We start from the raw sequence: 56533 nt of genomic DNA, 5'->3' as shown, positions 1-56533 counted from the left end.
GTGCGAAATCTTTGCCGCGCTCTGGGAGACCCTCAAAGCTCAATGACACCCATAAAAGATATATCTTTCGATGCATCGCGAAAGACCCTTTCATCTCGAATGCTCAGCTTCTTCGTGAGGCTTCTCTAGAGTGTTCTACACGTACTTTAACACGGTACCTTCGACACCATGGCATACAACATGTACGCGCTCTTCGACGTCCAAAATTAACAGAAGAACATGCTGCAAAGAGGCTACAATTTGCACTACAATACCATCAAAAGCCAGCTTCCTTTTGGCATACATGGATTTTCTCTGATGAGACGTCAATCGCTCGTGGGGACGGCGAGAGACAGAAGTGGGTTTTGCAATTCAGTACGTCTTAATACCCTTACTTCAAAAATCCTCCTAATTGCAAAGGGGATAGATTAAATCCGAAAACGTACAAGCAAGAGGAAAACCTACTCGACATTCCCAGATGTTTTGGGGCGGCTTCTCCTTTAATCGGCGGACTTCTCTTACACCAATGCTAGGAGACCCCGACTCAGCCCGTGGTGGCGTTACTGCACGCCGTGTGCTCGAGACCTTACAAGAAAGCCTACCTACAATTGCAGAGCCAGGCTATACATTCGCCCAAGATAACGCCTCAACACATACGGCGGCCATTGTGCAGGCGTGGCTTGGCTGCTGGGTCGAAGAAAACAGGGTAGATTTGGTCGACTGGCCGCCATATTCACCTGACCTAAACCCCATAGAAAACGTATGGAAGCTGCTTAAAGAGAGCATTATGGAGACTCACCCTGAGCTCTCAGACCTTCCAAAGAACTATAGCTCCAAGCAGAAGCTCTGTTTTGCAGCGGTTGGAGCGTGGGAGACCTTGAAGAGGATACCCTCAATCACCTAATAGAATCAATGCCTCGGCGCCTTCAAGCTGTTGTGGCTGCACGTGGCTGGTATACCAAATACTAGCCGAAACAACAATAATCTCCACTCAATTCTCTATATATTTATATCTTCGGCTTCATAATTGACCTTCATTTGGCAAAGTAATGTGCTGTTGAAAAGAGGGCTCTGATGCGGCGTTGTGGTGGGTGGGCCGGATTGACCGGAACTTTTGTCACCCGACTGTAGCTGCGATTGACTCGACCAGGCGGCTCACCCACTAAGGTGGGGGCGGGCACGAGTAGTACCATCATCGACGGAGTTCCCGTTGGGGTCCAACGGCTCCACCAGCTAGTCAGTAAAACTCCCACGACTCATGTCTCTACCCACAATGAACTTGGATTGACGACTCGACATCGATAGCTTTAACTACGAGAAAGATGAAATTCACGAATCAGCTCCAAAGTGAGGCAAGGCTTCTCTTGCTCTATATGGGCTCGCATACTGTACGGTACTGTATGCATTACCGGTATGTTCATGCTCTCTTCGCCAGCCCAAGCGAATCCCAATAAAGTGGGGTGCTGGACACCCAAATGAACAGATCACCCGAATGAACAGAATATCGATCTTTATCTTCAAGCCCGCCGTAGCAGCCGGCCACAGCCCTCCTGATCAATTACATAAATCGGTTGTAACCGTTCTTCCAAGCCTCCATCTTCTGGATATCTTGGCGGCCTCCATAATAGATTTTCTTCACCCGTTACGGTACTGTCTTTCAGCCCTGTCATCTACCCGCCGAGTCTTCGCCACGTCATTATCCTGCATTTCTTGAACCATGTTACGTGCCTGGGCTACTGTAAGGACCCCTCCTGATTGTAGCTGTTTATTCTTCATACTCCGGCGACGTTTAGCGGTTTGTTCGGCCAGTCTCGTTCGTCCCAGGTCTCTTAAAGTGTGGACAAGTTCACTCCCTTGTGCCAGGGCCCCCCATTAACAAACCTGTTGGAGTCACAGGCCCCGAGGCTGGCTGACCCGTCATCCGGTCATCGGACTACAGCGCGGCCCCATATAAAAGCATGTCATCTCCGAAGGGCCACCCGACCATCTCAGTCCGATACCACAGTAGCCCATTCGCCGCCCCCAGCGAGCGCAATGCTGAGCGATCTCGCGGAGCGAGCCAGTCTTTGTGTGGCTCCCCTCGAGATACCCCCGTCCCAGCTGGAAGACGCTGCCAATGGATCGTGCAACTCGTCGCAACAGCACGTCAATCTCTATCTGCAATCCCACATGACCTCCCCCGCCACTCCCAAAGGCTCCCAGGAGGACCTGTCGCCCGAGGCGGCCGTCGACCCGCCCCTCTTCCACAACTTCCTACGGGCCTTCTTCCCCCTTCAGCCCCAGTTGCGCCATGACCGAGTCGAGCGTCACCCTGCCGCTCGACGAGGGAGACGTCGTCTTGGTGCACTCGGTCCACACCAACGGATGGGCAGACGGAACCCTGCTGGCCACGGGCGCCAGGGGCTGGCTGCCCACAAACCATTGTAATGCCTACGAGCCCGACGACATGCGCAGCCTCCTCAACGCTCTTCTAAACTTCTGGGACCTTTTGCAGAGCACGTCCATGGACGACAATGAAATCTTCAGGAACCAAGAGTTCATGAAGGGCATCATCGCCGGCGTCCGCTCTCTCCTGGTATGTCTCGACTGCCGCCCGGCACCGAGCACAGCCGTCTAACCTGCCGCCCTGTTGAATGTAGGAACGCACAAACTGCCTGAACAGAGAGTCTCCCGTAGTTTTGCGCAGCGACTCGCTTCGAAGGTCTCGAAAGTCGCTGCTCTCCGAACTTTCGCTGCTGGTCAAAACGGTAAAACGGTTGCAGAAGTGTCAGAAGGGCGCTCTCGAACCCCCGGAGGACGTCAACGACCTCGATGAGATGATTCTCAAGGCATTCAAGATCGTCATCAAGGCCGTCCGGTTCCTCGATATCCTGGACGAAGACACCAAGTCCCGGGCTTCGGCCGCTGTCACCGTCGTAGCCACCGTCGCCGAGGAATCGTATGTACCGCCGACGCCCGCCGAGCAAGCAACCTTGGACGCCAACAGCGGATCCGGCGCGCCAGCGTCGGAACTGGGCGGGACTTCGGCTGCAAACGCTCCTGCCTCGCCCTGGGGCAAGCGCCTGAGGTCCCTCACCGCTCCCGTGCACCCCGCTCAGAACAGGCTGTCGCGAGGAAGCCTGCAGCAGGCCAATAGCCTCTCTAGCGCAATGGCGCATCGTGTCTCGTTGGCCGGTCCCTCGCCCTTGTCCAGGCCGGACCATCTGGCCTCAGAACGCCTCAATCGAAGCCACGATAAGTTCCTCTCGCATCTAGGCTCTTTCATCGGCAGGCTGAACCTGCAGTCGCATTCGCGGCCCGAGCTCGCACTCGCCATCAAATTATCAGCCACGTCAGGTGGGGAGCTCTTGGCCGTCATTGACAGTGTCTGCGCATACAACAGCTCGAGCCTCAACGCCCTCGGTCATGTCCGGGTGGCCATGTTTGAGCGGATCAAGACCATGGTGCTGTCCGCCCGCGACATTTTGGGTCACTCGACCACGGAGGATGGCTCGGACCTCATCATGCCCAACGACAACGCTACGCTGCTCATGGCGGCCACAGGCTGCGTGCGGGCCGCCGGTGAATGCGTTGCCCAGGCCAAGGCGGCCGTCGAGAGGTGGGGAACTTCGAGTTTGAGCTGGGCGAGAACACCCTGGGAATCGATTTGAGCGTCCTCGATGCCGTCATGCAGGAGCGAACCAGGACCCCGTCGGTCACGGGCCGGTCCGATGCCACCAGCCCTGCCGAGTCTTGCAACGCTGCTGAGCCGCCGCAGCCGAGGCGGCGGACACTCGGCGCGGTCGACAAGCCGCTGCCTCGGGTTCCCAAGCGCAGCCTCCCCACGGAGCAGCATCATCCGCCGAGCCGCGCTCCCGGTTCTTCCCGGGCGGCGTCGGTTCACGATAACAACGTTTCGAGCGCAGCGTCGTCCATCTCGTCGGCCCGACCCGCCCCCGGTCCTCGGACTGCGGGCTCCACCGCTCCCTATCCCGCCGATCGCATGTCGGGCGCTGATGCCTTGAGGAGCGAGCAAGAAATGCACTCCTCGCGATTCGATGTCCTCGCGGCCTCGAGTGCTGGGAGCACCGCGACGTACCTGAGCCGAGACTCGAAAGCCAGTCTTGTCTTGCAGACGTCGACGAGGGCCACCACGCCGGATCATGGCCTGGGGCCGCGCAGCCAGCCGTCCATGTCGGAACTGAGCATGACGGGCAGCTTCTCGCAAGCCGAAGAGGCCGATGATGTCGAAACAAGGCTCGTCGAGAGAACCTATGCGCACGAACTGATGTTCAACAAGGAGGGCCAGGTCACCGGCGGCTCCTTGCCAGCGCTGGTTGAGCGGCTCACTACCCACGAGTCCACGCCCGATGCTGCCTTTGTCTCCACCTTTTACCTCACCTTTCGGCTCTTCTGCACGCCGGTCAAGCTGACACAGACCCTCATCGAACGCTTCGAATACGTGGGCGAATCCCCTCACATGTCGGCACCCGTCCGCCTCCGAGTGTACAACGCCTTCAAGGGCTGGCTCGAGTCTCACTGGAGGGAGCAGACCGACCGGGCGGCGCTGAAACTCATCATTTCTTTTGCCGAGGAGAGACTTGGCGCCGTGCTCCCTACGGCCGGGCCCCGGCTCCTCGAGCTGGCCAAGCGAGTTTCCGAACATGGCTTGCTGGTACCCCGGCTGGTGTCGTCGATGGGCAAGACAAACACGGCCATTGCCCAGTATGTGCCCGCGGACACGCCGCTACCCCAGCCGGTCATCTCCAAAAGCCAGCTGCACACGCTGAACTCCTTCAAGGCGGGGGGCAGCACGCCGACTCTACTGGACTTTGAGCCCCTGGAGCTGGCCCGCCAGCTGATTATCAGGCAGATGGCCATATTCTGCTCCATTCTGCCGGAAGAGCTGCTTGCCTCACAGTGGATGAAGAACGGCGGAGCCGAAGCGCGGAACGTCAAAGCCATGTCGTCTCTGTCGACGGACCTGTCCAACCTGGTGGCCGAGACGATTCTCCAGCACCACGAGATCAAGAAGCGCGCGGCCGTCATTAAGCAGTGGATCAAGATTGCCCACCACTGCCTGGAGCTCCACAACTACGACGGCCTGATAGCCATAGTCTGCAGCCTCAACAGCAGCACCATCAGCCGCCTGCGCAAGACTTGGGATTCCATCTCGTTCAAGCATAAGGAGATGCTGCGTGCCATGCAGGAAATCGTTGAGCCGTCGCAGAACCACAAGGTGCTGCGGACGCGGCTGCACGACCACGTCCCGCCATGCCTCTCCCCTTTCTCGGCATGTACTTGACCGACCTGACTTTTGTCGACATCGGCAACCCTGCCACCAAGCAGATGTTGCTGGGCACCGAGCCCGATGACGCGGGCGCTGGCGGCTTAACCGTTGTCAACTTTGACAAGCACTGCCGAACCGCCAAGATTATCGGGGAGCTTCAGGGATTCCAAATCTCCTACCGGCTGATGGAGGTGCCCGATATGCAGGACTGGCTTGGTGCGCAGATCCGGCGGGTTCGCGACGGCGACCAAGGAAACGGGCAAGTCACGTACTATCGCAAGAGCTTGCTTTTGGAGCCGCGCGAGTCGGCTCACCGCCGAGAAAATGAGCCACCGATGCCCATTTCGACGGGATCAGGGGCTTCGTGTGCGGGTCTGTTTGCGTGGATGTCCTGCGATCGAGGTGGCCAGACCCCTACTCCGGCTTGAGGACAAACCGAAGTCCCCCGTCTCGCGAAGGAGCGAGCAAAGTGGGCATAAACGTGGATAAAGGGACTTTTTGAAGGTCGAGTATCATACGATCAGATATTATGTTAATCGCTCTCTCCCCGGTTGCCTCCTTTCTCGTCCAAACAGCCCCTTTTATATCCCTCCAAGCTTCTCCCAAGTTGATATCCCGTTTTCAGGTATAGTATACATTCTATCAGGAAGAGGGCACTTCTTGCCACTTACTGAAGGCCACGTAAGTCATCTACGTCAGCAAACATCAGCTCCATCTCCCCGATCAAATAGCTCTTCTAGCTATGAGATCGATAGTTCAGTCTCTCGAGGTCCCCGAGCCAGTAATAGCTATGCCGGACTCCTCAAAGGGTCCCCGTTCGAATAGGAGATCCCCGGACCTCAGTGGTCCAGGAAAAGAAAGAACAGTCTGCAGACTTCCTTCTTACCTGGTTCCAAGCTGTATTACCTAGAGAGATCTAGAGACGTCAACTCGTTCGGACCTTCTTCTCGACAGATTTTATAGAATCTTAGTCTACGAAATAAGATGGTGCGCGCTCCTGCTGAAAGATTTAGCCGTCTTTTTTTATCAATCGTGCGATAGTATGGCGCGGCCACTGGGCACTTACCTTGTACTCTGTGACTCGAGTCTGGCGGCGTTGGGCCGTTATACGCCTGAGTTCTCTTTGGGCAGGAGTTTCGGCGTAGCGAACGCTGATCCGACGCTGACCGGGCCCCACGAGAGTACCATGGAATTCACGAATAACTTCGTCGGAGACTTCACGACTGTCGAAGCTAAGATACTGTTAGCTTAAGTGACTTCGCGGCGACTAGGGGGGCGATACTTACGAAACGAACCCGTCGCCACGGCAATCCCCTCGACTATCGCGGAGGATATTGCAGGAAACACAAGTATATCCCGGGAAGAAGCCGGCAAGCTCCTACCTTTAATTAGAACTGCATTGGGGTTTTAGTTGCGCGTATACAAATACTCACAGCCTCAGTCAATTGCCGGGGGGAGATTAAAGATATAAAGAGTTGTAGACGTAGGGTCGCCCTTCGCTTGATGACGCGAGTTGAACGATTCCTATCCATTATACGTCGTTAAATACTTGTGCGGTCTTTCTAACGTAGTAGCAAACTTACGCATGCAAATCCGACCTTATAGCCCATACGATAAAATGCCCGGATACATTCTTCGGCACTTCGGACCTCATAAAACTTGGCAAAGCCGCAGCTAAGCTCTATTAGCATTGGATTCTAAAAGATTGACGCCGGCGGCAGCGCTGGGACACAAACCCTAAGCAAGCTCCAGTGATTCTATCAGTATATACTTTAATGGACTCAATGGACCCGAAACGCAGGGCGAACTTCTCAAGAAGCTTATCGTCCGTCGTAGGATGCAAGCCCTGGATGTAAACATTGCGGTTGTGGGGAAGTCGGTCGCCCAAGATTTGCTCCAGGCCTTGTCTCTGTTCCGAAGGGGCATAGTCAGACGATATAGCTTTTGGGATGGTTGGCTCCATTTGAATTATATCATCCAAACGCCCATGAGGAGTAGTAGAGGCAGTCGTTTCGTCCAAGTCTTCGTGACGCTTGCCGAGGCTGACCTGTGGAGTAGTTGACTTTGTGAATTGGGTTGAGGCAATACTACTATCACTCAGGATAGTCGGGGACACAGGCTTGCTGCCGTGGGCAGCAATGGATGGACTCGACTCTGGGGTAGGGTAGAAGCCACCACGGCTACTTTTTCCTCCGCAGTCGACTTGCTCGAGGCAAGCCTGGTGACTCTGGAGTTTCGTAGGAGGCGTTGAAGTCATACCGGCACAAGTAGACGAGAGCTTAGTAAGAAGCAGCCCAAGTTTGTGGTTGAGGCCGATTTCGGGGTAACTGATGTCTGTTGCTCGAGGGGACGGAGCCGCAGGGAACACGAACGCTTGATTCAACTCGTCCGAGGCATCGTCTTGTTCAAGGACCGCTAGGCCATCAAGGTATTCTACGAGTTGTTTGACCAGAGTGCTTGAGTCGATGCCCGAGCCTGTAAAATCGACATGGCGACTATGTTTATGGCCGAGGGCATTGCCACCTACCTGAGGGGCCTCTAATAAAGGGCGTCCGTTCATGTTTCCTTGGGTGACATTGGCGCTGAATGAAAGTAGTAGCAGAGGGGAATCTCGCAAGGGTTGAAATTGGAAGGAAAGGGTCAGGACGTGAATTGAGGTCTGTCTGTTCTATCTAAGAAGGTGCAAGGATCGTCCCTTATTTATAACTAAGGGTAGAATAGTTAAGGGAAAAGGGGCATACGGCTGAAAGTGTGTCAAGTGCAAAGGGTACGTATCAAAGTGCAACAGGCAACGAACGTTGCTATGCTGGTGGAGGCACGAATGTTAACTGTTGTCGCACCATCGCGCCTGGAATAGCCTGAGTGAGTGGCAGTGACGATCGTCTTTCCGACAACCTGATGCTAATAATCTTAATTCTACCTCAGAAGGAGCTTGATTATGCTAAGCGAGGCCAACCAACTATTTAATCCCAGTTACCTGTGTTAGCTACAGCAAGAATAGACGATGCTGGCAAAGTGTCTTGGTTTGTTTCTGAATCATGCTCATCAAACATGTCGCTAACACCATAACGTAGGTGCTTCACCACCTTAGTGAGCCACCCCAACCCCACCCACTTTCCCGCCAGACCTAAATTCCGTGTCCCATATCACGCCCGTGTCATGTATCACAGCTCCTGAAACCTCACTGCTGCGCCGCGGCTCCGCTGCGGCTTCGCCGCAATGAGCGAGGTATATATTGTTGCACGAATGTGTGCATCGATCCTTTTCTTTCTTTTGTTCGTCAGATAATTCTCATCAATTGACTGATGCCACTCAGATCGCTTGGCCCAACTGCTGTCACGTGCGAGGTGTGGGACATAAGTGATTTACCCGTGATCTGCCGGATCCCGTGACTCGCCGGACTTCAACCCAGATATACGACCACACCAATCGCCTGCTAAAGCGTGGGCTGTTCTGTTAGACTTATGTGGGTACCGGCCAGGGACGTAGGGTTTGTGTCGAGAAGAAGGTCCGAACGAGTTGAGGTCCCCAGGTCTCTCTAGGTAATACAGCTTGAAACCAGGTAAGAAGGGAAGTCTGCAGACTATTGTTTCTTCTTCCTAGACCACTGAGGGGTCCGGAGGATCTCCTATTCGATCGGGATCCTCCAAGGAGTCCGGTATATCTTTTACTGGCTCGGGACCTCAAGAGATTGAACTATCGACCTAATAGCTTGGAAAGCTATTGATCGGGAGATCGAGCTGAATGTGCTGACGTAGATGGCTTACGCGGCCTTCAGTGAGAGGCAAGGAGTGCCCTCTTCCTGATAGAATGTATATTATACCTGAACACGGGATATGAACATAGGGAAGGCACAGAGGGATATAAAAGGGGAGGGCTAGACGGATACAGGGCAACTGGACAGAAAAAAACACATGCACATCACCGACTATCAGATCATCTGAGAATCTACCTACGAAAAGTCCATTTATCCACTTTTATGCCCACTTATGCTCTCTCCTTCGCGAGAGTTTGCATTGGGACCGGTTGCGAAGGCAGCAGCGCAGAAGGCCACCAAGGCAGGGAATCCCTTTATCGTCATATGCCTCGATTCATCTCGCGAAGGAGAGATCAAAAGTGGGCATTAAAGTGAATAAAGGGACTTTTCGTAGGTAGATTCCCAGATGATCTGATAGTCTGTGATGTGCATGTGTTGATTGCTCTGCCCCCGTTGCCCTTTTTCCGTCCAAACAGCGCCTTTTGTATCTGTCGGCTAGTATAGGCACCGCTGTTAGTAGGTGTAACGGGGTGGCCTCGAGTACGCACAGAGAGGGTCCGAAGGAAGGATATAATATTCTACAAAGGGGAAAAGGAAGAGTGTGCGGGTGCCGCACCCGGAGGTGCGGACCCCGCCTATATATATAACGTAATCTGTGGGAATGGTATTAACGTAATCTACCCCCTTCCTGGTCACACCCCCTACCTGCTCAAAAATTCCCCACCCAAGCGACCCGCACCTCATGGCGAGACAGGCCGACCACCATGACGGAAATTCGAGACCAATCGATTCCACGCGAAGAACGGGTCCTGCTCGCCGTGAAGGCCTATCAGCAAGGCCAATTCGACAGCGCCCACAAGGCCGCGACGGCATACGATGTCCCTCAATCGACAGTCTCTGCTCGACTGCGCGGTGCCCGGCCCCGACGCGACGCGCAGATGAACAACCGGAAGTTGACGGCGACGGAAGAGACTGCCTCGTACAATGGGTCTTGTCGATGGACGAGCGAGGGATGCCGCCGACAGTGGTCTACACTCGCCGCATGGCCAACTTGTTGCTTTCGGAGCGCTGCCAAGAAACTGTCGGCGAAATTGGGTGCGGAAGTTCGTTGGCCGCCACGACGAAATCAAGGCGAAATACTCTCGTCGATACGATTACCAACGTGCCAAATGCGAAGACCGAAGATGATGCAAGAATGGTACGATCGGGTGGCAATGGCGAAACAGAAATGGGGATTCTTGATGAGGATGTCTACAACTTCGATGAGACGGGTTTTCAAATGGGAGTCATTGCGTCGGCAAGAGTCCTTACTCGGTCTGACCGGCGAGGTCGGCCTATGGTCATGCAGCCAGGAAATCGAGAATGGGTTACCGTAATTGAATCTATTAATTGCCAAGGTTGGGCTTTGCCGGCGATGGTCATCTTCCAGGGCAAGGTGCACCAAGCAAGCTGGTACGAGGCAGATGTGCCCAAGGACTGGCAGATTGCCGTGAGCGACAAAGGTTGGACTTCCGACGACCTTGGATTGCATTGGTTGAAGGGAGTTTTCGACCCATACACACGGCGCCGTACCGTTGGAACACGCCGACTTCTCATTCTCGACGGGCACGGCAGCCATGTTACGCCGGAGTTCGACAAGTACTGTACGGACAATGCCATCGTGGTACTCCAAATGCCAGCTCATTCCTCACATCTCTTACAGCCTCTGGATGTCGGGTGCTTTTCGCCTTTGAAAACGATATATGGGCGGAATGTTCAAGAGAAGATGCTCGCAGGGTCAACCACATCGATAAAGAGGACTTCCTGCTTCTGTACATCGAGGCCCGCCGACAAGCGCTCTCCCGTCGAACATCCGAAGTGGATTCATGGCCACAGGCCTTTCCCATTCAATCCGACCCGGGTTCTGTCACGGTTACTAGTTCAGGTTGACAGGAATGGCAACGACAATGCCAACGATGACGGCGACAAGCACAAGCAAGCCCCAGAAAGCTTGGAAGCCCACAAGACACCTTGCAATGTTAGCCAGCTTACCACTCACGTGGAAGGACTTCTTCAGCGCCGGCCACAAAATGCGGGCACGCCGGTCTCACAAGCCATAAACCAGCTCATCAAAGGATGTCAAATGGCCATGCATAGTGCCGCGCTGCTCGCCGACGAAAACAGACATCTTCGGTCAGAAAACCAGCGGCGAAAGAGGAAGAGAGAGCAACGACGCGAGTATATTGGTGATGGCGGTGCTCTGTCTGTCGCAGAAGGCACGGCTAAGATAAAGCGACGGCGAGAAAGGAAGAGGAACGTGCTAGGCGACTGAGGGCAAGGGAGGATGAGCAGGCAGGGCAACAACTTATCGAGGAGCAGGCCCGACGGCAGACAGAAGAAGAGCTGTGCGTCCCAAGACGGCGTGCACCACCACGGTGTAGTAAATGCAGGTCATTTGAACATAATGCCCGGACGTGTAATAGATAGACAGGTCTGAATTTACTTGCTTGTTTGTCTCTTGGAATCAATTGCCGTCTGTTGTGTTCGGTTGGTCGCGCCATGAGGTACGGGTCGCTTGGGTGGGGAAATTTTGAGCAGGTAGGGGGTGTGGCCAGGAAGGGGGTAGATTACGTTAATACCATTCCCACAGGTACCATGCACCACCACCCTTTCGCCAACCCCACCCTTTCGCCAGGCAAAAAAAAAAAACCACCACCAAAAACTCAACTATTTCATTTATACAGAATTTGGCCAAAATAGAAGTTATTGGCAAGCGGTCACTTCTCATAGATATAAAATTGATTGGAATTCATTTTTCTGGTCTCGTGCAGTTGCGTGGGGCACGTGATGTATGCAAACCATTGCAAGGAAATGTCACCATCTTAATCACCAAATTCCTCACCGCTCTTTCCCAACATTTCTCATGCCAGTCTCTTACAACGCAATAAAAATGCCTTCATCGCGGCCTCGTTGGAAATATACAGAAGACGACGTGGCCGAGGCTATATTAGATATCACCGATAACGGCTGTTCACCCTCTCAAGCGGCTCAGAGATGGGGAGTGCCTCGAAGGACTCTGATCGACAGATTTAACGGCCTGACGGCCATGAAAGAGCAAATTCAGCCTGGTAAGCGCTTGTCCAAGAATCAGGAAGATAAATTGGCTTTCTGGATTCTTCGTCAGGAGTCTCTGGGATATGCTCCGTCCCACAATCAGATTCGCGCTTGCGTCATGGGCTTGTTAAGACATCAAGGCGAACAACCAAAATTAGGACGCAACTGGGTAGCCAGATTCATCGAGCGCCACCGAGACCTTAAGACTAAGATCGGTAGACGTCAGGAAGCTAATAGGTTTGAATCCTTCACGCCTAAGGCGGTTCATTGGTACTTCGATATCAGGGAGGGCCAGTACGGCTGGATCCGGCCTGAGAACATTGTTAACGTTGACGAAGGAGGCATCATGATCGGTTTTGGCAAGCCGCCATTTCTCTTTTCTCTTTATTTTTGAAATTTGACTAACTAGACTCTCTTCGTTAGGGTTGGATAGCCTGGTGGTCGGAAGCGCGGACCCAAAGCGAAAGGCTCTTCTCAAGGGACCACAAACTCGAAATTGGACTTCGTTTATCGAAGCTATCACTGCGGACGGCCGTTCCTTGACTCCTGGCATAATATTCAAGGGAAAGGAACTCCAAAAACAGTGGTTCCTTCATGAATTCAAGAAGATAGCCAACTGGCATTACATAACTTCACCAAACGGGTGGACTGACGACCACATTGGTGTTGAATGGCTTGAAAGGGTCTATTTGCCCCAGACCAAGCCTGCCGAGGAGTCTGATGCCAGATTAATCATTCTAGACGGCCACGGGAGCCATGCAACGGTACTGTCTTTGTTTACCTAGCCAAAGGTCGCTGCTAACCGAGCGAAGGACGAATGGATGGCTACATGCTTTTTGAACAACGTTTACTGTTGCTACCTTCCAGCACACTGCTCTCACGGCCTCCAGCCATTGGACAATGGAGTATTCAACGCCTCCAAAGCTGCATATCGACGAGAGTTGGAAAAGTTCGCTTCCCTGACTGATTCCGCTCCGGTGGATAAGGTCAATTTCATCAGAGCCTACGCCAAGGCTCGTGAAGTGGAAATGACGAAGAAGAATATACTCTCCGGCTGGAGAGTTACTGGCAATTGGCCAATTTCGCGAGCCAAAGCTCTACGGCACCCAGAAATCCAAGAGGATAGGCGGAATGACAGCCCAAAAAGGACTCCGGAGCCGGCGCTGTATTTGGGCTCGGATGATACACCAAAAACCAGCCGCCAGATTCGCGATCTTGGGCTAAACAAAACACCAAAGACACGGAGACGGTATAACGTGATAGCCAAAGGCTTTGAGACTCAACAACAGACGTTAATGGCGCATGCCATGAGAATTGCTGGCATGGAGGAGGAACTGGCACGTCTGAAGAGAGGGAAGAAGAGGAAGGCTATTCCGAATCCCAATAAACGTTTCATGACTCTGAGCGAGGCTCTAGCCTCTGGAGAATCCAATCCAGAAAAAGGAAGCGAAAAGAAGCATGTTGTGGTGAACCATAGCTCTCGGGAGTCAGGGCCAGAATCGGAGGCTGCTTCAGTTATTGAAGTCAGCGAAGAAACCATACTACCTCAGCGCACCACACGATCGGGGAGGCTGGTCAAAAGGCCTAAAAGCCAATAGATACATCAATTGTACATTTACACCAGGCAACCATTTGCAAATAACTTTTATTTTGGTCAAGTTGTGTGTAAATGAAATAGTTGAGTTTTGGTGGTGGTTTTTTTTTTTGCCTGGCGAAAGGGTGGGGTTGGCGAAAGGGTGGTGGTGCATGGTAGTACATAGCGTTACTAGACCGTTGCTACTGAACTTATGTACTCGGGGGGTTGACTAGCAGGGGTCCGCAAGGCCCCCCCCTCTCCTACGGAGAGGGGGTCACAAAACTTGTTTCTTTGACGGTCGTGTTTCCCTCTTTTATGACTTTAACCAACCGCCACGCCTTCAATTGATGCTTTCAAGACTTAAAACTTTCCCCGTATCATTACCTATACTTAATTTCTATTATGTCTAATTTTTAGTCAAGTAGGAGCTCTCATATAGCGTAGGCGACGCGAGCTAATCCGTAGAGGCGAATATTTTCAGTCATTATTAATGTACCTTCACTAGTAAAATAAGGTGTAAGGTACCTTTAAAGACGTGCGTTTAATATAACATATTCGATAACAGTCACGATATATATATTTTTATACTTCAAATTTAGCAACAATTTTTCTATTTAAACCCATGTTCTTTATATTATATGCATTAAAGATGTTAGTATGTTGGTGCGTTGCGAAGTTTGTTTCCGTACTTTAAGATAGCAATTGCGCTCGTTCTATAGTAAACGGAGTACTTAACTGTCCAGGTAAAATAGTAGGGGCTTTAATGTATCATTTTTAAAGGTTACCGAAGACGCGCGATGCACGATTAACCCTTAGAATAATTTCTATAAAACTTGGCATAGACATTCTATAGTACCTAATAGACATTGTACAATTTTTTCCTATTCGAAGAATGTTAATTGATTGCGTGACGCTCAATTAAAGGCTCGATCAAGGCAAACGCATACTATAACCCACTATATCTACGGTACGAAGTAGACGCGCAAGCATTAGACATCTTTAGGTACATAGTGCAGCACTAACCACCGGACCAATTCGTATGAGATTTGGTGTATAAATTATATCGAACCTGATGCGTGGAAATTTTCTTTTTTAGCATTTCAATAACATCAATTGGTGGCGTGATCATTGATTAAAGTCGCGATAGAGGGAAACACGACCGTCAAAGAAACAAGTTTTGTGACCCCCTCTCCGTAGGAGAGGGGGGGGCCTTGCGGACCCCTGCTAGTCAACCCCCCGAGTATCTAGTTTTTATTTCCCAGTCGACGACTAATTTCCTGGTCGACCGAACCCCCCCTCCCTAGAGGGGGGGCCGACTTCCTTTTAGGCCCCCCTAGTAGCCCTTTCCAATCCAGCAATTGCCCATACAGCGTGAGCTGCGGATTGGACCGTGTCAAGGGCTGTCGGACATGACCCTAACCACTTCCAAGTGTGCCCTCCCCGTTCTCAGAGTCCACGCCCACAGCCCTAGGACCGCCATGATGCAGATGAAGCTCATCACCAGACTGCCTCCAAACGTCAGCGCATGGTATGTCCAGGCGTTGTTCTTATCCAGATTGGCGACCTGGCAGACGATAGTCCAGGGCAGGACGTATAAAAACGTGCTGGCCAAGCTCTGCCAAAGATACCATTTCGGCCGCGTCGCGAGCAAGATCGCGCTCATCTGCGTCGACACGGCGTACACAATATAGCAATAGTCCAACGTCCTCCACATTCGTGCGGCCACTTCGGCCACTTCGTCACTGCCGCTCAAGTACCGTGCGAACGAGCGTGCTCCCACAAAATACATAGCGATGCAGAGTGGCACTTCGAATGCGAGCGCCACGGCGGCGGAGATGAACGCCGGACGGACGATTCGACACAAGGACGCCAGGCTCGTCCGGGGCCGGAGCGTGGCGATGCCAGTGTCCCTCCGCCAGCGGCCCCAGTTGTGTCCCACAAAGGTGAGTGTCGTGGCTTCCAAGGCCGACACGGGGACCATGACGAGACCCCAACGGATGGTGTTGAAGACGCCCCAAGCCGTGGCGTACACTGTACCCAAGGATACTATTGTGGTGACTAACCACAAATAAAAGGCGTTTCGAATGGCCGACTCGACAAAGGTCGGGATGGCAGGGCGAAGCAGGATCTTGAGGGCGCAGAGACTGGGGGCCGTGCGGATGGCCGATCGTTCCCTCTCCCTTGGCCCGAGGTAGTTTCTGAACAAGAAGTAGGCGAGGCCGCCGAACGCAGCCGCAAGATTGCAGGCCAGCTGGATGCTCGCCTGCAAATTCACGGTCGGCTCGAGGCTCCCAACTCTGAAAGTCGAGATCAGCAGCAAGTCGAGGATAATATTTACAGCGAACTTGATGCAGCTCAATATGAGGGCAACGTCGGGCTCGTCGAGGGCTCTCGTCGCTGCGGCAACGGCAGCCTCGATGGCACCGCTGAGTACCGAGAAGCTGCCGATGCGCACGTACGTGATGCTCTGCTGGCGCACCTCGAGGGGCACGAAGCCTTTGGCGAAAGTCTCTGCGGCGCCGAGCAGTATGAGCGAAAGGGCGAGCCCTAGAAGGGCCTGCGCGAGGATGAGGGTATGTGCCAAGGCTAATCGTTGGCTGTGTTTGCGAGAGCACTTGTCGCCGATGGTGGTCCATGAGGCGCGTGGGAGACCCTCGTTGATGACCTCGGCAATGGTGGCAATGTACGTGTAGACGCTGGGAATGGAGCTGGTTAGTGGCGGAAGGAGGGATCCGTCTTTTCTGAAGGGAGGACGAGGCTGCTGACTCTGTGGTGACGACCATGCTTGAGTCGATTCGGGCCACCCAGAGCTTGGCCAGGGTGCTGTATATGGCCGGAAGCAGGAATGCGGCCACGTTAAACGAGAGGGCCACTGAATATCTGTCCCGTCGCCGGCGGGACACTCGGGTGCCCACGAGGGCATCATGGCCCTGTGCTTGTATCTCGGTCGACGGCGCCGGAGACGCGTTCCACGTCACCGTGGCGCCGTCTCCCATGTCTTGTCGAGTGAGAGCTAAAGAAGAGGAGGTCGGCCCTATGTTTGTTGGCGAGGTTGACGAGGGGCGGCCTCATTGACGAGACGATGATGCAGCGTCACCTCGAGAGAAGCTACATGTAGGTATCAAACGACCGTTGGGACCTACCTACTTGAGGTTAAACCTTTGGCATCCCTCACTGCATCGCACTTACCAGCCCGCCCCGGGGCCCATAAGAAGCCGAATTATATGCGACTTTCTTGGCTCCAAAGATGGTAATTTATGCGAGCTGTGGTGAGCCCACAATGATCTGATTCTCGGGCTTGAGTTGCACCGAACTCGGTTGGACGATTTACTATTCGCACTCACACATATTTCTATTTGCACTCATGCCCCATTTTTAAGATACTGTGGGGGCTAAAAGGGATGTCCGGATTTTTATGAGTTGTGAAAGTAGGTATATGAGCTGCGGTTACGTACTTGTGGCTGACACAGTGCGAGAGTTTTGTACCTCTACAAGACTCGAGTAGTATAAGCCATTTTTAGCTTCTTACCAACCCCTGCTAAGCCACCCTTCCCTGGTCAGCCAGTTCTGACTCCCCAGGGGGCAGCTTTGCGGCCTGAGGCAGAAAACGCCCTGCTACAAAGTAAGGACGCGCTAGGTACGTATACTTAGAGAAAGGAAAGTACACGGTGCAGCCACAGCTGCGCCACAGCAATCGACCTGCGCTACAAAGTTCTACTGTATAAAAATGCGGACATTCCTTTTGGCCCGTACAGTATGTGCCAACGCCAGCCCGCCCACCCATTTGTACCGCGCGAGCCTGGCAAGTACCCGTACCTTACAAATGGGGGGTGATTATCGATCCACCACTTTCTACTAAAAATCCACCATAGTGGGTCAATCTGTGGCTACGGCTGTGGCGAGGACCGGCCCCCGCAAAATTTATTTATGTGTACTCCGTACCTTCCCTACGAAGTACACATCGTACAATCGGATTTTCGCAAGCTTGACTGCACAACACAACGCACAACACACTGCGCAACACACCGCATAACACAGTAGTACCAAAAGTGAAGCTTCTCGTGATATCTCTACAACACCGCCACCGCAATGGATGCCGTTTTCGCAAGCCAATTCGACTCTCACGAGGCTATCAAAGCCGCCTGTGATGCTGCTGCCGAAGACGAAGGTTTCTCCCTTGCGATCAAGAAGACCACGCGGAGAGGTGGGAAAGCCGGCGTCATCACGTATCAGATGCTGATATGCTCGAAGGCTGGCGAGTATCGCGATAAGCACGATCCTTCCGCCCACGAATCGAGGGCTCGGCCTAATACGAGCACGCAAAAGACCGACTGCCACTTCAAGATTCGCCTCCAGCCTTCCTACGGCGGCGAAAGCTGGAGGCGTCTCCAACCCAATCTTCAAGCCACATAACCACCCCATGACGCCGGCCATCACCCACAGCAAATATCGCGCCCAGCTTATTGCGGATAACCTCGATCACATCATCCACTTGTACAACGGTGGCCTTAAGCCGGCCCTGATAACCTGCCAGCTCCGTGGGCTCTGCCAGAACCCAGAGCATGACCCGGATCTCAAATTCCTCCTTGCACAGCACATTCGCAACGCCATCGCCCTATATCGCACCCAAGAACTCGCGGGCCGCACGCCTCTGCAGTTTCTTTATGATCAGCTCAAAGACCCGTCTCTCGGCTTCTTCTTCCGGGATACACGTGACCAGGAAGGCCGGCTGACCGGCCTTTCATCGCACCGCGCACCGGCATCGAGCTTTGGAAGCGTTATCCGAATGTCCTCCTTTGGACTGTACGTACAAGACCAACCGGTCAGGATGCCTCTTTTGAACGTGTGTGGCTCTACGGCAGAGAAGATGACCTTCTCTATAGCCGCTGTCTTCCTAAGCGGCGAGGCAGAGCCACATTACAGGTGGTCACTACAGTGCCTGCTAGAGCTAGCCGAAGAAGAGGGGATTCCGATGCCACGGGTCATCGTCACGGATCGAGAGCTTGCCTTAATGAAAGCCATCGTTTCCTTCCCAGCGCTTCGGCTAGTAATCTGCCTGCTCTGCCGCTGGCACGTCAACAAGAACGTTCTTGCGAATTGCAAGGCGTACTTCCCTAAGGCGAAGAGGGACGATAAAAATCGGGTTATTCGCGACCCTAAGTTCACCACCTTCCTGAAAGAATGGCATTCTCTCGTCAACGCCCCTGATGAAGCCGCTTACGAGCAACGGCTACAGACGTTCAAGGAACCCGGCCGTCACCCAGAGGCCGCTATAGCATACGCTGTGAATACGTGGCTAGACCGCTGGAAGGAGAAGATCGTGCTGTGCTTCGTTAACCGGGTGCGGCACCTAGGCCATACAACAACCTCTATCGTTGAGGGCATGCATGCCTCGATGAAGCGGTTCCTGTGGACCTCGACGGGCGATTTGACCTCTGTTTTCCAGCGTTTTAAGGCCTTCTGAGGCACCAGTCGGACGAGATACTCAATTCGCAGCAGATTGGCATACATAAGACATCTACGTCTACTATTAGCCCGATTTTCGTCAAAATCAGGCCAAATCTCTCGTCTTGGGCGCTCAAGACGATAGGAAAGGAATTCCGCGCTGTGCCTAGGGAAGTCACTGACAAGTCAAAGCCACCGCCCGGCCGCTGTGATCTTCAGCACCACTGCAGCATTAAGGCCACACTCGGCCTTCCCTGCCGGCACGATATCTTCAATCGACTTAAAGATGCCGCTGTCGCCGGCGTTGGCGCCGCCGGCGCTGTTCCCTTCGAAATGAGTCACGTGGACGAATTCTGGCATCGCGAAAACCCTCAGGCCACGAACTCTAACGACGTTCCCCTCGAGCCACTGCCTGTGCGCGGCAAAGGCCGACCCAAGGGCTCATTGAACCTCGAGAAAAGCACACGCCGCAATTCCTCGGCATTCGAGATCACTGAGAGAGCCGAGCGTGACGAGGCCACCAGGCCACCGCCGTCAACAGCGCCGGTAGCACTCACTGGCACAGGCACAAGAAAGCGCAAGGCTGACGGCAAGGTTGAGAGAAGAGCCAAGGGGAGGGCCAAGGCGCCGAAGGCGGCCACTGCTGCCGCTGCTAATATGACGAAGCAGGGGTTGGAATACCTTCAAACACACGGGGATTCCTACGAGCCGGGTACAGAGATGCCACGGGCGTATCAGCGCGCCGCTGCTGCCGCTGACGACTCTCAATATGAGCTTGCTGGCGAGACCCAGGACACAATCCTCTGTTATCAGGCCACGCAGCCGGCCACACAGTGGACCTTGCAGGGGGTTCCCTTGCCGTCAAGAGGAAGAGGGGAAGATACCGAGGACGAAGATGACCGTTTGGCCGATTTTAATATAATGGAAAAGGAGATAGATGCAGAGGAGCGTTTGCAGCAAGAATTGGCCGATGACGAGCTGTAGTTACTACTGCCTTCGCCTTTGCCTTTGAATTGGCAGAATTGCGCCTCCTATGACTCTAAAAATGACCTTCCTTCCTACACACGTATTGATGCACCACGGCCGGCATCACTTTGCGGCATCAATTGCGGCATCAATTACGGCATCAATTGCGTTGCTCGCGCCTCCAAGTTGGTGGTCGGGATCGCGCACAATTGGCAGGGCCCGGGCTCTGGCGCGAACCAGCCACAGATTGACCCACTATGGTGGATTTTTAGTAGAAAGTGGTGGATCGATAATCACCCCCTTAATAAAAGGAGGTGTATAGATAATTGGGCCCTATTCTTGTCGCCGTGATCGTTACCAACTTTGTCAACCTGAACTTGTAACCGCGATAATACCTTGTTTGGGTCGAACGGAAAGAGGCCTGTTGCCATAAATCCGCTTCGGATATTCGACGGCGAAAGTGCTTGTCGGCGAGCCTCTAAGTATATAGGAAGGAAGTCCTGCTTGTCGATATGATGGATCCCAGCGAGCATTTTCTCTTGAACCTTCCGGCCATATATTGTTTTCAACGGCGAAAAGCACCCGACATCAAGGGGCTGCAAGAGATGTGAGGAATGTGCAGGCATTTGGAGTACCACAATGGAATTGGCCGTACAGTACTTGTCAAATTCCGGCGTGACGTGGCTACCGTGCCCGTCAAGAATAAGAAGTCGATGCGTACCAACCGTACGGCGCCGTGTATTCGGATCAAAGACTTCCTTTAGCCAATTCAAAGCAAGGTCGTCGGAAGTCCAGCCGTTCTCACTAACGGCGATATGCCAGTCATCGGGCACTCCTGATTCGTACCAGCTTGCTTGGTGTAACTTGCCCTGGAAGATAACCTTCGCCGGTAAAGCCCAACCTTGGCAATTGATAGACTCGATCACAGTAACCCATTCGCGATTTCCAGGCTGCGTGAGTATTGCCCGACCTCGCCGGTCAGACCGGGTAAGGACTCTCGCCGTTGCGGCGACTCCCATTTGAAACCCCGTCTCATCAAAGTTATAGACATCCTCGTCAAGAATCCCCCATTTCTGTTTCGTCGCCGCGACTCGATCGTACCATCCTTGGATCTTTTGGGGGTCTTCGCATTTGGCGCGTTGATAATCGTATCGGCGAGTACTTTGCCTTGATTTCGCCGTGGCGGCCAACAAACTTCCGCACCCAGTTCTCCCCGACAGGATCTTTGCCTCGCTCGGAAAGCAATAAGTTGGCCATCCGACGAGTGTAAGCCACTGTCGGCGGCATTCCTCGCTCGTCCATCGACAAGATCCATTGTACCAGGGCAGTCTCTTCCGTCGCCGTCAACTTTAGGTTGTTCACCTGAGCGTCGCGTCGGCGAATGACACCGCGCAGTCGATCAGATACTGTCGATTGAGGGACGTCGTATGCGGCCGCTGCCTTGCGGGTACTTTCGAATTGGCCCTGCTGATAGGCCCTGACGGCGAGCAGGACCCGTTCTTCGCGTGGAACCAATTGGTCTCCCGTCGCCGTCATTGTGCTCGGTTTGTCTTGCCATAAGTGTGGGTCGCGGCGGTGGGGAATTTTTCTGACCGAGTAGGGGGTCTGACCGGGAAGGGGGTGGATTACGTTATGTTACATGCAAATACCGTGCACCATAATGCCTTGAGGAACGAAAGGCTTCTTCTTACCCTGCGAGACCACTCTTTTGCCTTGAGGAACGAAAGGCTTCTTCTTACCCTGCGAGACCACTCTTTGCCTTGAGGAACGAAGTGAGGTACGAACGTAGTGACGAAAGGTTCTTGCCCTGTGCCTTGAGGAACGAAAGGCTTCTTCTTGCCTTGAGGAACGAAAGGATTTCTATGCCGCGCTTTTTTGCCCCCCGAATCCGCGCCTCTGATTCGCTAGCTTTCTCGGCTTCCCGTTGGCTAGAAAAATTGCCTCTTTGCCTTGAGGAACGAAAGGCTCTTCTGGACGCGGAGAAACCCAAAACCGAAACCCCCAAAAATTTTTAACCCTCGAAAATCCCGCCTTCTGATTGGCCCAGACTTTTTTTCCCTCTCTCGTCCTAGCCCCTCCTTGCAAGCTTCCTTGTCATTGGTGCCTTGTGCCTTTCGCTGCATTTTGGCCCGTGCCCTTTGCCTTGCCTTTCCTTCTGAGGACCGAGCCGATTTTTAGAGCCGGGACAGGGCCTGACTGACCCAACCAGGCTAGGCCTCGCGCCTTGCGCACACACTCGCGAACTTGGTTTGCCTTTGGCCACCGAACCTCTCTCCCGCACGGGCCGCACCCCTGACACGAGCACGGTGCCGTCTAGCGCCCGGCATCACGATAGCTTCACGTGCAAGCCCGCAGGGTCTAAGGAATCAACGTCTAGCCATTCCAAGGCCTCGCGAACAGTCTTGTCACTCAGCCGACCCAGCCTCGCTTCTGCGTCGGTCATCTCGTCCGGGACTTTGTTGCCCACCAAGTCTCTCTCCCGCACTTTGGAGACGAGCATGATGCCATCCAACGTCGGGCAGCGGGACAGCTGCACGTACAGGCTGTACGGGTCGCACTGCGAGGACACGGCGCGTCCCTCGATGTTTGACGTCCGCGTCCCCCGCAGCTCCAGAGCCACACGCTCGAGCGTCCTGCCCTGCACTTTATAGTCTGTGCACGCGAAGGCTGCCGTACAGGGCAGGCCCTTTCGACTGACGTCGTTCTGCTGCCACGGCCTCTTTCGCTGGCATTGTATCTTGACGGTCATGGGCGTCAACAAGATCGTGCCTGGCGGCATCCCGACGAATTGAACATCTTTCGTCGTCTCGGACTCTAGCATTATCCCGCCGGCGGCCGAAATGGATCGTCATGTCGGCCGAGATGCGATGCCCCGGGTACGACTTGTCGAGGATAACCTCCAGCGCCGCGTAGCTGGCACCGTTCACCAGCTTTAACCCCTGGTGGGTGTTGTGGTTCACGACGACCGGCATCCCCGGCACGAACATGAAGACGGCCGGCACCGGTATTGCGCTATCGTCGCCCTGGTTTAGGATCATGATGGCCTCCTCCTCCGTCGGCAAGCCCTCCTTCCATTTATGGCCGGATATGAAGATGCGTAACGTCGACCGGTGCTGGATCTGGAACGCCAAGCTGGCCTCCATGTTCAGGTTCCACCGGTTCCTGTTCAGCGGCGTCACCACGGTGATGCCTGATGCCCACGGGATCTGCCTACCCTCCTGGTAGCACCTGGTGTTGAGGAGGTCCAGATCCGTGCGGTCCTGCACACCCAGTCGGATTCGCTTTAACAGCCTCTGCAGCTCTGGGTCGTCGGCGGCGCGCACTTGCTCGTCCAGCATGACGACCGCCGTGAACCTCTTCCACAGCGCGTGCGCCTTGTCGTGCTGGTGCCGTTGCTCGGCCTTGAAAGAGTTGTCCATGTCCCACGAGACAACCGTGCTGGGGGAGGAGGATCGACCGCTCTTGGACCGGGCGGAATTGGTGGAAGTCTCCGCAGAAGAGGACGATGGGGATCCCCTCCAAAATCCCGGTGCGACCCGCGCAGCCGGCAGAGCTGCTCGTTGACTGCGTGTAGCGTCCGCGCCCCGAGCATGCTAACCTCGTCAACGACAAGCACGTCCTTCTCCTGCCAGTCCATCCGGGACTGCCCGTGGACGAACCGCTCCGCCTGGTTCGGCATTCGCACCCCGTCGAGATCCTTGCCCGTGTTTGCGACTGCCGCGAGATCTTTGGAGAACCCGCAGGCGGGTGGATCGTGATGCCGTTGATCCGTGCTGCTGCAGTCCCTGACGTCGCCGTTATTATCAGGCGATTCGATTGATCCTTGGACGCGAAGAGCTCGACGAGCGCCTCGATAACTCGCGACTTGCCCGTTCCGCCCTCTCCACCGACGAATTGGCACAGCTGACGCACGTTGCCTTTTCCCTGCGCCGTATTAGGTCAAGCTGACGGCATATGATTAGGAAGGCGATCGCCTGCTTCTTGTTCAGCGTGAACCTCGCTACCAGGGCCTTACCCGCCTCGATAAAGGAGGTTGAGGTGCCAAGCCGGATCTCCATTCCCGCGCTGGCCTCCTCTACCGTTTCCTCGAGGTCCGCCGCCGTCATCTGGATATCGTCATCCCCGAACCCCGTGAGCACGCTGCGCACCGCCGCCCGACGATCAGTCACTGCTGCCGTGGGCACGCTTTGTATGCCCCGGATCATCTTCTCCCTCTCCCTGGATGCACAGGTTTGCTGCGACTTTATGGCCCTAACCTGACTCTGCGGCGGTATTCTGGCTCCGGAGAATGCCCGCCCCGGGATGTTGATTCGTCTTGGGCCCCGTTCGGATAGTATTGCGGCCTGGAACTCGGAAGACGACGACAACGCCAATTGCTGGAAGCGGCTGAGCTCCTGCATCATCGCCGTGAGCTCTGGCGAGCCGGCCGTGATTTGGTTCGCCCCGATCGAGCTTCTGACAACGTCGATTAGACGCATCGTGTTTCCGGTACTGTCGGCCTGGTATACCGATCCAGGCTCGACACCCGCCTCCCAGTGCCATCCTCGTCCGGATGTACTGCCGTGGCGTCACGGTCCCCGGATGAGGCTGCCCACTGCTTGGCGTCCCGCTTTGCATCTTCGGCCGACCGTCGCAGCAACTGCACGTTATCGACGTAACATGATATCCTCGGGACCAGAGCTGCTCGTTCCCGCCTCCATATGCGGTCGATGCCACCGCTTTCTTCACCTAAGAAGGACTCCCACGGCACGAATAGCGCAAGATGCTGCACAGCCGCTCTTCGACGTGGAAATTAGCCTTCTCGACCCGACACCCCTGGTCCGTCGACGACAAACGCACCTTCGGTAGCACGACCCTTCGTCGTCTTCGTCGAAATCCTTGCTCAAATACCCATCGAGGCAGACCATGGCCTGCTTGCCCGGTCGCCTGAGCACCTGCACCCAACGGCTCCCCGGAGCCCAGCCGCTCTCGAGCGGGACCTCCCCCCAGGCGGCGGGCCTCTTGTCCGTGTCGTTGCGCTTCAGCCTGACCAGCGAAATATAGTCGTAGAGACACAGCCCTCGAAGGACATCTCCCCGATGACGATATGCCTCGACGCGGCAAATCCTCTGGCCTGCTTCTTCGACGAGTATTGACTCGTCCACGGAACCATCTGCAGTGGATGCGCCGCTTTCCCGTCGAAGGTGCGGCCATTGTCGGAAGACGTGCCAGTAGAGCACCGAAACGTTCAGGAACGCCCAGGCACCGTTATTCGTCAGTTCAGTCGGGTATCCCAGAAGATCCGCAATAACCTCGACCTGCGATAACGGCCTCTCCGTAAACACGCGATTCGCCACCTTCATCAAGAATTGTCGTGTCCTGTTTTGTTTGCCATCGTCCCCGCCACCTTCGCCTCCACGAACCTCCGCGTCGTCGGCCATTCCGTCGCCTGCTCTGGGAGGCAAGAGATCCGCGGCCGCGACGACGCGCTTCCACACGGGGTCCTCTACCTTGGTCGCATAGTTGGTGACGTAGAAGACGAGGGCCATGGTCTTGCGCTGTGTGGCGATGAAGGATATGTCATGGTTGTGGCGAAGCCCCACGGCAATCGCCTTGTTCCACCGATTCACCATGCTGTGCGACCTCCGAATCCGCAGCACGCCGTCTCCCGTGAAGGCCGTCTCGTCGACCAGTCCCCACGGCGCCTTGAAACGACATAAATCACTCTTGCGCCCCCCTTTGCCCAGCGAGTACTTGACGCAGGTCGGGCTATGGGTATGGATCTGCGTCGCGCCGGCACAGAAGTTCGCTTCCTCGTCGAACGAGGCTGAAAATTGCCGTTCATCGCCCAGCAACTGCGATATATCTGATGTTACCGATCGCTCTGCCTGGATTGCGCAGAAACCTTCCTGGTCCAGATCCTGTCTTGTTCGTCAGCTTTCTCGGGTTTGACTGAACGGAGGACACAGGCCAACACGCCGCCCCCCGCGCCATACCTCGGAAAAGACGCTGTCGACGTATCTGACAATGCGCTCTCGGTATGCCGCTTGATCCTCGCCGTGGATATCGACAAGCATTGAGCTTAGATGCGCATTTCCCTGCAGCCAGAGCAGTCCGTGAACATGAAGCGCCCTCGCTCGTTGGTCTCCACGGCGCCGTAATAGTGGCTGATGCGCCCGAATACCGACTCCTCGCCCACTCTGACGTAATTTTCGAAGAACAACGTCATCTCTCGGTGGAAGAATTCGGCCGAGCTCAACGGGTCCGAGATGGCCAGCCGCGCACGTTTGAACGCCATGTCGAGGCTTCTCAGAAATGCCTCGGCCGCTTCAGGATCACGTGTGCGGTACGCCGCCAGTCTCAGCTTCACCGGGTTCGTGATGTCGTTCGGGTTGAGCGTGAACCAGATTGCAGGCACGCCACGACACAAGATGAGTGACTGGATCTTGCGTCGCATGCTCAGACGGAGTTCCCTCGACATGGGCTGCCGGTAGCCGTATAGCGAAAGGCATCTTAGAAGCTCCTTCACGCCATCATCGGTGGTCGTGCCCGAGCTCTCAACTCCACCCTGGCCGCCGCCAACCTATCTGCGGTGAGCGACTGTACGATGCGCTCTACCTCGGGGAAATTCTTCCGCGTCACGCTGAGCATGCTGACACGACGATTCCTCGACCGCACGTCCATGTTGAAAAGGAGAAACGAGAAGATGGCATGCGTCGCGAATCGGCCACCATGGCGCCGCAGCACGATGCCGGCCCACGTCCGAAGGCTCATGTTCCGAGACGACAGGAGATCTCGCGCGGCCGTCTCTTCTCCGGCAGCCGTACCGCGCGGATTGACCGACCCCTCCGGCCCTAGGATGAATTCCTCCGCCAGCCGTGGTCCTCCAAATCCGAACGGCAATAGGGTGGGAAAGGTCTTGGCGAAGAACGAGGCGTCCAGCGAGTCGGCGAATTCCTCTCCACGACCAACGTGAATGTACGGCTCACAGACATCCATACCGCCTCGACCTGCCCCCGCCGACCTTATCCATGCCCTCGGCCCCGGCCGGCCGTCCTCGGCCCCGTCGCCGCTCACGGCATTGCAAGCAAAGCGGAGCTTCTCCGCGTCCGACACGTCCGGCGGTCCGTCCAACGCAAACATGCCGGAAGAGGTTATCTCGTTGATCATTTTGGCCCCGTCTTCGGGCTCGGCATCATTAGTCCCATCCGCTCCATCCCCGTCGGATTCTCGACTCGGCCTGTCCGATACGTCTTGTCCCTGGTGGAGCCGAGCAAGGACTTCCTCGATCTCCGCCGAACTATCGCCGTCCATGGCCCGCTCTGCGGGCGGCACGACCTGTGCCGTTCGCGTCTTCTCCCACGCAGACGGCTCGTTCCGCTCCATGCGTCCGTACACCATCGACGGCACACCGTGCGATGGGGTTCCCCAACTATCCATTTCCGCCTTGTCGATCTCAATGTCGGCGTAATGGGGATTGTTCTTCTTCAACCAGACAAGCGCTCTCTCGACGACTTGACGCCTCACCGACAAGAGACCCGACAAGTCGCTCGGTGCTGGCTTCTCCGCGCCCTGCCACGAGACATGTATCTCGTCCATTGTTTGCAAGAGCGGGTGCGGGAGCACCTTTCTCGCCAGCTCCTGCACGTTGTTTGGGAACACCGTGATGTGGCCCTTGACGTGTCTCGGATACCTCACGGCCTGCCGCTGCCCGCCCGGAATGCTATACCTCGTCACAAAGCCGTAACACGAGTTCAGCGAGATGAGCTTCTCCTCGACCGGCGTCAGGCCATTAAGCTCGTCGGGGAACATGTGCTCACAGCCGAGGCGACTGTGAAGGTGGACAGCCGGCGACAGGTTCCCGCGCCCCAAGCATCGAGCACACTCCACACAAATCGAGACGGACTCGTCCTGGGGAAAGCAGCTCCGGCACGCAAATGGCGACCGGCCGCCTTTTGGAACGCTGCTTGACCTCCATTGGTCCCATGTGCTCTCCCTCAACTCCCTCCTTGTGCGCTTGCGGTAGCACATCATGCAGGTCATTATCGGCAAGGTGCTCACATCGTGGAACGCCCGATAGAACCTTCGCACCGTCGATACCTTCCTCTCGTGCGGTACTGGTGTGCACCAAGTTTGCTCGTTGGATAGTCTCTCCTTCGTAGCAAATTCCTCCTCGAGGTAACACAAGACACTGGCCAATTCCTCCGCCTGCAACTCCTTCTTCCTCTGCCCCGGATGGCCCCGAATGCGTTTCGTCAGGGGCCGATCACGGTCGGGGTGGCGCGTCCTCTTTCGCTGCTCCACGGGCCGCGAAGGTCTCGCTGCCTCGTTTCGTCTCGGTCGATCCTGTTCTTCACCTGTGGTCTGCCGGGGTGGCCGCGCTGTCAACCGTCCGGGTGGCTGCCCACCCCCTGCTACATCTCCCCTCTCTTTGGGTTGGATTGGCCGAACCAGGGCTCCTGACGTTCCCAGACGGACGCCCGCCGGTCGTTGCCGGTCGGCCTTTTCTTCCCGGGTTGCTTAGGTGTGCCTCGGGCCCCTTCGGCCTCGTCTGCGCACCATCGTTTTGCTTTCCAGACGTGCCGTTCTGCATGCCCTCCTCGATCCCGACGAGTAATCCGGCCTCGTCCGAGGCGGTCCGGCCGCGGTCTCCATCTCTTTGGGTCGGATGGGCCTTGGCGAATGCTGGCTCCCGTCTCCCAGCCGAAATCTCATCGTCGTTGTCGGTCTTCCTTCCCGGCGTTTTCTCCCCACACCAACTGTCCGCTCAACAAGGCCTTTCAGCCTCATCCGTACGCCACCGCTGGGTTGCCTAGGCCTAACGGTCTCAGGGCCACTTACACCCACGACGGACTGGCTCCCACTATCTAGGCCGTCGTCTCGCCCGACCAAGGCTTCTGGGGGACTTGGTGCTTGCAGACCAACGGTGGCCGCTGCGCTGCTCTCGTCACCCCCAATCCTCCTCCTCTTGGGCAAAATGTGCCGGTACGAGATCGAGTCGTTACCCTCGCACTGCAATACACCGCCGACGGGTGGCTCCAGGCTCCCTCCACACGGCTTCGTACCCAGCCCCGGCATCGCAGCGTCCGTGTCCATACTCACGGGCTCGTCACGCACGTTTATCGGTGCTAAACGCCGTGCTGGCCGCACCTTCGAAATGCCATCGTTCAGATCTGATGTTCCCCTTCGCCGCCGACCGCCTCGCCGACTGCCCCTGGGCGACGCTCCTTTGAGTGCTTCCGCTTGTTCTCCCCGGGAGACCTCCTCGGCCGGCGCCTGCTTGGCCTGGATAGGCCGAAACCTGGATACCACGTTCGCCTGTCTTTCATATTCCGGCACCCGCTTCAACCCTTCATCCATTGCACTCAATCTCGCCTCCGCGGTACCCCCCGTTGCAGCAACGGCCGCTGCTGCCGTCACTATCTCGCCTTCTCCCCCCACCGATTGAACCTTGCACCTAGGATTCTCCCCATGATGATGCTGTCTTAACGCCGAAGATCTGCAAACGGACGATGGATCGCAAAGCTTTCGCCCGGAAGATTCTCCCAGGTTGTCTCGCTTTCTGGTAATGGTGCGCTCCGCCGTATCTGGCATTCTTCCTACCAGCGGTTTCCCAAAACCCTGTTGTCTTTATATCACCGAGGCAACGCGGTAATGCTTGTCTGAGAGGGCCCCCCCCCCCCCCCTTTTCGGACGGCCTCGACCAGCCCATGCGTAGGAACTGACACCGCAACCCTATCCTGAGCGACCTTCAACCGCTCTGCCCCCCCCCCCCGCTTCCTCCGATTCCATCGTCGCAAGTGCGCGTTTGAACAAACGTCGTATCAGACTTTCTTTTTCTCCACTGTCCATGCTGCAGCAGGGAAAGGGGTAACCCTGCCATTTGGCTCAGCTCACCCGGACGATAGCTTCCAACACCGTCATCCCCAGCTTTCCCCTCAATCCTAACAGCAACGTTCCCCAGACCGCCTCTTCGTGTCACTCATTCGTGGCGTTGAGCACCATGTGCACCATTCTTCTCCTCATCCTTGTCATGACAAGGTTGCTCGCCCCTCCCATCCTTTCCGTAATCCCTTCAAAATACAATAAGCTCGTTTACTCTCCGCTTCCTACTTTCCTGCTCCACGGTTGCAACAGTCGTTTGCGTGCGGGACAAAACACTGATCAACCCCACGTAGATGCAGTGATACACCATGTCTTCCTCTTCACCTCTGCCCCACCACACCTTCGAAGGCCGCTCGACAGCCAGAGAGGCGCTGGCGGTGAAATGTCCATGATGTTCTTCGTCCAGCCGGATTGCCCCTCCAGATTCGCCCACCAAGACGAGCATCGCATCAGAGGCCTCAACGCCGAGACCATGGCCCACGTCTTCCTGCCTCCTCCGTCGTGGTTGCTCACTGCGGAATATGCGCCTCTCCGATCGGATACCGACGACTCCGCGACATCCATCTTCTTCAGCCTCAATCTCTCAATTTACAATCAGCCAGTTGTCGCCTCCGAATGGACCGAAGAGTGGTTTTTCATGAATGGCCGCGTCCATCCCTACGCCCTTGCGTGGGAGGTCGAGCAACGAGACGGTCTTGAGTCTGGCGCCGGAGGCATCCTTCTCTACACTATGCCCGCCCTTATCATCCGCGACCAAGGCTACCAGCCGTAAGGACTACCAATTCCTCCGCGCACACCTCGAGCACTAAATTTAGCTGAAATGGGCCTCAAGCGTTCTTCCTAGGCTCTTTGCCTCCATGGACAGCTTCCCCGTATCCCGCCCATCGTTTCCTTCACCGGCCTCATCGTTGGCCCGGCCACTCCTGCTACGACAGGACCTTCTGCCAGGTCTGGACGCCACCCAGCTGAGGTGCTGCGGCTTCCTCCAGCTTTCGACCTATATCACTCCCGGGATCCCTGACAAGATCCTCTCAGGGCTTCCACCCGTTTCAGGTCTTCGTCATCTTCCCCATCCGCGCCAACCCGTGGGCCATCCTTTGCAAGAAGATGGCCGAGAGGCGGGACTCTCAATTCCATACTAATATCTCCTTCACCTGCACGGGCAAGGTCGCTGGCCTCCTCGATCACCGCGTCATGGTCCACCAGCCGAGCTCCGACAGAGACTACATCTTCATCGTCGTCCCGGATTCTTGGACTTTTCTCGACAAGACCGCCACCACCGCAGCCGCGTCGCCAGCCCTCACATCGCCACCGAAGCGGCAACCGTCCTCCGCTTCGGCGGCCTTCCAGGATGCCCGCGCTGCCTCTTTCTCTGTCGCTACACCTGGCGCCCTCCGCCGAGTCCTCCGCCTTCGGCTTCGACTTCGGCTTCGGCCGATCCCGTTACACCGCTGCAGAAGCGTCCTTGTCCCGAGCCCGCCGACACGCCAACGAAGAAACCGCGCCTGTTGCAGCTGGCCTCAAAACCTTCCTCATCGGCCGCCACTGGAAGCTCTGCCACTCAATCGTTCTCTCTTTCCGCTGCCTCTTCTTCCTTCGAGCCGGAGACGATGAGACAGAGTCCTGCCTCGGGAACCGTCTTGGGACCCGCCGTTGATTCGATCGTTGCCTACACGTCAGACTCATCGGCCCGGCCGCTCAGAAACCGCCACCCAGGCCAAAGGACAATGGAAACAGAGTAACTGCTTGATATAATAGTCTACCGATATAAGTTACAACATTCACAGAAAAGTGATTCAGTTCCATGCTTTATCTTGCTTCTTAGCAAATATCTACACCGAGCTGCAATCTTACAACACTCCGTCCACAACTTCGGATCTCGTCGTCATTCCCTTCCAGACCTTCCCTCTCTAGTGATCTTCTCTCGGCACGCATGCCTTTTTGTGAACCTTCCAGTCCGCCTTTTGGTGTTCTTTCCCGCAGTATGCCACTGCATGACATCTGCCGCAGCGACTCACGCCCGCGGTCGTCCCGCATACTTTGCACAACGTGACCTCCGTGCAACCAGTGCGTCCTAAGAACTCGTCACGTGTTTCGTGCTCTTGCCGCATTTCCCCCATCATCAGTTGCATTTCCTGTCTCATTTCCACCTCGCACTGCCCGCTTCCGCATAAAGATGTGACCCAAACTATAATGCGAGCTTCGTCCGCGTGCAGCAAAGATATTGGACTCTGTAGGATATCTGTCGCAAACCGCCCGCAGCATTCGCAGAAAGCCCCGACGCGCTGCGACATGCTGATTCATGCTCCTTCATAAGAGGCATCATGGCCTGTGCAAATTGTTCCTTGTATTCAGCATCCTCTCCGGCGCGGTTTGCGCCGGTGATGACGGGCAATGCCGTGGCTGCGTATGAATTGCTTGGCACCGATTTGGCATTCGAATCGACCGTGGACGTTGCCATAACTGACTTGGCCGTGATTTAGATGCTATGGGTGATAATGCGTAGGTAGGCACGTATGATGAGAAGGACGGGAAAGCCCGTGGCTCGGGATCGGATTCTACTTGTCCGATCTATTGTATCGGCTCTTCCACCCATCCCTTCTCACCTTCGCCTTGCTTTTCTTGACACGTTGTGCTGCATGACACGTTGGCGCGCGCTCCCAAGGCCTCTACGTTTCGCCCCAACCGGCCGTCGCGCAATGCAAGCTACTGCGGGAAGGAATTGCCGGTTACCTAGTGCCGCAACCACCACAAAATTTTTCAAATAGATGACTCTCTCCAACGTCATCTCATCCAACGTCATTTTCATGTGTTAACTCAATCCTCCAACTTTCGTTCCGAAAGGCTCTTTGCGCAACCCCCGTTGGGTTGCCTCTCCTGTCGTCTTGAACGATTGCTTTTCGGTTGGCCTACAAGTTTGCCTTTTCCCCCTCTTTTGTGTCCTTTTTCATCCCGCTTTCCTGTTGGCCATAACGTACCCCACTGCGTCATGCAACGCACTAGGTCATGCAACAATTTTCAACACCTGACGCGTCTTCTTCAAATTGACGCGATATGGACCACAACACTCGTATTGCAGAGGCAATTATAGAACTGCAATCCCAAGATCGCCCTAAATATGCAGAGACCGCGAGGAGATACAATATCGACAAATCCACGCTGTGGCGCCGCTTCAAAGGCAAAACAGCCTCAAATCACGACGCGAACTCTTACTCGCGACAGAAACTCACCAGCGCGCAGGAGGAGATTCTTATTGGGCACGTCAATAAGCTGACCGACCGTGGTATCCCGCCTACCCCTCAGATGTTGAAGAATATCGCCGAAGATCTAGATCATCAGCGGAAGGCTGCTGATAATTCAGGCATTTCAAAACTTCTTCAATCTAGTAAGACTGCTTTTATCGTCATTTCAAGGGGTATACTGCCGACAATACTCGGTCAAATGCCGTAAAGTCGCCATTTCTGACCGAATCCAACTAACTCCGCGAAAAGATCGAAAAGTACAACATCAGTCCCTCAAATGTTTATAATTTTGACGAGAAGGGATTCCAAATTGGTCTCTCTCGCTCCACCAAGCGAGTTGTCCCCCGAGAAGCCCTCAGGCGCGGAAAACTGGTCGGGGCAAGCCAAGACGGGAACCGGGAGTTCATCACGCTGATCGCTGCCATATGTGCAGATTATTCGTACCTGCCACCGGCCCTCATTTACAAAGGGGAGTCAAAAGACTTCCAAGATACTTGGCTTGAGGATTTTGACCATTCCAGCGAAGTAGCCTTCTTCGCCAGTACGGAAAACGGCTGGAGCTGTGATGCACTGGGTTTACACTGGCTTCAGCGCATATTTGACTGCCATACGAAGCAAAAGGCTGGTCGTGCCTACCGTCTCTTAATTTTAGACGGTCACAATAGTCACATTAACCTGAAATTCATTGACTATGCCGATCGGAATCGAATTCTCATTGCTGTGTTGCCATCGCACTCAACTCATCGGCTTCAACCACTCGATGTTGGCCTGTTTCCGCACTCTCCACCTATTATGCTCAAGGTTCCGACCAGCTGATGTCCATTGGATGGGGGTTAATTCGCCTTACCAAACGGAATTTTTGGCCACTCTTTCGTGATGCGTGGAACCAGGCATTTACGGCCAAAAATATCGAGGCTGGTTGGCGGGCCACAGGAATCCATCCACTCGACCCCGGCAAAGTATTGTCCAAGATTAGCCACAGCAGTGATGTGACACCCCCACAAACTGCATCTGAGGAAAGGGCGATGAAGACTCCAGGCTCTCTTCGGGCTATTCGGCGCATTACCCGCCGTCTCCGCAAGGAAGGGCTGATGGACTCCCGAGTCACAGCGCTCTCCCGAGCATCAGAGAAACTGGCGACACAATATGAGCTCGTACAACACGAAAATCGAGATCTACAGGAAGCGCTCAAACTTGCACATAAAAAAGGGAAACGCAGAAAGGCCTTGGGCCTTTTCAATCCAGAAGAAATGGTGGCCAGCCGGTCTTTTTCAGTCCAGCCAAGGTGGAACTGGCGCGGCGACGTCAGACGGACAAGGCACAGGCCGACGAGCAGCGCAAGCAAGCCATTGAAGATCGTCGACTCCAGGTAGCCATATCACGTGAAGAAAAGGCTCGAGAATCCGCCGAGAAGAAAAACAGCGGGCTGCAATGCGTCAGGCCTTGCGAGAGCAGCGTTCTCGAGAGAAGACAGAGCGTGCTGCGGAGCGCGAGGCAAAGCGAGCTGAGAAACGGGAGGCCGCAGCAAAATTAAAAGCAGAGAGGTCTGCACGCGAGGCTGAACGCCAGGCTATTCGGGAAGTCAAGTTTGAGGTAGCTGCTACGTCAAAGCCTGGTGTAAGAGGGCACAAAGACATGGTAGCGGTGAGAAAAACGAGGGCGTTGGAAGCGGGTTTGCGCGACGGGCATTCAACCACGCAACAACTCGGAGGAAGAAAGGGTAAAGATTGGTTCTGAAGCTTCAGTGGCTCGAGACCACAGTCCCGGAGCTTTAGGGGTAAAGACATACCTCCCGTTCGACGGAAGCGCAGGGAAGTATGGAGGCCGGTTTCTCAGTCTCTCAGGTCTGGGCGGACCACAAGACCGCCTGCTCATATTTCCTAAGAAAACCATCATATAGATAGACTCTGTATGAAGTGTTTCACATAATTGTAATGTTTAATAGTATTTTAAATGGTTGTGTCGGTTGCAGGATTAATTTTCGCTCTGGCTTGCCGGTCGGGCAATTTGTTGCATGACGTGGTGCGTTGCATGACTCAGTGAGGTACGTTAACTGACGCATATGATGCGAAGAACACTAGAACAGCAAGTAGGCCACTCAAGGCCGAATTCTCTACGCCTTATTTTATCCCCTCTTCCTCCATCACTTCTCATCTTCTCCTTGCTTTTTATTCACACGTATTGCTGCATGACATGACTGACAGCTTGGCGCCCGATCTTCTTCGCCCCAATCACCCGTCGCGCGATGCAAGCTACTGCGGAAAGATTTTTCCGTGCCAGTGATGCCGCAACCACCACAAAACCTTGAAACATCAAACAGACAGATAAATCCCCCTTTTCAGCCTCAAATTTCAACCACAAACTTTCGTTCCTCAAGGCTCTTTGCGCGAGCCCGAGGCGAGCCTTCTCCTGTACCCGTGCCTTGAGGAACGAAGTGAGGTACGAACGTAGTGACGAAAGGTTCTTGCCCTGCGAAGGTATGGGCAAAAATTTCCAGCCCTCTTTCCAGCCCTCTGATTCGCTGCCGTCTGCGTGGCCCTCTGATTCGCTGCCGTTCTTGCCCTTGGTTGGATATGTTTCACCCCTTGCGCGCGCTTTGAGGCGTCTTCCTCATTGGTCTTTTGCTCTCTTTTCGACCTCTTTAGGACCTTCCTTCTATTGGTCTATCTAGTCTATGGTTTGGCTGCTGGCCGTATCCTTCCTTTGTGTTGCCGCAATCCTCTAGGACGATAGGACATGTCTTCCCTCGCCTTAAACATAATGCCAATGCCGCCTACCCTTGGCTACGGAGCAGGCTACCTGCTTCCCGTATCGTCCGCCCACTTAGCTCCTCTAGCCGCGCCTGCGCCGCCGTCATCTCCTCTGGCACCCGGTTCCCTATAAAGTCCCGCTCCCGCACCTCCGAAACGAGCGTGATGCCGTCGAGCGTCGGGCACCGCGAGAGCTGCACGTAGAGGCTGTACGGGTCGCACGGCGACGCCACCGCCCTGCCCTCGACCGTCGCCGTCCTCGCCCCCCGCAGCTCGAGCGCGACGCGCTCGATCGTCCCGCCCTGCACCTTGTAGTCGGTGCAGGCGAAGGCCGCGGCGCACGGTAGGCCCCGCCGGCTAACGTCGTTGCGCTGCCACGACCGCTTCCGCTGCGCCGTGATCTTCACGCTAATGGGCGTTAGCAGGATCGTCCCCGCCGGCATCCCGACGAAGTGGAAGTCCTTGGTCGTCTCCGACGCCAACACCAGGCCCGCCGGCGGCCCGAAGTGCACTGTTAGCTCCGCCGAGACCTGGTGGCCAGGAAAGGCGCGGTCTGGGATCACTGCCACCGCCGTATACCCGGCGCCGTTCACCACCTTTAGCCCCTGGTGCGTGTTCTGGTTTACTACGACCGGCATCCCGGGCACGAAGAGGAAGACGGCCGGCACCGCCGTCGCGCTGTCGTCGCCCTGGCCGAGCATCAGCACCGCCTCCTCCTCGCTCGGCTCGCCCCCCTTCCACTTATGCTCGGAGAGGAAGACGCGCGCCGCCGTCCGCTGCTGGGCCCGGAACGCGAGCGCCGCCTCGAGGTTAAGGTTCCAGCGGTTACGGTTGAGCGGCGTCACCACCGTCACCCCCGTCTCCCACGCGATCCGCCTGCCGGGCCGGTGGCACCTCGAGTTGAGCAGCTCCATGTCCGACCGGTCCTGCTCGCCGCGCCGGATCCGCCCGAGCAGCCGCTGCAGCTCGGGGTCGCCGGCGGCCCGCATCTGCTCGTCGAGCATGACGACCGTCGTGAAGCGACGCCATAGCGCGTGTGCCTTGTCGTGCTGCCGCCGCCTGCTCGGCCGCGAACGCCCCGTCCTCGTCCCACGCCACCGCCGCGCTCGGCAGCAGGATCGACCGCTCCTGCACCGGCCGGAACTGGTGAAAGTCGCCGCAGAAGATCACCACCGGGATACCGCCGAAGTCCCGCGCCGACCCCCGTAGCCGGCAGAGCCGCTCGTTTGCGGCGTGTAGCGTGCGCGCGCCGAGCATGCTGACCTCGTCGACCACCAGCACCTCCTTCTCCCGCCAGTCCATACGCGACCGACCGTCGACGAAGCGCTCGCCCGCGCCCGGCAGCCGCACCCCGTCTAGCTCCCTCGTTAGCCCTCCCGCCTGGCCAACCGTGAGGCCGCAGGCCGAGTGTAGCGTGATGCCGTTGATTCGCGCTGCTGCTGTGCCTGACGTTGCCGTGACGAGCATCTGGCTCGATAGGTCCCTTCGGCTGAGTAGCTCCATCAGCGCCTCGATGACGCGTGACTTGCCGGTGCCGCCCTCGCCGCCGATAAACAGGCAGAGCTGGCCATCGCCGTCGTCGCCTGCTACTTCGGCCCGCCGGACCCGGTCGAGCTGCCGGCAGACGACGAGGAGGGCGATTGACTGCTTCTCGTTTAGCGTCAGCTCCTTGGCTAGCTCCTGGCCGGCGGCGACGAACGAGCTCGATGGGCCAAGCCGTACGCGCATCCTCGCCGCCGGGGCTGCCTCCAGGTCGCCGTCGGCCGCCGTCACGTCCAGGTCGTCCTCGCCGAAGCCCCCCATAACCCCACGCAGCGCCGCGTCGCGGTCAGCCCCGGCGCCTACGGTTGCCCTGCCACCCTGGATGCCCTGGATCGCCTGCTCCCGCTCCCGCGCGGCGCTCCTTTGCTGCGACTTGACGGCCCGTAGCTCTTCCTGCCGCGGTAGCGCCGCCCCTGAGAGCTCCGAGCCCTCTAGGTCCACGCGTCTACGTACCCTCTCCTCTCCTACTACCGTTGCCGCGAGCTCGGCCGCCGACCCGAGCGCCGACTGCTGGAACCGGCAGAGCTGCCGCGCCATCGCCAGCAGCTCCGTCGACTGCGCCGTCACCTGTCCAGCGGCGGCGGCGTGACGGACGACGTCGATGAGCCGGGCCGTGTCGCCTGCCCCACCGGCGCGGTACGCCCCCTCGCCGTCCTCGGCAGCCTCGCCGCCCTCCCTTTCCGCCCGCGCCGCCGTCAACTCGCCTTCCTCGGACGTGGCGGCCCACTGCTTGGCGTCGCGCTTCGCGTCCTCCGCCGACCTCCGAAGGAGCTGCACGTTCTCCGCCAGCCGGCCAACCCTCGGTGTTAGCAGCCCCCGCGCCCGCGCCCAGATACCATTAATATCGCCCGCTTCCTCGCTAAGAAACGTCCCCCACGGCACGAAGAGCGCGAGGTGCTGTACCGCTGCCCTATATTTGGTTAGCAGCGACCGTATCACTTGCGGCCATCTTGGCGGGTGCTAGTCTCCATCTCGCGATACGCACCTCTGGTAATAAGGGTCCTCGTCTTCCTCGCTAAAATCCTTACTCACGTATCCGTCGAGGCATACGATCGCCCACTTGGCCGGCCGCCTAAGCGCCTGTACCCAGCCCTTCCCTAACGCCCAGCTCTCAACGAAAGGCATCTCACCCCAGCCCAACCTACCATCCACGCCAGCATCGTCCCGCCTCTTTAGCCTGACTAGTGATGCGTAGTCATAAAGGCACAGTCCCTGTAGGAGCTCGCCTCTATGCTGGTAGGCCTCGACGAGCGGCAGCCTTGGCCCCGCTGCCTCGACGACGACCGTCTCGTCCGGCGCGTCGCCCATCGCCCCCGCGCCGCTTACCTGTCGGAGGTGTTGCCACCGGCGGAAGACGGCCCAGTAGAGCTGGTTCACGTTTATATATGCCCACGCTGCGCCGTTGCTAAATTCGGCCGGGTACCCTAGAAGGTGCGCTATTACCTCGACCTGCGATAGCGACCGCTCTGTAAAGACTCGATTCGCTGCCTTTAGTAGGAATACCCGAGTCTTGTTTTCCTGTACTGGGTCCGCCGCTACCTCATCTCTAGACCCGGTCCCCTGGCCGGCGTCGCGGTCAGTGCTAGTATCATCGCTCTCTGCCGTCGGCTCTAACGTAGGCAGCAGCTCGGCAGCGGCGGCTACCCGCTTCCATATAGGGTCCTCGACCTTTGTCGCATAGTTGGTGATGTAGTAGATCAGGGCCATGGTCTTGCGCTGGGTCGCGATGAACGATATGTCGTGGTTATGCCGCAGCCCGACCGCCATCGCCCTGTTCCACCGGTTCACCATGCTATGCGTCCGCCGGACCTCGAGCACCCCGTCCGCCGTCAACGCCGTCCTCTCCACCAGCCTCCATGGCGCCTTGAACCGGCAGAGGTCCCCCTTGCGCGCGCCGCCCCCGAGGGAGTACTTTACGCAGGTCGCGCTATGCGTGTGGACCTGCGTCGCGCCCGCGCAGAAGTTGGCCTCCTCATCGAAGGTGTCCATGAAGCGGGCAACGTCGTCGAGCCGCGACGATATATCTGCCGTAGCCGACCGCTCCGCCTGAACCGCGCAGTAAGCCTCTGCGTCTAGCTCCTACGCCCCTAAGTTAGCCTTGGCTCCTGGGCCTGCTATGGTTTGGCCACTCGGTCGCCTTACCTCGGAGAAGACGCTATCTATATATCGGACGATCCGCTCCCGGTACGCCGCCTGCTCTCCCCTGTCGGCGCCCGCGATCGCCTCGCCGAGGCCCCTGTTGCCCTTGAGCCAGAGGAGCCCGTGGACGTGGAGGGCCCCTCGCTCGTTGGTCTCCACGGCCCCGTAGTAGGCCCCGACGTGCCCGAACACCGACTCCTCCCCGGTCCTAACGTAGTGTTCGAAGAAGAGCGTCATTTCCCGGTGGAAAAAGACGGCCGAGCTCATCGGGTCCGAGATGGCCAGCTGTGTCCGCTTATACGCGGTCCCTAGGTCTCTTAGGAAGGCCTCGGCCACGTCGGGGTCGCGGCCGCGGTGCGCCGCTAGCCGTAGCTTCACTAGGTTCGTGATATCGTTCGGGTTCAGCGTGAACCAGATGACTGGCACCCCGTACCTAATGATAAGCGAAAGTATCTTCTTCCGCATGCTAAGTCGGCTTTCCCTCGACATTGGTTGCCTATGCCCGAATACCGAGAGGGACCGTAGTAGCTCCGTTACCCCTTCGTCGCTAGTCTTACCCGTAGCTTCGAGCTCGACCCTCGCCGCCTCGAGTCTCTGCGCCGTTAGCGACTTTAGCAGGCTCTCGACCTTTGGGAAGTTCTTCCTTGTCATGCCTAGCATGCTGGCCTGGCGGTTCCTAGATCGCACGCTCATATTAAAGACCAGGAAGGCGAAGATGGGATGTGTTGCGAACCGGCCGCCGTGGCGCCGCAGCACGATGTCGGCCCATGCCCTTAGCCTCATGTTCCGCGTCGACGTGAGGCCCTCGGCGACCCGCTCCGCCTCGGCGCCCCGTGATCCGGCGCCGCTGGGGGCCGTGCCATCGCCCGCGCCGGCCTCGTCGGCGAGCCTCGGGCCGCCTAGCCCGAAGGGGAAGAGGGTCGGGAAGGCCTTGGCGAAGAAGGACGCGTCTGCCGAGTCGGCAAATTCGTCCCCGCGCCGCACCTGTATGTAGGGCTCGCTGTCGCCGCCGTCGCCGCCGCTCCCCGCCGCCGCTCCCGTCGCCGTCTTAACCCATGTCCTCGGGCCTATATTGGTCCCGATAGCTTCGCGGGCGAAGCGGATCTTATCCGTGTCCGCCACCTCGGGCGCCCCGTCGAGGGGGAACATGCTCGACGACGTTACCTCATTAATGATGTCCCCATCCTCTTCGGGCCTAGCGTCTTCTGCGTTCTCGCCGCTACCCTCGCCCTCTCGTGTGAGCGCGACGTCGCCTCTGCCCTCTGCGGGGTCCCGGCCCTGCCTTAGCATCGCGAGCACCTCTTCGATCCCGACGGCGCCCTCGTCGTCGAGGGCCCGCTCCGTCGGCGGCACCACGTGCGCCGTCCGCGTCCTCTCCCGCGCCGACGGCTCGTCCCGCTCGAGCCGCTCTAGCACCGCCGCCGGCACCCCGTGCGCTGGCTCGCCCCAGCTGTCCATCTCGGCCGTGTCGATCTCGACCTCGCCGTATAGCGGGTTGTTCTCCTTGAGCCAGGCCAGCGCCCTCTCGACCGCCCGCCGCCGCACAGACAGCAGGCCCGATAGGTCCCGCGGCCCGGGCCTCTCGGCGCCCTGCCATGAGACGTGGATCTCGTCCATGACCCGGAGTAGTGGGTGCGGGAGCACCTTGGTCGCGAGCCCCTGGACGTCGTTGGGGAATACCGTGATGTGGCCCTTGACGTGCCTCGGGTACCTCACGCTCTGCCTCTGGCCGCCGGGGATGCTATACTTGGTCACGAAGCCGTAGCACGAGCTGAGCGCGATCAGCTTCTCCTCGACCGGCGTCAGGTCCTTGAGCTCGTCGGGATACGCGTGCTCGCAGCCGAGCCGCCGGTGGAGATGCATCGCCGCCGATGCGCCGTCGCGCCCGACCTGCCGCGCGCACTCGGCGCACACCGCCACCGGCGTGCCCTCGGGGAAACAGCTGCGGCAGCCGAACGGGGTCCGCTCGCCTGCCTGTGCCGCGCCGCTCCGCGACCAGCCCTCCCACGCCATCTCCCTGAGCTCGACCCTGGCCTGCTTCCGGTAGCAGAGCGTGCATGTGGCGATCGGTAGCGTGCCGGCGTCGTGGAACGCCCGGTAGAACCTCTGCACCGTCCTGACCTCCCTTTCGCGCGGCACCGGCGCGCACCACGCCCGCTCGTCGGCCAGCCTCTCGCCCGCCTCGAACTCCTCTTCGAGGCCCCGCAGCACGTCGGCCAGGTCCTCGGCCTGTACCTCCCGTGGCCTCGGCCTTATCCGGACACCGCGGCTCCGCTTCGCCTCAGTCTGTCCGCTAGCAGTATTGCCCTTCCTCTTCTGTCCGTCGCGAGGTAGTGGCCCTTTTCTTGTCCCATCTATACCCTATTAGTTATCTCTATACGCGCACCTCCGTACCCTTTAGGAGACGTACCTTCGCGTTGGCCTTCTATTCCTCGGCCGCGCCCTGCTGCCTCGCCCGTGTTCCCTATAGCGCCCTCCGATACTGTTCCCGGCTGAGGTAGGATATCCCGGGGGGGCTGCTGGGTCGTGGCAGGGTCTGGACGTGCGCCCGTCGTGCGGGATGCGCGGCGACCATTGATTGCCTCTGTTTCCTGACTACCCGGGCCACGCTTCCTCTTCTGCCTCCGTCTCGGAGGTAGGCCTCTCATTGCTTCACCTATATTACGTTAACCACTACTGTCTCTTAACTAACCCTGGTATCCCGCTTAGAACCTTTACCAGCACGTTGGCCATCTATTCCTCCAACGGGCTGTGCGCTCTCGGCGCCGTCCCCTACGGCGCCCTGGGGCCCGCCCTGGGGCCGCGGCAGTATGCTTTGTGGCTGTCTTTGCCGTGCTGTTGTACCTATGCCTGAGACCGCCGCGCTCGACGGCTCTGCTGCCGGTGCCGGAGCCGCTATCGGCTGCGGTTGGATATCCCGGAACAGCGGCTGCTGGCTCCTGTCGATCTGCTGCCTTGGGCGCCCCGGCTTCCTCCCCGACCGGGCCGCGGCGCTCCGGCCGGAGCTTGGCGGCGTGGGAAGCGGACCGCCCTCGCCCTCGCCGCCTTCTCTGGCTTTCACCTTCCGCTTTGGCTCTGGCGTTGACGGCGTCGTCTCGCCCCCCGTCACCGTCAGTTCTGTTGTGCCGGGGGTCCTCCTACCCGCCGCCGCCGTCGACGTCGCCGTACCCGCCCCAGCCGCGTCGGTCGCCTCCCCTCGATTCCTCGCCGGCCGGCCGCCCCGCCGCCTTCGCCGCGCCAGCACCAGCCTTAATACACTCTTAAGTGCCCCTTGCTGGGCCTCTATCTCAGGCCCTAGCGCTGCTGCTATCGGCCTAAACCTTATCTCTGAATACTGTGCTCTGGGTGCCTCCAGCGCCGGGGCTGCGCCGCTCTTGGCCCCGTGTTGCCCTTCTATACTGGCTGGCTTCATCGTTGTGGATATTACTACCTCTGTTTCCTGTGCTCTCTCGGCCTTGCCTATTTACTATATCACTTTAACCCCCCCTCTTCGCTATGCTCCAGCTCGGCCTATGCTTTCTACATAGCACATGCTTCTTGATCACATATCTATATGCCCTTGGCCTCCCGACTTGGCATGTTCTTACGTATGCTACTTACTTACTATTGTTTACGCGCTAGCTATTTATGGTCTTAACTGACTGGCGCCTGCTGCCCTACCCCGCGGCTTATACGGCCTCGGCTGTTCCCTAGACGTAGGTCCTATTAATAGCTTCTCGTCCTTACTTGCCTATTCGCTACGCTTTCCCTCTCCTTTCCTAGGACCCTTTAGTGTACGTCGACGTCTATCCCTAGGCGCTTATATCCCCTACTTTAATTCCATGTCTTATATATGTCACAGACCATACTATGCCTTTTCCTTAACTTCTGTTTCAAGACCCCGTGGCTTCTTGGTAGACCGCCTACTATATCTTTCCTACACCTTGCCCTTATTCTCTTTACCCTTATCTATCTCTTTTCCTTTACCTATTAAGGTATACAACTACTATTCGTTATAGCCCGCCTGCTAATTCTTTATACCTTTGCCTTTAGGACCTTACTGACCCTATCCATATTGCGCTTCTTGAGGCGATATAGCGCTGGTTAGACTTCTTTACGGTCTATATACTTATGTATGGCTTTCCTGCTATAGCTTACTAGTTAACTGACCTCCCGCTTTGAGGCTATCATGTCCCCGACGTTGCCTCCTACCGACTCTCCGCCACACCTTCGCAGACCTCTTGCCGGCAACAAGGGCGCCGGCGGCGACATGACCATGATGTTCTTTGCCCAGCCCGACTGCCCCGTGAGGTTCGCCCACCAGGACGAGCATCGCGTGAAGGGCCTCAACGCCGAGGCCATCGCCCGCGTCCTCCTGCCCATCCCCTCGTGGCTGCGGGCGCTCGAATACGATCCCTTGCGGGCCCGGGGGGACGATGCTGAGGTCTCGTCTCTTTTCTTTAGCTTGAATCTCTCAATCTACGGCGTGCCGGTCGTCGACTCGGATTGGACTGAGCAGTGGTTCTTCATGTCCGGCCGCGTCCACCCCTACGCCCTTGCCTGGGAGATTGAGCGCCGTGATGGTCTCGAGGCCGCCCCGGGCGACACTCTCCTCTACACGATGCCCGCCCTCGTCGTCCGCGACCAGGGCTACCAGCCGTGGGCCTTCCCTCTCTTCTCTTCGCCGCCCTGCTAATATCTTCCCTAAGCGTCCTCCCGCGCTCCTTGGCGTCCGACCATCAGTTCCCGTCGACGCCTCCTGTCGTCTCCTTTTACGGCGTCGTCGCCGGCTCCGGACTTGACCTCCTCCATGCTGATCTTCTTCCTGGTCTCGGCTCCGACCAGCTCCGCTGCTGCGGCCTGATCCAGCTGTCGACTTATATCGCCCCCGGCGTCCCGGACAAGGTTCCCTTCAAGGGCTACCACCCCTTTCAGGCCTTTGTAATCTTTCCCATCTATGCTAACCCTTGGCTTATCCTGTGTAAGAAGCTGGCCGAGAGATCTACCTCTCCCTTTCTGCCTGGTACCCCCTTTACCTGTACCGGTAAGGTCGCTGGCCTTCTCGATCACGGCATTATGTGTAGTCCCCCCGGCTCGGACCGCGATTACGTCTTCATCGTCGTCCCGGATAGCTGGTCTTTCCACGATAGGTCTTCATCCGCCGCTACTGCCTCCGCTTCCCCACAGGCCGCGACCCTAAGACGCCAGCCCGCTTCTGCCTCCTCTGCATTCGAGCTTGTCCGCGCCGCCTCCTTCTCGCTTGCCACGCCACCTTCGACCGCGCCGCCCACGCCTTCCAAGGTTCCCGGCCTGCCTGCCGTCACCCCTGTGACGCCGCCGCCTAAGCGTGCTTGCGCGCCTGTGGCCGACTCCCCCCTGAAGAGGACGCGCCCCCAGTATTCGTTTCCTTCCTCCTCTTCGAGCACTGTTAGCTCTGCTACTACTTCCTCCTCGCCCCCGCTATCCGCCTCATCGTCTAGGCTTCCCGGAGAAGCGCCCGCTACCGCCTTGTCCGCCGCGCCTACTTCCCTTGACTCTATCGTCGCTAGCACTTCTGACCCGCCAGCCCGGCCCCTCCGCCAACGCATGCAGAAATAATCCTAATATAAACCAACTTACTTTATCTCAACTATACTCTCTAAAAATAATAAACCTATACCTATGCTCTCGCTATACTATGAATACAAAATACTTCTAGCTCTATTCTATTCCCTATATGTAACTCCTCTTCTATTATTCTTTTCCCCTTCTATACTCTTCTTCATGGCTTTCCTTACCTCTACCTGTGTCTATTCTTTTCTTCCCGCACTGGTCGTAATCTTCGTTCCGAAAGGCTTATTGCGCAACCCGTGCGGGGTTGCCTTACCTGTTATCCAGAAGTATCGCGACGACATTATCCGGAAGTTTAATTCAGCCCGAAGGGCGTTCTACTCAGTCAGAAAGATTCGAGCATAAAACCTCCTCTGATTGGCTAATTGGCCTGGCCTGTGCTCAACTCGTGCGCGGATTGGTCGACCGATAACGCCACCAAATGAAGGCCCGCAAAAATTACCCCTGAGCGTTGACTAGGTAACTAGCCAGCCTGGCAAGCTCTCCAAGAGCTTTCTTTCAGTTCTTCCATTCTTCGGCACTCTTCACACTAACTAACCTACATGGCGGCTGCTTCCCTGTTCTGCCCAATATATCAAACTCATCAGGTTACTAACGGTACATAGGTTCACATATTACCTCGGCAGCCGGCCCACCTCCCAATATTCTTCGGTAATTCTGCCTCATCTAGCAGTCTGGTGGGTAAGAGGTGGATACATACATATACGGCCAGATGGAGGACGACATACCCCAGGCAGTTCGGAATTGCCATACCTGCAAGCAAGACCTGCCCGAAGTCGAATTTCGAAGCGTCAAGGACCCTACGAAGTTTACAAGAGACTGTGCTAGCTGTAGGGCACGCCGAAAGGAACGGGTTACCGAATCTCGAGCCGCCGTTGCCGCAATGCGGAATTTCGCTTTGAGGCTATCGCCACGCAGAGCCACGAAACGGACCGATTCTCTAGCTAACCTGACGCCTTCAAGGCGGACTGCGCCAACGCCTGCCTGTGTGCAAGCCTTACGACCCCCTGCCACATCAACTTTATGCCGTGCCCTGGCACCCGCACTCCAGGGACTGCCTAGACCTCTGCCGAGGCCATCTACCTCAAGCGCGGTAGAGGGACCTTCCCCCACCCCTCCTACCTTTGGCCTGCCAACAGTAGTTCTGGGCACGCCGATTCCACAAACGCCAATTCCTCAAGGCACTCTTCAATCGGCTTCTGTTGTGCAAGGCACGCCTATACCACAGGAATCTCTTCCCCCGCTTCGTACCCCTCCTTCATTACTGCCACAGAGTCATCGCCGCGGCCGCTATACACGTCGAGTCAACATTAACCCCCGGCCACGGCCACAGCCTGAAGAGCGACAGTTCGATCAGATAGTTGATCCGCCTTTTACAGGGGACCTTGACTTACCTGCCCTTAGTGAGGGGGATCAAGCCCTTGTGCGCGAGTTCTATACTGCTCTGAATGACGACAAGATGCATAGTTGCATTCGCTGCCAGGAGCGTTGGTTCGATATGAAGCGAAATAGCTTGAAAATCTGCAGTCGCTGCATTGGTCGAGACAGGAAGAAAGCCCCTAACGAACCGTACTTCTTTAGCGCTGCGAATCACCTTGACTTTGGGAAGTCCCCGCCGATCTACCTGATCTAACGATGGTCGAGGAGATGCTCATTGCTAGAGTTCACGTACACGTGAAAGTCCTGCAGGTGCGTGGCGCTCAGTATAAATATCGCGGTCACGTTGTCCACTTCCTTCGCAATGTTGGCAGGCTTTTTGAAGAGCTCCCAGTCCTACCTGAAGAGCTAGATATCATCCTCCTGCGGCCTCCTAATATAGAGGGCGACCCTCGCTTCCGGCAACAGTTTGCTCGCGATTTCCGGGTACGTCGCTCATGCCTGTCGGCCTGGCTGCATTACCTACAGCGTCACCACCCGGGCTATCGCGATATTGTTGTGAGCCAGAATCGCCTGCAACGGATTCCTCTTGATGGCAGCATAGTTGCTTCCATTGCCAGCCAAGTGGCTGACATACCTGACGGCGAAGTCCCCCAGGGCCCCGTTGAGGAGGTTGTGGAAGAGGACCCAAGCGATGCCGATGCATCAGCGATCCCGAATTTGCAGGTCACTGATACCGAATTGAATGCTCTGCAGTCCCGATTTCTTGATGGGACCCTAACCTGAGCGCATGACTGATCTGGAGTATATGCCGCGTAGCGCGCAGGCTCACCACCAGATGCCACTGCCTTCCATTCGCAGGACCCCTATCGACGAATTCAACCGTTCTCAGCCGCTTTTATCGCTTGCGTTCCCTACCCTCTACCCCGACGGCAAGGCCGACTTCGTGGAGCCTCGCCTACGGAGCATCACGTACCAGGACTACCTTGCCCACGCGATGAGATGGCATGACGGACGTTTTGCCCGCCATAAGACGTGGCCTTTCGTCGCCCTCAACACGATGTTACGTGCGCAGGTCCGAAAGAGAAGTGACTACTTCGTCAAGCAACGCGACAGCCGCCGTCAACCCCTTACACGCGCCGACCTAGAGGAAGCGATGGCTGGGCCTGACGAGCCGGAGGCTCAGGCGCTGATCCAGTCAATCACGCGCCAAGCCGCGGTAATCAGGGGCACCCGGCCATATTGGTATAAGCAAAGGAAGGAATTGGAAGCATACGCCTATAATTTAGGCAAGCCTGGCCTTTTCGCTACTGCAAGTGCAGCCGATTACCACTGGGAATCCCTATACCGTCATATGCCTCGATTTGACGAGTGGCAAGCAGCTCCTGAGGCGGCGCGGATGGCTCTATCCCGGCAACTGCTACGAGACAACGCCCATATTGCTGCTTACCACTTCTATAAACGTTATACGCTGTTTAGGACTATTGTCCTGAAGCAGAAGTTCAACCTAACGGACTCTTGGGGCCGCTACGAGTGGCAGGGCAGGGGTTCCAGTCACCACCACGGCCTATATTGGCTAAGTGGCCACCCAGACTTAGATCCTGATAACGACCGGTCCCGGGAGCAATTCGCCCGCATCTGGGGATATCACGTATCTGCCATTAACCCAGAGCCACAGCGAATACAGGCGCCTGGGGAAGGGAATCCCCTGATCGGTACTCTATTGGAACATCCCCTTACCGTTCAGTTTCTATCGATGGTAATCAACCGCGTGCAACGCCACCGCTGCAACAACTACTGCATGCAGGTCAATAAGCATACCAAGCAGGTGGAGTGCCGCTTTGGATTTCCTCACGGCCAGCGCCTACTAGCCTCCCTTGACAAGGTTCCTCACTCTAAACACTGGAGCTTTAGGGGCGAGCGGAACGATGGCCAGATTAACCATTACAACCGCTTGCTTACCGTTGCGTGGCTAGCCAATACAGACGTTTCACCCTGCACGAGTCTACAGCAGGTAATCGATTACGCGGCCAAATACTGCTCAAAGTCGGAAAAGAAGAGCGAGTCTTTTGCCCAGATCAGGAAGGCCCTGATGCCCCGGGTCAAGGACCACAACCCCTTATTTCTTTCACGTCAAAGCTCCTCAATCAGCTAGTTGCTGAGCGGGATTACTCGAAGCAGGAGGTCAGCCACTTGCTCCTCGGCCTGCCGTTACAGGAAGGCTCACGAACCTGCCTGTACGTTGACTGCCGTAATCCTGACAGGCATTCCCGCTTCCTCCGTATTGACGGCGATGAGGTTGAAGAGGCCCCAACGTTTACGAAAAGTACACTCAACGCCCGGAAGCCCTAGCGGACCTATGCTATGTCTCCTTCCTCAAGTGCTGGAATTTCCGTCCTAGGGACCCTTCCAAGTGGAAGCAATGGCAGCCAGGCAACGTTAACGGCAGGCCTCGTGTGTTGGTTTACTTTCCTCGCTATCAGGCTGATCCAGAGGGTCAACAGTGGCCAGATTACTGCCGTGTAAAGCTAACATTAAACCACCCACATCGGCGGGTTGATGATCTCCTCACATTTGACGGCCAGCTTTTTGGTTCTCACGCTGAGGCCTTCTCCTATTGTTGGCAGCACCACAGTCATGGTGATGACCATTACGGTCGGCCAAAAGAGGCTCGATTACAGCCCCAAGATGATCAATATGAGGCTCTGCCTGTGGAGGAAGAATTTGACGACGAAGACTGGATTCGCCTCGCCGCCCTTTTACCTGGGAACCCCCTTACCCAGGAAGATCTTGACCTTCTTGGCCGCCGCGATATCGACGTCAATTACGACTGGACACGGCATGTGGGTACATATCCGGAACTTCGAGATAGCTACTGGAAAGACCTTATCGCTAGCCACCCCATGGCCAACGATGTGGAGGTCCTTGGCCCTCACTGGCGTAATACGCTGAATCCGCAACAACGACTCGTGTACGACACGTTCATGGGTCACTTCCAGGCGCAAAATCCTACTCAAATCCTTCTCCACGTTGATGGTGGTGGTGGCACCGGCAAGTCGTTCCTTATCAAGGTGCTTTCCTCCCATCTTCAGGCGGCCGCCCTACCGAATCCTAGCCCTATTTGCCGCGTAGCTCAACAGGCGTTGCGAGTAACCAGATACAGGGCAGCACCATTCATTCATTGCTACGCCTCCCAGTAGGTGGTGCTTTTACCGACCTTCCCCCAGCCGACGCAGCCGCCCTTCAGTCCCGCCTACGGCACGTCAAATACCTCGTGATCGATGAAAAGAGCATGCTGGGGATTGAGCAGCTCGCGCGGATCGATTCCCGTCTGCGACAGGCCTTTTCACAGCGTAGCCTCGAGTTCTTTGGTGGTATGAGCGTCTTGCTTGTGGGCGATTTCTTCCAGTTACCACCAGTCCGGCAAAAGCCCCTGTATTCGACTAGCACCAGCCTGTCTGCGTTGGAAAGGAGAGGGCATGTGGCCTACCGGTTATTTGACCGCACCATCTTCCTGACCACGGTACAGCGCCAGGCTGGTGATGATCAGGCCCGGTTCCGTCAGGCGTTGCAGGAACTGCGTGAAGTCAAGTTATCCATACCGTCCTGGAACCTCCTTAGCAGTCGGGTACAGGCCAGGCTAACGCAGAGCGAGGTTGACAGCTTCAAGGCCGCTTTGCGGGTGTATTCTACAAGGGCGCGGGTCAACGAATACAATTACGAGCATATGGTTCATCTAAACGCCCCGGCAATACAGGTGGAGGCAAAGAATCAGGGCAAGGGCGCGGGGCGGGCACCAAGCGACAATGCTGGCAATCTATCTAACAAGTTCCCCATTGCTAAGGGCGCCAGGGTAATGCTCACTACTAACCTATGGCAGCCAGCTGGCCTAGTTAACGGTGCCCAGGGTACTGTATACGATATCGCCTGGAACGCAGGCGCCGAGCCATTGGAAGATCCCCCGGCCGTTATTATGGTGGACTTTGATAGCTACGACGGACCGCCATATCTAACAACTAACGAGGGCAGGAAAATCTCACCCATCCTCCCAGTCAGGCGAGACTTCCTTGTGGGCAACGAGACCTGCGCTCGCACGCAGTTTCCCCTCATGGTGGCGTTTGCCATCACTGTTCACAAATGCCAGAGCCTAACGAAGGATCAAATAGTTACTGATCTCGCTACACGCGACTTCCAGGCCGGGATTAGCTATGTTGCTGTCTCACGGGTTACGTCGCTGCAAGGCTTACTCCTCGAGGCGCCTTTCGATCGTCAGAGCCTCTATAACCACACGCCGACGGAAGGTTTACACGTCTGCGTTTCCTACGTACCGCGTTCACGACTAACTATAAGGCAGGGATGAAGATGCGCCTCGCTGACCAACAACGGCGTCAGGGTCAACAGCTGACCGACGCACCATATACACCACGCTACCTTGACTAAACGACATCTTCCTCTCGGCTGCAGGGAAAAGGGAGGTTCGATATATAGTATATAGTTTACAGTTAGGTTGGGCCTGTTAGGAAGCAGCAGAGACTCCTAACTATCAATTCCCTTAGTGCAGGTTTGGAGCGATTTAAACAGCTGGTTGCCCGCGGCAGGCGAATGGGGGGTTCTAGGGGGTCTCCCCCTAGGAAAGTGAATTGCAGGTATACGATATTTACCCTTCGGGCTGGATATTCAGCCGTTGAGCCCCTTGCCTTGGCAACTTAACGGGTGTTCGAAGTATTTTAACAATACCCGGCCGACCGATATTGCTGGCGAGCTTCGTGACCTGGTTCACGACGATCCTCGTTTAGCCGGTATCACGGCTCAAGACGTGAGTAACGCCTTGGCTAGGCACCGTCAGGAAGAACTAGCTGGCCGTACGCCTCTTCAGTTTCTCTACGACCGGCTAGATAAGTCCGACTTCTTTCATCGAGATAGTCGTGATCCCCAGGGCCGGCTAACTGGGCTATTTCTCGCGCCTCGTGCTACCTTCCATCGATGGCGTCAGCATCACGATGTCCTCGTCCTCGACTGTACCTACAAGACGAACCGATTCAATATGCCGTTATTGAATATCTGCGCGGCCACTCGAGATAACAAAACGTTCTCTATTGCCTCTATCTTCTTGAACGGCGAGACCGAGTCCCATTACTATTGGGCTATCTCGTTGCTGCTAGTCCTTTGCGAGAAGGAGTCGATCCCATTTCAAGGGTCACTGTCACGGACCGAGATACTGCGTTGCTTAAGGCGTTAGATAGCTTTCGCGAGCTTCAAAACAGTACTAACCTTCTGCACGTGGCATATTAACCAGAATGTCGTTGCGAAATGCAAGCAATTTTTCCCTAAGGCATCAAAAATCGGCAATCGAGTCGTACGGGCCCCGGCATTCCAAGCGTTTCTACAAGAGTGGAACGAGATCGTCAAGTCACAAGATGTGAATAGCTTCAACGAACGTTTACGCCAATTTGAGACACCAGGCCGCCACCCGCTTGCAGCTATACAATACTGTTGCAATACGTGGCTAACGCCTTGGAAGGAGAAGTTTGTATCTTGTTTCGTTAATCAATATCGCCACTTCGGGCGTACAACGACCTCGATCGTCGAGGGACTTCACTCTCATATGAAGAAGTTCCTTTGGTCCTGTACGGGCGATTTGACGACCGTTTTCCAACGATTCGAACGCTTCTGGGGCCATCAGGCTGCTCAGATCACAGCGATAGAGAATCGAAACCTCCACAAGATATCAACGTTCTCCCTACAGGCGCCGTATATGCCGATCCGCGAGCGAGTATCGTCATATGCGTTAAAGCTACTAATAGATGAGCATCGCAAGATCCTCTAGACCCCGAAGTCAACGGGCCAAACCGCCGCCAGGTCAATGTCCTTGTAATTGGGCTACTAGTCGAGGGCTACCGTGCTGCCATCGAATCTTCGAGTCTATCAACACCAATACCTCCCTTACACTCGACGACTTCGACCCATTTTGGTATATTCCGATCGATACAAGCGCTCAGGGCACAAGCCCTACTCGGGCACCATACGAGCCACAAGTTATCAGGGCTGAGGGCCGCCCCAGGGCTCACTCAACCTCGAAGAGTCACGGCGGTCAAGATCAACGCGGCGGGATCCGTCACATCACGAGATCGCTGAACGGCATGAGCGGGCTGAGGCTATACGACTGCCTCCTCCTCAACGGCACCAGCGGCGATGACGGGTACGGTAACGGCCGCGATGACTTCAACGGAACGAGGGCTGCGGCACATCGAGGAAAACGGCGATACGTACGAGGCAGGCACACGGATGCAACGGGCGTATCAACAAGCCGGGCGTCAAACGCCAGTCTCTGATGATGACGATCAGCCGGTACGGCGGGAGACCCAAGACTGCATCTTCGTCGCTGGCCTCACGGACGATGCCGCCCTTGAGGATGTATGGGATCAATTGGAATCACAGTTAGATGAAGCGGATCAGGCACGTAGTGCACTCGAAGAAGGAGGCCTGTTGTAAACACCAAAGAATAGTCTCATCAGCATAGAAAGCGCAGTACGAATAGCTTCAATTTTGGGTGCCTTATCGTTGAAGGAGAACTGTTACTACCTGGCTCTACTTATCGTAGAGAATGTGTGCATACAAATTGGCGGTATCGGCCCTCTTCGGCCGTCAGCCACAGTTAATCCACTTTTTGGGTGTACAGTTAATGAAAGTGGGTGGATAGATAACTTGGGCCTATAAATATCAAGGCGGCATCGAGATGTTGGCTTCGTGTAAGCTTAAGTCGATGCGAATGTGATATACCTTGCCTCGCCTTCGTATTGAGACATATAAAGCGTTTAGGGGCTGTAGATGCTAGCAATCTCTCGACCTTGGACGAACGGACTTGATACACCTTAGACAACGCCCATGATGTAAGTTCAATGCTAGTTATTGGTTGTTGTGCAGTAGGGGGAATTGATGGGAGGAGAATACTGTCAATCGTGATAGCTTGCATTTTTAATATTCGTCCACGCAAAATAAAGTAGGGGGAAGAAAGAAACGTGACTGTAAAGATCTGCTATAACTTCGTCATATATGCAATTAACCCTGCTTCTGCTAAGCCGAATATTTAAAATGGGCCATAACCCTCTATGGTCACAGTAGGGTATACGTAATGACAAATTTTCTTCCCAAATGCGTTTTGAGACAGTCTGGCCTACAGTCGCCCGTACTACATACAGCACGCGGTCACCTAAGTCTGCTGGCCGTTGGTACGTTGTTCGGGAACCTGGTGCGTTCAGATGCGGCCCATTAGGCAACAGCAGGCAAGATGTGGTGAAGTCGAAGCTCATTGGCTTTAGTTCACGTCAGCTGTCAGCTAGCGTTTTCTTGGCCGCTCTTTTGGGCAATATAACGATCAAATTTGCATACGGTCAACCAGAGGCGGCAGGAAAGCTTACGCGACATAGCAAAGAGCCAACACGCACGTCTACTGTGCATTGCTTCGATTGTTGAGCTTAGCAGCCGTTATTTTGTAGCATTCGAAGCCAACGTTCATCGCGATCACGACGTTTCAGGAGATTTAAGCTTACCTATATTGAGACACCAAAGGCTTCATTCAGAAGTTAAGGACTGAGTGAAGATTTGGATGAGACACAGACTTGGTAGCAGAGCTTGGAGATAGGACCTAGGAGTCTATGCTGGCATCTAACAAGCGAAGCATACAGATAGCAAAGCGCATGGGTCTTAAGCCCGATACAGACTCTATGAAACCTCAAATAATTAAGGAGTTGCGCAGCAGCGGGCAGCGAACTGGTGTTTTCCCAGTATGCTGGTGAGTGTCAGAACCTTGATGAGGTTCTCGTCGGATAGGTCACGGACACAGCAAGAATGGTACGATCGGATGAAGTGAGGTATGATGTGTGTCTGTCTGTGTCCCCCATTTGGGGGTGCTCTGCCCAAGCCCTATATCAAAGGGCGATGGCCTCAATCCCTATGACATGCCATCACGTCATATCTCTGTAACTGTCTCATAGATGTCCTCGTGGCCTCATCGGCTGCGCTACCTGGTGCGCTATCGTCTGCGCTACCGTTGGCGCTGCCACTAGTAGCCTGACGCTATCGTAGCTGCATCTACCCGGATTCTACCGGATCTAACAGTGAGCGGTGAAAATTCCTGCCCAGGGTACTTCGTCGATGTCACCTGCAACCGGTGACCCAGTCATCAGATCCGCCCATGCATTAGCGCTGAACTCTAGCGCGCATTGTTGCGGAGACCAATACGCCGTCGAATCTCACTGGTTGCAACACGTAGGCTCTTCCCCCTGCCTTGACGTATATAACCCCGCCGTTTCGGGAGCTCAAAAACTCACAAACTTACAATCCCACAATCCCGGTGTCCGTACCCACCCTTCTGACTGTTAGATCGTAACCCATTGCCAACGCCATGGAAGGTAGCCCACCGAACGAGAGCATTCGTGCGGCAGACATCTTGCCCCGAAATTGCGCCCACATACTAACACAACATCTAAAATTCACGTACACGCCGAAGGGACTCGCCAACGCGTACCAATCGGCGACAGAACAAGAGGAGACTTCATGTGAACGTATCTTTCTGGACGGCGGCGGGTTTTCAGCCTGGTTTACTTACTTCCTCGCGAAGCGGGCCGCGAAAAGTGGTTCTCACTTTGATGGTCAAGCTGCAGTCAGCCAGATGCTCGACAGCCTCCCCAACATCGCAATCGATGACCAAAGGAAGTTGGCGGGGGAAGTACGTGATTCGATTCCGTCGGATGTCGAGAAGCGAATCCAAGAAGTCTTCAACAAGGCGATTAAACCAAATCAGATTGGTGTTGTGGCGCCATCATCGAAACGACGTCGTGAGTATAAGTCCACGAGATTAAGATATCCCTTTAACGAATACCCTAGGCGCGATAGGTGACGATAATGATCCTCGACTTGAGATGCCGAGCCCAACGCCATCGACAAGCGGGACTAACTTCACATCCGAGCTTTGCACAAACGGCTGTCGTTTCGACCTCGGAAACCCCACTATTTTGAGGGTCGCGACCGTTTTCCCAACTTTCACTGCTGGTGCAATTAGAAGATACCGCATGCCAAGCAGCGGAAATTCTTGGGCGGCAGCCATCACAATGTCGTTCTTCGACGGTTCCTCCTTTGGGGACAAGCTAGGATCAATGATGAGCTTGGAAGTAACGAGCAACAAAGTCGAGCGTCTGGCCAATAACTTGTTCGATGCTCCTGTGGAGTCAATGGATAAGAACCGATATCTCGTACTCCCTACAGGGCTGAGGATCATCCCCGGCGCGGACCTCATTCTCCGTGGTTGCAAGAGGCATGTCATCCTGGATGTGTTCGGCCACGACATATACAACGCAGTCAACGCAAGCCGGGCCTATAAAGAAGAGGCAGAGCAAGGCAACCCTCTTACAGAATGTGTGACAATGACGATATCGCACCGAGCCGACGATGGGGCTATAATCAACCTCTCACTTGATGAGAGGGAGGCATTGCGAATCAAGCATAAACTCTTCGGATGAATGCTCGTCCCTCCTCGATCGACTACATCTCTTTTATGCTACCGCCATATCCACCAAATGCAACCTCGACATCACCTGGAACCATCGCCTGGCCAGTACACTTTTCATGTTGTTCGTAGGGCTCGGACTGGCCCTTCCGATACACTTTCACCCAGCAATTGCGCCAGTATACTTTCTGACCTTTGCCTTCAACGAGTGTAGGACTTGTCGTGCCGGTTGAGAAGTCTATCGGCGTGTCGGACAACGGTTCGATTTGGAACGACTGTTAATTTGTAAGCCAAGACGGGATACACAAGGCAAGCATCTGGTAGGGCTTTCGAACCATCAGAGAAACACCTTCCGTTCTTCAGTAGTGTTGGGCCCGAGAGCGATAGCAGAAGGAGAGGCAGTCTGAGCTTGACCGTGGTCCTATATGGCTGGCTGGCTT

At 56.0% G+C, this 56533-nt stretch overlaps 14 protein-coding genes across 14 annotated transcripts; 9 read left to right on the top strand and 5 right to left on the bottom strand.

Annotated features, from left to right (window-relative positions):
* Positions 1 to 2269: 2269 nt before the first annotated feature.
* Positions 2270 to 5676, top strand: HRG_08544 (rasGEF domain-containing protein; the record flags this gene model as incomplete). The annotated part of the gene is made up of 5 exons (XM_044867015.1): positions 2270 to 2554; positions 2619 to 2917; positions 2966 to 3577; positions 3631 to 5224; positions 5308 to 5676. The coding sequence occupies 5 exons, from the start codon at positions 2270 to 2272 to the stop codon at positions 5674 to 5676; spliced, it is 3159 nt and encodes a 1052-aa protein (XP_044717902.1).
* Positions 5677 to 6215: 539 nt separating this feature from the next.
* Positions 6216 to 7808, bottom strand: HRG_08543 (RNA recognition motif domain-containing protein; the record flags this gene model as incomplete). The annotated part of the gene is made up of 5 exons (XM_044867014.1): positions 6216 to 6248; positions 6315 to 6480; positions 6535 to 6626; positions 6832 to 6922; positions 6985 to 7808. 5 exons carry the CDS (start codon positions 7806 to 7808, stop codon positions 6216 to 6218), a joined length of 1206 nt encoding a protein of 401 aa, XP_044717901.1.
* Positions 7809 to 10419: 2611 nt separating this feature from the next.
* On the top strand, positions 10420 to 10934 carry HRG_08542 (DDE superfamily endonuclease domain-containing protein; the record flags this gene model as incomplete). Its single annotated transcript, XM_044867013.1, has 3 exons — positions 10420 to 10538; positions 10620 to 10721; positions 10781 to 10934. The coding sequence occupies 3 exons, from the start codon at positions 10420 to 10422 to the stop codon at positions 10932 to 10934; spliced, it is 375 nt and encodes a 124-aa protein (XP_044717900.1).
* Positions 10935 to 12216: 1282 nt separating this feature from the next.
* HRG_08541 (DDE superfamily endonuclease domain-containing protein) lies at positions 12217 to 12938 on the top strand (the record flags this gene model as incomplete). The annotated part of the gene is made up of 4 exons (XM_044867012.1): positions 12217 to 12457; positions 12522 to 12781; positions 12840 to 12862; positions 12911 to 12938. The coding sequence occupies 4 exons, from the start codon at positions 12217 to 12219 to the stop codon at positions 12936 to 12938; spliced, it is 552 nt and encodes a 183-aa protein (XP_044717899.1).
* Positions 12939 to 15067: 2129 nt separating this feature from the next.
* Positions 15068 to 16670, bottom strand: HRG_08540 (uncharacterized protein; the record flags this gene model as incomplete). Its single annotated transcript, XM_044867011.1, has 2 exons — positions 15068 to 16370; positions 16441 to 16670. 2 exons carry the CDS (start codon positions 16668 to 16670, stop codon positions 15068 to 15070), a joined length of 1533 nt encoding a protein of 510 aa, XP_044717898.1.
* A 1424-nt stretch (positions 16671 to 18094) lies between these two features.
* On the top strand, positions 18095 to 19138 carry HRG_08539 (MULE transposase domain-containing protein; the record flags this gene model as incomplete). The annotated part of the gene is made up of 1 exon (XM_044867010.1): positions 18095 to 19138. One exon carries the CDS (start codon positions 18095 to 18097, stop codon positions 19136 to 19138), a length of 1044 nt encoding a protein of 347 aa, XP_044717897.1.
* Positions 19139 to 21141: 2003 nt separating this feature from the next.
* On the bottom strand, positions 21142 to 21621 carry HRG_08538 (tc5 transposase DNA-binding domain-containing protein; the record flags this gene model as incomplete). The annotated part of the gene is made up of 1 exon (XM_044867009.1): positions 21142 to 21621. One exon carries the CDS (start codon positions 21619 to 21621, stop codon positions 21142 to 21144), a length of 480 nt encoding a protein of 159 aa, XP_044717896.1.
* A 790-nt stretch (positions 21622 to 22411) lies between these two features.
* Positions 22412 to 27876, bottom strand: HRG_08537 (ATP-dependent DNA helicase; the record flags this gene model as incomplete). The annotated part of the gene is made up of 10 exons (XM_044867008.1): positions 22412 to 22728; positions 22784 to 23523; positions 23745 to 23870; positions 23998 to 24540; positions 24594 to 24863; positions 24925 to 25985; positions 26061 to 26162; positions 26249 to 26647; positions 26743 to 27252; positions 27316 to 27876. 10 exons carry the CDS (start codon positions 27874 to 27876, stop codon positions 22412 to 22414), a joined length of 4629 nt encoding a protein of 1542 aa, XP_044717895.1.
* A 2461-nt stretch (positions 27877 to 30337) lies between these two features.
* Positions 30338 to 31606, top strand: HRG_08536 (uncharacterized protein; the record flags this gene model as incomplete). The annotated part of the gene is made up of 4 exons (XM_044867007.1): positions 30338 to 30717; positions 30782 to 30821; positions 30985 to 31238; positions 31300 to 31606. 4 exons carry the CDS (start codon positions 30338 to 30340, stop codon positions 31604 to 31606), a joined length of 981 nt encoding a protein of 326 aa, XP_044717894.1.
* A 1397-nt stretch (positions 31607 to 33003) lies between these two features.
* HRG_08535 (uncharacterized protein) lies at positions 33004 to 34725 on the top strand (the record flags this gene model as incomplete). Its single annotated transcript, XM_044867006.1, has 5 exons — positions 33004 to 33294; positions 33441 to 33716; positions 34302 to 34414; positions 34477 to 34560; positions 34647 to 34725. 5 exons carry the CDS (start codon positions 33004 to 33006, stop codon positions 34723 to 34725), a joined length of 843 nt encoding a protein of 280 aa, XP_044717893.1.
* A 1239-nt stretch (positions 34726 to 35964) lies between these two features.
* On the bottom strand, positions 35965 to 42355 carry HRG_08534 (PIF1-like helicase domain-containing protein; the record flags this gene model as incomplete). The annotated part of the gene is made up of 7 exons (XM_044867005.1): positions 35965 to 37000; positions 37065 to 38393; positions 38469 to 38563; positions 38768 to 39562; positions 39626 to 39999; positions 40180 to 41915; positions 42315 to 42355. The coding sequence occupies 7 exons, from the start codon at positions 42353 to 42355 to the stop codon at positions 35965 to 35967; spliced, it is 5406 nt and encodes a 1801-aa protein (XP_044717892.1).
* A 1435-nt stretch (positions 42356 to 43790) lies between these two features.
* HRG_08533 (uncharacterized protein) lies at positions 43791 to 44946 on the top strand (the record flags this gene model as incomplete). Its single annotated transcript, XM_044867004.1, has 3 exons — positions 43791 to 44260; positions 44311 to 44645; positions 44789 to 44946. 3 exons carry the CDS (start codon positions 43791 to 43793, stop codon positions 44944 to 44946), a joined length of 963 nt encoding a protein of 320 aa, XP_044717891.1.
* A 1900-nt stretch (positions 44947 to 46846) lies between these two features.
* Positions 46847 to 51028, top strand: HRG_08532 (PIF1-like helicase domain-containing protein; the record flags this gene model as incomplete). The annotated part of the gene is made up of 12 exons (XM_044867003.1): positions 46847 to 47074; positions 47156 to 47343; positions 47408 to 48124; positions 48503 to 48648; positions 48744 to 48825; positions 48894 to 49046; positions 49216 to 49431; positions 49485 to 49659; positions 49836 to 50291; positions 50346 to 50441; positions 50496 to 50889; positions 50943 to 51028. 12 exons carry the CDS (start codon positions 46847 to 46849, stop codon positions 51026 to 51028), a joined length of 2937 nt encoding a protein of 978 aa, XP_044717890.1.
* Positions 51029 to 55698: 4670 nt separating this feature from the next.
* HRG_08531 (uncharacterized protein) lies at positions 55699 to 56106 on the top strand (the record flags this gene model as incomplete). The annotated part of the gene is made up of 1 exon (XM_044867002.1): positions 55699 to 56106. The coding sequence occupies one exon, from the start codon at positions 55699 to 55701 to the stop codon at positions 56104 to 56106; it is 408 nt and encodes a 135-aa protein (XP_044717889.1).
* Between the last annotated feature and the right edge of the window lie 427 nt (positions 56107 to 56533).

The sequence above is a fragment of the Hirsutella rhossiliensis genome (assembly GCF_020360975.1).
Source record: "Hirsutella rhossiliensis strain HR02 chromosome Unknown scaffold00010, whole genome shotgun sequence".
In the NCBI taxonomy this organism is placed as follows: domain Eukaryota; kingdom Fungi; phylum Ascomycota; class Sordariomycetes; order Hypocreales; family Ophiocordycipitaceae; genus Hirsutella; species Hirsutella rhossiliensis.
Note: the sequence above shows the minus strand (reverse complement) of the source record. Positions and strands in the feature narration are given on the sequence as shown.